The 72089-nt window shown below is 35.6% G+C and overlaps 3 protein-coding genes across 4 annotated transcripts in view; 2 read left to right on the forward strand and 1 right to left on the reverse strand.

The window, feature by feature from the left end:
- LOC136854375 (probable methyltransferase-like protein 24) overlaps positions 1–4879 on the forward strand; it is a 7495-nt gene extending 2616 nt beyond the window's left edge. Inside the window, exons 3-7 of the mRNA XM_067130675.1 lie at positions 1–5; positions 747–872; positions 2382–2456; positions 3790–3888; positions 4180–4879. The exon at positions 1–5 is cut by the window's left edge and continues 196 nt beyond it. Coding sequence (XP_066986776.1) covers positions 1–5; positions 747–872; positions 2382–2456; positions 3790–3888; positions 4180–4353 — 479 coding nt within the window. The 3' untranslated portion in view covers positions 4354–4879. The remainder of the gene's footprint in view (positions 6–746; positions 873–2381; positions 2457–3789; positions 3889–4179) is intronic.
- Positions 4880–7199: 2320 nt separating this feature from the next.
- LOC136854524 (phospholipase DDHD1-like) lies at positions 7200–50948 on the forward strand. 2 transcript variants are annotated; one of them, XR_010857722.1, is made up of 13 exons: positions 7200–8925; positions 11761–11916; positions 14222–14350; positions 16354–16492; positions 22769–22991; positions 24129–24317; positions 25538–25660; positions 26599–26750; positions 27513–27715; positions 27952–28056; positions 28479–28699; positions 30911–31023; positions 50837–50948. XR_010857722.1 is itself a non-coding variant. In XM_067130862.1 (12 exons), the coding sequence occupies exons 1-11, from the start codon at positions 7425–7427 to the stop codon at positions 28655–28657; spliced, it is 3099 nt and encodes a 1032-aa protein (XP_066986963.1). In that variant the 5' UTR covers positions 7200–7424; the 3' UTR covers positions 28658–28699; positions 30911–31276. The 2 variants fall into 2 exon arrangements, 1 of the variants encoding a protein (XP_066986963.1); XM_067130862.1 differs by lacking the exon at positions 50837–50948 and having other exon boundaries at positions 30911–31276.
- Positions 50949–52823: 1875 nt separating this feature from the next.
- On the reverse strand, positions 52824–71841 carry LOC136854525 (complex I assembly factor ACAD9, mitochondrial-like). The gene is made up of 12 exons (XM_067130863.1): positions 71367–71841; positions 67641–67723; positions 66733–66836; positions 65970–66178; positions 65241–65477; positions 63619–63744; positions 63132–63252; positions 62432–62643; positions 60559–60727; positions 58792–59031; positions 57788–57927; positions 52824–53878 (listed from the first exon to the last, which is right to left on the reverse strand). Exons 1-12 carry the CDS (start codon positions 71508–71510, stop codon positions 53702–53704), a joined length of 1962 nt encoding a protein of 653 aa, XP_066986964.1. The 5' UTR covers positions 71511–71841; the 3' UTR covers positions 52824–53701.
- Positions 71842–72089: the final 248 nt, after the last annotated feature.

The raw sequence follows: 72089 nt of genomic DNA on the forward strand, positions 1-72089 counted from the left end.
ACAAGGTAGGGCAATTCTGATGTCTAGTTCTTATAAAGCGTATGGCTTACTCTTTTAAAGCTTGTGACTCATTCATTAGAGCTTACGGTAAGTCCACATTGCAATAGAACATGTTTTAAACAAATGTTGGTACATCGTCACAAACGGGTTCATACAGGTCAATAATAACCTATAACTTGTTGATATTTCTAACTACTGCTTCATACGATTATCCAACATTTGCTAAAGGTTCGTACGTCACTTATGGTCACTGATTTGTTATCAACTTGCTTGTGATATGTATGCGATAAGTTGCCAATGCTTCATACGACTATCCGGCATTTGCCAATGGTTCGTTCCAACCACTAATGGTCGTTGAATCATCAGCTTGTTTATGATTTGTGTGCAATAAGTTGCCAGTGCTTCACTTGATTATTCAGCATTTGTCGAGGGTTCATACTGTACTCCACTTATGGTCACTGACTTGTTGTCAGCTTGTTTGAGAGACGTATGCGACAAGTTGACAACATGTGTTTATAACATGTTTCAATGTCGTGTGGACGCAACCTTAGTCTACAAGGCTTTTCAGATGGGTTAGTTAACTGTCTCCGAATTTGAACAGTTAAATTCATCAAAGTGACTGCCCCATTTACCTAATAAGAAAGATATCAGCATCTGATGAAGACCTTTGAGTCACAGCCGCATCCAGTTTAACACAGCAACAAAAAATAGTTAATTTTTATACTTTTATACTTCCGATGCCACAGGTAGGACTAGCCGAAACGCCGCGCTCCAATTTCTACACTGACATCAACCAGTCTCTCCCAGTGAACTCCCTGGACGGACTCTTGGTCGACTACAATTTGATGTTTAGGCCTATACACGTACTAAAGGTGAGTGGGATGATTCGACACGATGACTTGAGCCTACAGAAATTTATTTATTAGGCCTACTACTTGTTCATTTGCTTTAGCCACTTAAATGTTTGTTCATGTACCTTTCGCTAACCTTATGTCTTCATTATGTCAGTCATTTGTCAGGTTTTGTTCACATTTTGTTAGTTTTCGCAAAATCACAAATATTTAGGCTGTTCTTCTTCTTCTGATTTTGTTCAGCAAAGAGGCTTAGGCATCTTAAAATACAGTATTTGCATCTTATTAAGTTTCTCCAGTCTTTGGTACATTCGGATGGACCAAATTATAATTGTGGTTACTTAAAAAAATCTCATCTATCGGGCACAATATTTACGAAGTCCCTGAATTTCCTGGTGAGAGGTTTTCCATAATAAAACTCATTTCTTGATAAAAAAAAAAAAATAATAAATCTTATACAGGCATAAGTTCTAGACGCACGTCTTGCAGAAATAATTTATATACGAACTTGAATACAGTTAATTCTTACACCAGAATTATTGTGGAAATAATTTCATGACGAAATTCATCTCGGATATTGGTCTTAGATGTGACGTCACAGAAATAGTTGTTTAAATAAATCATTACGCGATAAACTCTGACGTGAAGATTAGTAGCAGCCGACTATAGATCAATCCCTAATTTCTGAGAAATTATCGCAGAAATAATTCGTTGACAAACCCAATTTCCGGAATCCTTAATTAAATCTCCTTCCCCAGAATCTGGCATTTTCTATCATTCTTTTCTAAGTCAGTCTTTGCATGATGGCAATTTATTTATCAAGATCGCCAGATATTAAAACTTAGAAACAAAGGTTACTTCAGAATCCTTCAGTGATCTTTTTGGACTTCAGAACATTACTACGAACGTCACCTCTGATTTTGACTTGACCCAGTCAACACTTGAGCTAAACCAAATTCTAATTCCATTCATGAATAAGATATAAAGTTATTATAATAGGAAGTTTCGAGAACACACCAGAGAAAGCTGCTGTTTCCAGCACGCTTCCCGGCCATGATGTTTGGTGCTTTTTAAGGAAAAGACCACAGTTAATGATGTTTAATCTTACCATTTTTATCCCATAGAGTGGTAGTTCCGTCACTGCATCTCACACGATGCACTGTAGGCACTACTGAGGGTTCTTTGCAGCATCCCTTCGGCCCTTAACTACAACCCATTTCATTCCTTTTACAGTACCTCCTTTCATATTATCTTTCTCCCATCTTTCTTTCCACCCTCTTCAAAAACTTTCATATTGCAGCTGCGAGGTTTTCCTCCTGTTGCACCTGTCAGACCTCCCATGCTTCCAGTTTCCCTCTCTGCGCTGAATGACCCCCGTTGGTCCAAGCGCTTGGCCTAAATTTTATATTCCAGTTCCTTACCATTTTTAAAGTAATTTAAAGGGCACTTTTAAGTACTACACACAGCCGTTCAATCTACCTGTGCTGAGTCAAATAAAACTTCATAAAGGTATCCATATCTTTTTTTTAGCTAGATATCGAGGACGACGAGTGGCCTGTATTCGAGCACTTGGTGAAGCAGCCCATTTTCGATGCAATAGGACAGGTGAGTATCGGATCAGCTTAAGTATACGTTCGAGAGAGAGAGAGAGAGAGAGATTTTGTTCTGCTCGGTTTTAGAATGTTCCTTTAACCAGTAAGACACTGAAGTGGCGGTTAAAAATGTCAAAGGAAAGACGAGGTAAAATTTGACATTCCGATAAAGCGATAAGTGGAGAATCGCAACAACAGGAGAATGAAGAAGTAGCGAGACAGGTAGATTGTGAGAAGATCAAGAATAGGTCAAGAATTTGTAGCAGAGTTGAGGAAGAGTGGATGGTTCTCAGATAATAACGGTAACTCTACCGGAAAGAGAAGAAGAAAAAAAAAAATGGAATGAGAAAAGTGAAGTAAAAAGATGGGAGGGTAATTGCCGTAGAGATATTATAATGAGTTTATGAGCGCCCTATTGAGGGAGAGGAGGTAATGAAGTAAGTGGGAAAGCTGGACCATAGGAGCGATGTCTTATGTTCTTACGTCAAACGAGGTGAACTACGAAGAATGATCTATTATTATTATTATTATTAAAAATTATAAATTATTAATCATTATGGATAAAACCTACAGGGGCGATTGACTTGAATACTCGAGCTTCCAAAGATTATCTGACGTCCATTTGAAAGAAGTTACAGAAGATAATAGGAAATACAGAAAGAAGAGATCAGTTAGTAGAACAGAGAAAAAGATAAATAGATAAGTAGACGAAAATATAAATAAAGTAGTAAAATACAAGATCTTGTAGACTGATCCAGTTACCCAAGTGATTAGACCCAATTCGATGACCTGATAAACCAGTTACCCAATTTACATGAACCTGAAAACTGGGCCATGGCCTTCCGTGACTGATGATATTGATGATAATACTCGTAAAGCTGTGATGATTGACGTTAATGCAGTTAGTATATATTTATGTGTGTATTTATATGAAAACTTTTTATGTTGTCCTTATGTAAGTTCTTTTCTCTCTGATAACTTTTAGGTTTATATTCATGAGTAAATAATAATAATAATAATAATAATAATAATAATAATAATAATAATAATAACGGGAGAGGCATAAATGTATTTCATGAAATTTTCAAAACATATTAAAATGAAACAAGCGTCAAACAAGATTTTTTTTTAATTTACATCAACTTTTTATTATAACAGTAACGACTAATAGCAGTAGTGATAATGACAGAAAGAATGCAGATGAACTTGATAGTAATAAAAAAAAATAATTATAAGAGGTTGAAAGGTCCACCCTGCCATTTTGGCCTTCCCAGGACGAGACACTACCAAATTCCAGCAATGTCTTCGGACTAAACCTCACGATTGCCTCTTTTTTCCTCTCTCAGATCGCCATGGAGGTGCATGCCGAAGCACTGGGGAAACTACCATCCAAAAAGCAACTGCCATACATCCAGAAAAGATACAGGATACTTAGAGCTATAGAGGTCAGTTTAGTAAGGCAGTGAGTTAAGGAGAGGTTGCTGCAAGTTTTTGCGCTTGTGCATGTTATTGTGCGCATGCGTGCACGCATACATAACTGTTTATATACCAAAGAAAAAATGAGTAAACTCAATGCACACTTATACAAAATTTGCTTGAAGGCCTGGCCGAACTTCCAAAGCCTAGATGACACCCGATTATCAAAAACATTCCACACTAACATGAATAAATGAGTTGTTGCTTGGTGCGTAGTTGGAAGCAAATGACTGATTTCTTCTTCTTTCCTTCTAATGCAGGAAAGAGGTTTTCGTCTGGTGGCCTACTGGCCCAACCGCCAGCCCCGTGGCTACAAAGATGCAGATACCGGTCGACATTACGATCTGTGTGGGGAACTTCTCTATGTCAACTCAAATTGGTACAATGTCACCTTCAAGAATACCCTGAAGAATTTTGGATTTCGGTTCCAATAATCTTTTACATGGAACAGTTTTAAATGCTTGTAATGGTAACCATCTGCGAAATAAATATGGGCAATAACAATTACATTAGGAATGAAGACATAGGATATAGAGGTAATATAACAGTTAATTCGTTACAGAAAAACTTAAAATGAGAAACAATTTATAATAAACATTCCAACAATGCTACCATACATTTTCAACGCTGAATAGGGTCTACACTCTATAGAATATGGTGATGTTTCTTTGTTTTATCCGCATAAATTGCATATTACTGTAAATATGAAAAACTACCACAATCAATGCAAGGGTACTTGAACAAAATATGGTTTTATTTTAAGGTACACACATCCTACAAACTTTCGAATCTCTGAGACAGTAGAAAATAGTCCATAGTGATATTGAAAATTTTTAAAAATCTTACCAGGAAGCAAAGTGACGTATGAAGAAGGAAGAAAAAACATACTGACCGTAAGAGCGTTCGGAGACCCCTAATCTCCGCCGAGGTTGAATAGTCCACACCCGACCAACCACCCAAGAAGAAAAATATTTTGTTCCTTTTTGATGGGTTCGCTCACAGAATTTTCAGTTAAGCCCCATTAGCTTTTTTATTTTACTGTTGAATCATTTTTAATTATGATTTTAGGAAGACGACGGGTCTTGCAAAACCGACTTCACGAAATCGCCAGTAGATTTATGGTCACGCAATAGAAATAACATTTTTCTTAAGTTTACCCTTAGACATAAGCCACCGATTCCCGTTTTTTCTATAGTAACGCCTAAACTACATTTTCTTTACCTGCTTTTAAAAGGTAGCTTAAGAAAGTATTCGCAGTTCACGGTAGTTTCCGTCAGTAACGAAATACTCTTGAACTAAAGGAACGTAAAAATAAAATTACGTCAGTGGTTCCTTGTTGGGATAATTTATGAGTAAAACTGAAGTCTACTACCGCCAGTCGCCGACCAGAAAATTTACCACCTTTTGTTTATGATTTTGTTTATCTTTATTGTATTTGCCGTCTTTTGATCATGTTTTTACTCTCATCCCCTTTATTGTATTTGCCGTCTTTTGATTATGTTTTTACTTTCATCCCCAAGGGAATGGTACTAAACACGGCGCTATTTGCGCGTTAACTAGTAGTTACTGAACCGGATGGCTGCGGTGGTAGTCTTCAATTTTACCAATCTATGTTATGGCAATAGTTACGATCGACCCTGCTGAAAGAGTTTGCCAACCAACAGATGGTCTGTGTGATGTGTTAAGTGTAAATAGCCTAATATTGATTATGGATTACATGATGGCTGTGAATATAAAGTTATTCTTGCAAAACCATGACGATCACACACACATGGACTCATTAATGAATGAATGAATGATATATACATTATATATATATATATATATATATATATATATATATATATATATATATATATATATATATATATATATATATATATATATATATATATATATATCATTCATTACCACCGATAAAAATAAAAGACTGAGCATAGGCTAGGTCCTAACTAGTTTTAGCTTCATTTTGAAGCCATTAATGAAGGATTTTGTTAGTGGCCTTAGAAATAAAGCCGAAACCAGCCAGGACCTATCCCCAGTCTTACTTTTCCCTGTGACAATGATTAAATGTTCATATATATATATATATATATATATATATATATATATATATATATATATATATATATATATATATATATATATATATATATATATATATATATATATATACACACACACACGTGTGTGTGTGTTAAATTCATTGGCATGACTGTCATGTACATTCTGGATTAGTGTAAACTGTAAACAGCTGTCTGATATGAGGAAAATCTATGTAAACTAAGATGCAAATTATACGACATTTTACTTTTTTACGTACATGGCAATTGGAAAACAAAAAAAAAACAAAACAAAAATTTTCAGTAAAATGAAAGGGTCAGAACATTGAATTCTAATTTGTAAAATGAAATGGCCAGAAGACAGCATATCTAATTTGTGTATTATGGTGTGTCAAGAAAATAGCCGATTCAATATAATGATTGATCTATATGTCTAGGCTAGTGTTGTGTCTGCAAGGCCGTCGTGTATCAGTTTTATTTGATAACAGCCAAGGTCAAGTTAGGTAACCTTGGTAAAACCTCTCAACGAGGCAATCATCCCTTGTACTCAATAAATTATCGATTTGAATACAGTTCTTTGTGAAACTGCTAGTGATATATAGAGTTCAAAGACGAATTGATATAAACATTGATCTGTGCAATTTTCTTTAGTTATATTGATTTATTGTCTTCTTCGAAATGTGAATTGATATAAAATACAATTACTAAACTGGGTCGTTTAATTTCTGCTTGGTGTAAGTTGGACAGAACCTGAAAACAGGTTCACGGTAACCGTTTACCCATCTGATCTGAAAACATATGCATACGATGGTCGTGGACATAACTATCTGCGTGTAATTATATAAGATAATCATGCCTAAGTATGATCCAAAATATGGTACATAAAAATCAAGATGACAAACTCATTCAAAAATCAAATTACAGAAGAGGAATTTGAAGGATGCTGAATATAATTGTTTTGATCTCTGACGTTAGGGATCGTAAGTATAAAGTAATCGATACATTAAATACTTTTGAAAACAAATCTCAAATAAATGTTTTTAGCGAAAACTCCTGTTCATACAAATAAAATTAGCCAATTTATTATATTAACCAAAGGCAAAATGCATCAGCTATCCTCAGGACAGATTCGTACAGCTAACGTCAAAAATGCCCCAACGGTACGAATATCAAACATTCGCGACCTGAAAGCTCATATTATTTCCACCCTAAAGAATAAATGCCAAGTTGCCAACCTGTTACTCCTGACGTAACAAAAAGAGTTTAAAAGGCAAAGTTATACAAATTAACAAAATGAGCAACAACATGACTGCGGCATTTGACACATCAGTAGTCAGCTGACGACGGCATTGATCACTCGCGAGGACGAGGCGAGAGTGCGTCAACGGGGCCAGAGTGTGTGGGTGCGATTCAGTTGCGGTTGTGAGTGATGGTACAGCACTATGGATTACTCCAGCGGGGCACAACGCCACCCACAGTACCCGAACACATTACACCAACAGCTGTCACAATTGAGCCTGAACCAGTCGGCGCTTCCTCGTCAGCAGTTATCCGCTAATGATGGTAGTTTGCCCCATGCTGTGTATGGTCAGGGCCAGGCTGCTTTGGACTCCTCGTATGGCAAATCGTTTTACAATGCTTCTTCTCCAGGCTTATATTCCTCGTCCCCTCAGGTGCAAGACCCTTCTTCTGCCCCCTTGCATCAGATGCTGCAACAGACACCGCAAGATCAGCTGAATTCGCAGTTCATGAATGCCAAGAACCAATCACTGCTCGGCAGTACCCAGTTATCCTGCTCAGTCCAGCGTCAACTTTCCCCGGGCAATTTGGGCACTGCCACTCTCCAAACACCACATATCACCCCCGTGCCCTCGCAGTCGTCCTCTCCCATACGATCAGCATTAGGGGGAGCTCAGCTAGGGTCATCGTTTGGGGGATCCCAGTTGAGTGCGTCCTCATTAACGGGGGCCCAGTTGAATTCGTCAGGGCCCCCCAGAATGAGTGAGGGGCTTTTTAGTGGAATTACAGAAAATCAAAATAGTTTAGGGTCAAGATCATCCCTGTTGAGCCAGCTAGACGGGGCACAGTTGATGTCATCCGTCTCGGGGTCATCGTTGCAGTTGCAGGACAGAGGAGTTTCTCCTCTGTTGTCACAGCAGTCTCCTATTCAGTCCAGGCTCAGTGGGGCACAGTTGGGTTCAAGTTGGAATTCGACAGAAGGTCAAAGTATGGGGTACCAGACAATGCTTAAAGCTGACCAGCAGACACAGCAAGTGGGAAGTATAGGCTATGGAAGCTCCTCCAGTCAGTATGGATCATCGCTCATGAATGGTCAGTTATTGCCGGAACCACAAATGCAGAACAGTGTGCAGTACCATGATCAAATGCAGTACAATATGGGGTATTCATCTATGCAGCATCAACAGTTTGGAAATACGGGCTACAATCAACTCCAGCCTTTTCCACAAGATCAAAATTTTCACTTTAACGTTGATTATATCGATAGTACTGATCCCAATGCTTACCAGGATTACTACTATGGTGATTATCAATATAATGGCAGTTACAGTAATTCGCTTGACAGTTTAGACCCAAATTACCAAGGAACTCCACTAGGACGGGCACCAACCCCCTATGGCGACGTAACTGTTGAGGATCTGGGCCCTGAAATGGTTCGTTGGTTCTATAAGGTAGAAGCAGATAAGAAGTGGACTCCGTTCATCGGCTACGACTCTCTACGCATAGAATGGAAGTATCGCGACCTCCTTCAGGACACGGGTACATCACCAGAGGGGTCAAAAAAAGAATCGTTTATCAGTGGGAGTGAACATTCCTCACCAAAGGAGCCAGAGAAGTCAGGAGTTGTGGAGAGGATTGTTGTCCGTGGTGGCCTTTACGAAGTAGATGTGAAGCATCGGAAATGTGAAAGCATTTATTGGCAAGGTATGTTCATGCCTTATGATGGTTGCATAACATTTTGGTGTTTGCTCAACCAAATCATATGATTCATTTTATACTTTATCCACTAGATGGTGTTACTGTTGGGAAACTTTTTGGCTCTGTGAATTTGTTAAATCCCTTTCTTTGTCTTCAGTCTGTTGAGTCCTGGAAGAGTTAGGTATTTGTCCAGTTAGGACTAGATGCAGTAGGTTAGGTTAGGCAAGGTAGGATCTGTTCATGCATTTTCAGTCACTGGTCATGTAGTTCACAGATCTTTTCTTTCTGTTCACTCTGCTTAAGAAAAACAAAGTTTTTCTGGTGTGTTTTCATGTTTTAAGTAGTTTTGATCTTGATTTTTATTTTTTCTTACTAACGGCTTGTTAAATTCATGATTGGAGGGTTTACCCCCCAAATTTAATTATCAATAGAGAATTTTTTCCCAGTCAGAACCTATACAGTAGATCAATAAAAATCAATATCAAGTCTCTCTAAAACTCAGGAAAATATGTGAGAAAAGCCATGATCCAGCAAAGGTAGCATTGCAGTGCTGTAGTAAAGATTTAACAAGAAGGCAAGCTAGGCTGTGGTTGGGTATTTGTATGATGCATCTTAATTTTGATGTGATAGAGGAATGAGTGTTGGTGGCTGGTCGAAGAATAAGCTACAGGGCTCATAAACATAAGCAGTCCATGGGGGCAGTACATTTTTACTGTATTTGCCTTGTTGGTGGCAGACAGTTACAAGACAAACAACTTTCTGTATGTTATGTTGCTACCACCAATATCTTCATGGATGCATTCATTTTTACCTGAACCTGTCATTTGTATGAAACCATAAGATCTTGCCAGTTACTGAGTTTAGTTTCTCATGTCCCCGTCTAGTTTCTGTCATAACACCAATTTTTCCAATGTCCCTTTTATACTTTATCCATATTTGTACAGGAATTATAGTTTGGCATTGCATTTTCTTGGCTGTGGGTGCAAAACTGAACTACAATTTTACCTTTTCTGATCTTAAAAGTTATGCGATAAACAGTGTTCTCCCCATATTCACAGTTCCAAGATTTGTGGATTCATCATTTTTAAGCATAGATATTTGAAATGTGATCCTACAGTTACTTGATCCTTGCTTCCCCATTGTTATCTCCTGTATTAAAAATTACTTTAGAATGTGCGGTCACACACTGTATGGGTACTACTTTGGCTTGTTATCTACGCTTCACCTACTCCAAGGTACTAGTACTAAACATGGCTGAAGCCCCTCGGGGATCAAAGTATTGTACACACCCTTTTTTCTGTATTAATAAACGATATCTTCATGCGGCTGTCTGCTTAACATTTACCATGCAGTGTTTAGTACTAGCACCTCGGAGTGGGTGATGCATAGATAATAAGCCAAAGTAGCATCCACTGTATGTTCCCATTGTTTCCTGGTACAGTATTTTCTATGTAGTATTCCACTTCATAACTTATCCACAAAGAGTTAGTTAACACTAGGATCATGGAACACACAAAAAACTCATTGAAGATGAACTAGAAGAAATAAAAGAAAACACAGGGATACTAACAAAGTTGAAAAAGCAAAAATGGAGACTCAGGAAATCAGCAGTATGTGTTCCGAAGGATGAAGATGACATTGTCGATAACATTGTAAAGAAAAATCCATGGATAGGTAACCTCATTTCTGAAAATGACGATTTAAAATTGTAAAGGAAATGATAGCCAAAATGACAAATATAAACACTATATCATCAAATTCACACCACAAATATGAACGGCTAGCTATGATAGAGGTGACAAATTGTGTACACTGTATAGCCGTTGAAAAGTATACGATTGTTACATGCCGTATCAATGCTATAAATGTCAAGAATTTGGTCATAGCACAACAAATTGTAGGAATGACTAAGCTTACCTTAGATGTGATGAAAATCACAAATCAAATGCAAGTGCTAGCAGCATCCTGAAGTGTGAAAATTTTGACTATACAACAAAATGCCTTCTGAAGTGAAGAACATACGAGAAAAAGCAAATTTAAAAAAGAACTAAAGACTCTCCTGTTCTGCAGGAGTTGTGATACTTACGAGAAACACTGAAAGACAATTATAAAATATAAGAATCACCTTATTTTGAAAACGTACATAAAACAAAAGTGTAGTAGTGATTTAATTAGTAGTACCTAATATAAATTTATCCTCTTGTTTGCATACGAGTTATCAAAGTGGTCCTCATCATGATTTATCGACTTATTCTCACAGGTTTTATGATGCAGTATGATAAATGGGGTATATTTATTGTTTATGACTGGCAGTTTATCTGTATGGTAATGATGATTATTGTTAGGAGGACTACTTTGTTGCTTTGTTTTAATCTTCCAGTCTGTCACAGTAAAGTACTACCACTTTACAAATGGATACTTCTTCCCTTCCCTTCCAAGTAACTACAGAAAACATTGAGTAATTCCAGTAACTATCTAATAAAGGCTGATGAAAAATGTTGTATGTAAAGACACAAAGGCACAAAAATTAGAAAGAAAAATTTCGGCTTCAAAATTTTGTAAAACTTAAGTCAGTTTAGGATGAAATTAATATTTCCCTGTATACATTGCCATGTTGAACGTCTGCTTCCAGTGATAGTTGTCATGTACAGTATGTGCATTATATACCTCAATGAAATCACTAAAGGTGGCTTCAGGAGACAAGGATGAAAGTTGTATAAAGGAAGAACAGGGGAGATTAGGAATAATGTTCTTTATGTTAAGATATACATACATTATTGAATAACTCACTCTAGTTGATCTGCAGCCTAAGGAATACACTAATTAATTTTTTTTTTTCAGGTGAAGTTTTTGTTATATCCAGGGGAACGTGGTTTTATGAAGGTGCCTGGGGCCCAGTTGAAGAAACACTGGCAGACAGAATCGAATACGAGCATTTGCTCAATTTTCGTGGCCAACATCTTACGAATCAACGAATTGATGATGCTACTAAAGAAGGTTTGTTGATGAGATAAATGTTGTATGTTTCATCACAAACTCATTACTTTTACATATCCTATTTGTGCATTCATGCAAATTTCAGACACGTACTTTTAAAGAAGAAGAGTAGTACTATCAAAATTTCAAAAATGGCATAGGAACCAGAAGGGTTACCCATTTACAGGATTTAATGGAAATTAGTTTTTATGTTGCTTCAGATTTTGTCACAGAGATCAGAACATTATTTAGAACCACTGAATCATTCTTTGCTATTCAATCTCTTGACCTGTATGTGTAAGACTTAGAACAACATTCTGTTGTAACTGATCAGGTCTATTGGAGAATATGTGCAAAGAGACAAGAACAACAGAGGTGGTGTATCATCATGTTTCCTGCCAACAGGTAGGACAAAGAAACCAGTTCCTCAGCATACTATTGAATTTTGGTGAGAACAGGTTATCTTAAGAGCTTATGAGGACATTTCTGAACAAAACCTCCCAGCTGAGTTGCAATTCAGATTACATAGAAAACATGGGCTTATTGTGAAACAAATGAAAATTATTTTTTAAAAATCGGTTATTTTACTCTTACAAAGAGTACCAACCTCTTAGCTACTCGGCAAATTCAGAATTCAAAATTCTCAAGACTTTCAGCTGTACAGAATTATTGTTCTTTTTCCTTGAAAGGATCTGTTTGGAATATGCACGAACATCTGGATAGTCCATGTAAAAGTAATGGATTTGTACTGAAAAAATTTCATTTTGAAATTATTTTATTTAACAGTGCTTTAGCTGAAAGATTTGTAGTGCATTTTTGTTTTTTTTTTCTTGATATGACTTTTGTATTTCTTTCTGAATGTTGTGGCATTGCATACAGAAATGCATTTAAAATTTGCTAATCCAACAAATTTAAAGGGTCCTAAAAAATAACTTATCATTTCCAGAAAATCATGATTGATAATTTTTTTATGGAACATTTTCTCATTACAAGAAACATCAATGATATTGTTGTACAGGTATCTGCTGTTTTTGGAGAAAATTTATAATTAGATACAGTATCCCTGAAGTTAGGTTTCTTAAAAAATATGCAACATAATGGAAAGTTGAATCTGTGTCTCTTCAAATCTCTTATGGCCTTTCTGTGTAATTTTACTACAAGAATTTCCTCAGAAAGCATCTGTTACCCAAGGATATTACAGGGGTGTAGAAAGAACTAGGTACTGATAGCCAGGGAACTGTGTTATGAAAAGCAGTAAGTTAACTAAGGTAACAGATAGTAGAATTTAATGGCAGTGAAGTTTATATGGTAGAACTTTGGAGATTTCTGGTAGGATAGCTGATATGACATGTTGGGTCATAGCACCTTAACTGGAACAACCTGATTGGCAGAGAGGGGTTTAAAGTATTACCCTAATGTAAAGTGGTATGTGAAAAATATCTGCTATCCTCACAGGAACATACTTTGTTGGTTATTTTTGCTCAGGCATCAACCCCTAAAGTTATGAAGTTATGAAATGCTAGGACAGTTTTACTTTGTGATTCTCTGAGTAGTCCCCTTTTTTGTTGCCAAGTTATTTGGAGAAATCTCGAAGATCACCCAGCGAGAGCTTTGCGAGGACCCAAGAAATTCACAAAAGTCTTCATGTTGGAAAATAGCCAGGTGACTGTGGGCTAGTAATTACATCAGATTAACTCCTATAAGGGAATTCCCTTCAAAGAGTTGTTTGTCATATGTTCATCTTTTACAGCTTCATAATTGTAGACTATGTTAGTGAAGATATTAGTCCTTCTTAGCTGCCTGTGCCTGAACATGTACTAGTTCAAAATATGGTTCATCCTTACGTATTGGAATCAATAAAAAGTCAGTCTGCCTCTTTCAACTGGATTGTCTAGTTTTGAAGAATCCCCCACTTATTAAAAGGCTTTCAAAAGATTATTAGCTCTCAACACCTTGGAAATCAGTTTTACACAAACAGGTTTCCAATTCTAAAGTGAAGATTTCAAGAAGACCAGTGGCTTCTTTTGTTGCTGAAAGCCATTGTGACTGCAAATCAGAATTTTCCCTTCAACCAATTATCATTGTACGCTATGTAGTACAGTATTATGGTTATAATTAGATTTTTAGTCAATAATATTGTTGCCCACAATATCTAATGATCTCAGTGACAACATACAGTACTGCTGTATTTGTTATAGTGTGCAAATGCCAAACGACAATGAGAAATGATAAGATGGAAGTATTAGGAAAATGTAGATAAAGAAGAATTTGATTAATTTTTTAAAAGTACTTTTGTTAATAATTATTTTCACATATTCTTTTCCAGTTGTTCATTCAATAACAATTGCTGAAGGGCAAGTTGACTGGTTTAGTGCCTCAGAGGTGTACATGTCGTCTGATGGGACCTCATCGCGATTGATGCGTTCAGTTGGAAAGAAACTGGGTTTCCAGAAGAGTATGTATGATGTCGTATAAATGTTTTGCTGTGGTATTAATTGTGCTGGTATTACTGTACAGTGTATTAATATAAAGCGATAATAGAGTTGGAGAGTCCTTCAAAATCAGACCATCATACACAAATTTTTTACTCAACTTTTCAGATTGCTGTCAATTATCAAATGATTGTTTCTTTGTCATGAGCATGTAAAGTCACAGAGTACTGCTTGGGATGTGGGTGGTCCCACTTGACTCATGACTGAGGACAGATGCCACTAGTTCCTTGCTTATACAATTTTATTGATTTTACCGGATTCCAGCTGGCACTAGAATTTTAAGACCGAAGGTTTATTAGTTATGAAAAATACAAATTAATTTAACAAATGTATGATTTTAGTGGTGCTTTCTAAAGCAAATACAAAACCTTGTTTTATATAGCCCTTTGCTGTTATGAACTGGATGATTGCTGGTGATTCCTTACCTGTCACTAACTGTCAGAGCATGTGTACAGTACTTTGCTAAACAGATGTCAAAGATGATCACTCCATGCAATCTAGAGCAGATCATTTTTTACAGTTCCTCTCCTGCCATATGATGTTTTTGCTGTTCCATGTCATCTGCTCTTTCTCTTACATCAACTTCTTCAGGGATTATAACATCTTTTAACAATTTATGTAGTGCCTCCACTGCTTCTACAATGCAACCCCTGCTTCCAGCTGCTGTTCTGATTCCCTTGACAGCTCTCATTTCTGCTGTTTGTTTCCTTAACATCTCTAACTTCTGCTGCTCCAGATTTGCCAATATCTTCACCAGCAGAGCTTGCTTCTCCTGATGCTCTGATCTTTTTGCTGGTGGCCTGCTAGCAGTATTTCTACTTCCAATTACAATGCCAGAAAGCTTGCTGGCTTGTTTCCCAAGAATGGAAGATGTTCTGAGTTCTTCTGCTCTGAGACTTATCACCAGGCACCCCACCTGCTGTTGTTGTGCTTGAGGTATGCTCTGTCTATGGACCATGTGTGTTACAGGGATTCCTGCTCATCCCACTGCTCCTCTCTTACTGGAAGCTAACGTCCTCTCTGACTTTGCGTATGATAAACTTTAGGATGCTTAGTGAACCTGGAGAAGTTCACAGCTATAGATACTTAGGTGCGGTCAGTGATCAGGCAAGCAAGCGAATGTGGATTATTGGGCTTCTGGAATACTGTAATGTAATTTTTTTTTTTTTTTTTTTCCTGAAGGCAGCTGGTGGTTGGCACCAGATCACCGATCTCGGCATGCTGAATAAATTCCTGCAGAAGACACCTCAAGCTGGGGAATAATGTCTTTCTTGCATCTTCGGATCTTTACGATGACACTACAATGGAAAAGTTTTGCAGTAAAACCACTTATTCATTAAGTGCCTTCCTTCCGTCCTCTCTCACTTTTCAATGAGGTTGGCATGGAGGAATGAGCAGGACGCCTTATAGGACAGGGGGAGCATGGTCTGGGTATGTGCAGAGGGGTTTTTCATCTTTCAAGATCCATGAAGTTGATGAGGTTGAAAATGCTTGTATGGAATAAAGGTATTTATAATTATATAGTGTTTGTAGAACAAGGTGTTTATTGTCCGACTGTCAGTACACGGTTCTCCTTTCCTAAATTGTTTTTCGAAATTGCTTCCTTTATCAACAGTTTAACTTGTTTTAGACTTTCTAGTTGGTTTACAGCTGAAAAGCATTATAGTTTTTGATAGATAGGTAAATAATGGCTAAGCCAAATTGAGGAAGTTCGTGGGAGTAACTCAGAGTTAGTTACTAGTTTGAGGATTGAAATAGGCAGAAATTTTGGCATCCTTGGCTACCCCCACCCATTTTTAGAGAGAAACCAGCAGGGCTGGTATAAAATTTATAATTTTAAATTTGTTCCATTCTTGTTACAAAAACCTACTGTATTGCTTGACAATGCTTTATTATTATTTGTAATACTAACTGTTTCCATAATTTATTTGTGTTTGTGTTGCTTAAGCACATGCTTGATTTTCAGCTGGATATAAACTACACAGGGGATATAGCATAGATGCCACTGCAAGTGATAAGCCACCAGATATCAATCACATTGTATTTGTTATTCATGGCATTGGTCAGAAGATGGAGAGGGGTCGCATTATCAAAAACTGCACTGTGTAAGTTGAGACGATGACTTTTTAAATGTTCTACTTTTACATAAATGAAACACTGTACATGTATACCTTAGTATTCATATACCTTCAGTGTAGTTCCAACACAATTTTTTTTGCAGTTATTATTGTTACTTAGCACAAATTTCTTAGTTCTTACTTTTGCATGCAAGAAAAAAGTAGTGAGAGAATTTTGCATGGAGGTCATTAAAAATGGGTGATCTTGATGTATTTCGTATTGAAACTCTACCACCAAGTAAGAGACAGTATTCAGTCTTAGATATGTATATGAGAGGGACTTCCTCCATAGAACAGCATTATTTAAGAACCTGTTATGCAAGTACTTTTCCACAAATGTAGACAACCTTGTTTTTTATGCCACTTTAATCTTGTTTGTCAGCAGAGAAATGTACTGGTCTAGAATTGCAGTAATAGTTATTCAGGTACCAGCAGTGGTTATTGGATTACAGTGAGATAGCTCAGTTTCAGGGAATTACCAGCTCATTTGTGGCTAGTGAGTTTTTGAAAGTGAAGTACTTACTTGCTATGTGAATCATTTACTATTCCATTGGTTGAGAAGTATATCAGATGATCTGATGAACACAATAAGAGAATCCTTTTCAGTCCAAGAGTTAGTATTTGATGAAGAACAATTTATGATTGATTGCAAACAAAGAGGACACCTTGAAACAAAAGATAAATAAAAGATAGATTGAAAAAAAAAAAATTGGTCGTAGAGTAAATCTTAGAGCTTTACTCCTTTGGTAAAGGTGCTAGGTTACATTATGGGCCAAATATGTTTTTGGTCTTTAAGGTTGCAGTAATCCTGTAGATCTTTGTAGCAGAGCATACAGGATGAAGCCTTAAGATGGAGGAGGCAGGGAATAGTAAGCTCTAGAGCATTTGCATTGCTGATAAAAAATTGTCTGTGAAATGAAAACTGAAGTGTGTAGCTTCACTAAAAGAGCAAAATGTAAAGCCATGCATGTGAAGCAGATAAGGAAACAGGATTTTCAGAAGTTAAGCATTCTGTTGATGAAGAACCAAATTTTTATTCTTTTAGTAGATGACCTTTTAGTTTAGTTTGGTATAGAGAAGTGCATTGGCTCCAAATGACTAATGACCAGCAACACAGAGAGGCTACCAATTAATAATGCACTAATTCCCTTGACATGTTGAAGAAAGGAGTGGGCTTAAAATCCAACCACAGAAGCCAACCTTGGAAAGAGTTTTCTTAGTGACTAATGTTGCCCAAGGAAACTAGCTTTTACACAAATCTGAAACATTTCATTTTTTATTACCGATTCATTTTTGACCATTGAGTTAAAATTCCCAGAGTATAGGTTTAGAGGGAGGTTTTTTTCATAATTTTCAAGAACGAAGACTAACTATTTTACGGTAATATTCCTACAGTATTAGGAGTCATCAGTAATAATGAAAAGAAAATAATGCTTATGAGAAGAATTACCTAACAAAGGTGAAACTCCAAAGAAAGATAGGACATTTTCAAGGGAAAACATTATTACACTACAGTATGTTCCTATCTTCTAACTCTTCATGCACTGAAGAAGACCAGATATGAGACACAAGTAATTAATTGCAAATATACAATTCTAGTTACTACTTGCCAATTTGGGTGATGATAACAGAGAGGAACAAATGCAGAGGTAAATTTTTGTGTAAAATATATATAGTTTACTCTTATGGTCATTTATAATTACTCCAAAATTTTCTCCTGATTCCAGTTTGGTAGGTAACCATTTGATATGTGGATTTTATTTATTGAACAGTATTATATTATTTTACTCTTAATTTTTTTATAGTTATTAGCTGATTTTTTAAAGCATGCATGTTTTGTTTACCAAATGCTATTCAGACCATGGTTCTTCATTATTCCCTTTTACACTGAGTAAATTTCTTTTCAAACCCTAACTACTTGTAATTTAGGAAGTTTGATTGCTTGCTAGGTATGAGTACTGTATAGTATACAGTATTTTACTAGTTGTTTTGAGTTTTCTCAAGTTATTCTATGGTCATTTTATTCAGAGCTCCCATTTTGCTTTTCCCTTAATTTTACACACTTTTCACTTTTCTTTATTCTTCATTTGCATATATTCTGCCGTAGTATTTTATTTACAATAGTCACTTATTTTTATGATTCTGCTTACTTTTCTTACGCACTGCAATTTGTGAAATTTATTTAAATTATAATACTCATATTGCAGCTGACTCTTTCTTATGCCAGTTTTATTTTTTCATTGGGTTGTTGTATTCTTGTATTTCTTATGTCTGCTAGTAACGTATATTGTATACCGTCAGCGTTATGACAGACTTAATTTTTCTTTCAGCAATCTTGTCAGCCAAATGGGTTTTGTGCTCTGGTACACATCTGGTTTCATCCAAGTTAGTCTCTGTGACAACAGAGTACGAGTTTTGTCTGTCTGCCGCCACCAGCCAATGTGTGAGGTTTCCTGTTGCCTTTATCTTGGATTCTTACTTTCGCTCCTGGCATGTGCCATCATCCTGGCAGACAGCTGGCTTGAGGGACCTTTGTCATGGAATAAATCTGGCATGTGCTGGTTTTACTGACCATTTTACTGGTTGTCCATATTTGAGGTGACTTTTTAACAGTGGAGTCTATCTCGTTTCTATCTGTTTTCAATCTTCTTGCCTGTGTGATGTGCACTGAATGCTGTTTGATTGGCTGTTCAGATTGCTTAAATAATTATGCAACTATGATTCCTATCTTATAGTGGTTCTCTTGTCTTGCAGGCTTCGGGGGAATTGTCATTTGAATTTTTATTCCGCAGTTACTTCCATTATATAATATGTGACCTTGCAACTTTCTGGCCATCTGCTAGTTTGTGGACTTTTACATTAGTAATGCTATGCCAGGTATAATTCCTCACAAATTACAAAACATGTAGTAGTTTCTGTTAATGCCTTAATTCCAGGTTAAAGTTGGCAAATGGCATCCCAAGTTACTGATTAGAAATGAGTGAAGTGCTAGTTATCTAGTGTGAAATTTCTCATCAGGAGTCGCCCACTTTTCAATGCTGATTTCTTCTTGATTGTCGTGTATGTTTCATGCAAGTATGTATCAATTTCATTCCGCTAACATATGTTCATGTTCTCTTTCATACATTTCAGTTCAGGTCATATGTTTTTTGGGTGTTCTGTAGCTATAACATTCGTCTTCAGAATGAATTTTTCTTGGGATTGTCATGATGGTGGTTGGTATGTGTAAGGGTCTGTGTGTTTCTGAATAGGGTTCATTCTGCCATCAAATTAGTGAATGCTATTCCTCATCAGTGGAAGTAACCTTTATTGCAAATGAGTTAGTAAAATGGTATAGTGGAAATATTGTTTGGAAATATTGTATGTCTTCTGTTGTAATATTTTCCAAATGTTTGAGGCCTTGTTACTGTTTTCTCTGGTAGTGTATGCCAGAGCCTCTTATAGCAAAGATTTTTAGTAGTACTGTAACAATTTCAATTTTCTGTTCATCAGTATAATTTTTAACTTGTACCCACATATGATTATTGCATTATATTGGCAATGATTAGATTGGGTCCTTTAAGACATGATGACCTTTTTCTAATACTATCCTGTCAATTTAGCAGTTCACTCTTTATAAGGTGCTTGGAAGGATTTGCACCTTTGCTTCTTACTAGTTCTCTGATGAGTCCCTCTCTCCTTACCATGATTAATTTCCCATTTTGAATAATACACTTTTCCTAAGATAATCTGGAGGATTTGCATCTTATTTCCTAACCATTCTTAAACAGATCTGTTTTTGCTTACCAGTGTAGAAGGTCTGTCCATTTGCACTAAAAGGAAAGATGCATTATGCATAATAGCATCAGTCTTGGGTGGTACGTTGGGAATAAGATAAGTTGCTCTTGAAACTTCTTTATATATATAAAAAGCCATTTCCTGTAACTGTTTTTTCATTGCACATAGAAAAGGTTCTTTACAGCCACCAAATCGAGTATGTTCCTTCACTTCAAGTGAAATATTTTACAAAGTTGGAGCCTACCTTCTGATGCAGTTTAGCACTGTCCATTGTAAACCACACTGAACAAATCCATCCTTTGACATTATTGTTGATGAGGATATTGTTTCCAAGTACTCCAGAAATACTGCACAAGATCCTACTGAGCAAATGTCAACTCAACACAGTGCATAGTACCATGTAGTCCATATGTTGCATTCTCTTTTTCCTTCTAAAATACAGTGCAGTATGCTCAGTAAGTAAGACTGGCAGTTCAAAGAGCTGACTCAAACACTTATATGTTATTTCTGGAATTGTAAGTGCTCTGTAGTACATGTTATCTCTGGTATTGTAAGTGCTCTGTAATAGTAGAGTAATACTGTATTAGATTTTTACTGCCAATAAATTTGAAACTCAGTGACAAGGTATTTAAACTAAGTATTTTGAACGTAAAACAACTGATAAACAAGAATCTTGTTCTTCATCATTTTCATGAATTTTATTTCATCTGTTAGTCATTTAATTTATAATTGTTTTGCATACTAACATTACCCCCATGCTTGCATTTTGATTCCTCTCATAATTTCATTAATGCTCATTTATGCACTTTTATTTGAAAGTACTTGTAATGAAATGTAATTAACACAAAACATTAGCAAAGTGAATTAATAATGCTAGGTGCTTGAAGTCCTGCCTGAATATTTGTCCAGAGTGCTGTTGCCAAGTGCTTCAATAAATTAACTGATAATTCAGACCAGACTTCAATAACTTAAACAATTTATGACAAATAGCTGGAGTGGCTGCTGTTCTGGGTGGATCAGTCCTTTTTCTATTCCTTATAATCATTTCATTAAATGGTGGTTTTAGTGTTCTGTAAAAGAAAACTATTGAGATGGCTTTGTCTGTCCATCTGCACTTTTTTCTGTCCACACTTTTCTGTCTGCCCTCAGATCTTAAAAACTACAGAGGCTAGAGGGCTGCAAATTGGTATGTTTATCATCCACCATCCAATCAGTAAACATACTAAATTGCAGCCCTCTAGCCTCAGTAGTTTTTGTTTTACTTAAGGTTAAAGTTAGTCATGATTGTGCTTCTGGCAATGTGACAACACAGGCTACCACTGCCAGCTGAGAGTTTCATGGGCCATGGCTCATACAGCATTAAACTGAGACCACCGAAAGATAGATCTAGTTTCGTTGGCCTGGATTATACGCTGTTCAGAAAAATCAATTGCGCCAAAGAAGCTTTGGCTCATTTTTTCACTTTTTTTTTCAACCACAAGGAGCTATTGCTGCTATAGTTTAATTCCCATCAGTGTAGAACAGCACTCTTACTACCAGTGTTAAATTATGTCACATCAGTGATGGAATAACACTTTTACTACCAGTGTTCACTCTGTCACCTCAGACTGAATACCTGCAAGTCCACAAAGGGTGATCATCCAGTGGCCACTTTGGTATTTTTATTGGAACCAGCCAAGGGTTAACAAGTATGAAAGATGACAGGCACCAGAGCCATCAGGTGGTGTAAAGCGAATTATACTCTTTCTGGCTCTCCAATACTTTAGAGTGGAACTTCACATATAAAATGCATTCTTGATAAACTTGTTCATCAAACCAAGATACAGTAGTGCTACAAATTTAAATGTGGTTGGTGGGTGTGGTTTTTATACTGACAATTATTGAGACCAAAGGCAATAAGTGTTTTTGAAACAAGAACTTTTGAATGCTTGTCTTTACAGTATAAAAAACACCATCTGTTAAAACATTTTAAGATCTATTTGATGATCAAGAAAAGAGGCTGTGGGTCTTGTTTTGTTAAATATTTTTTCTTTTTAGAATATTATACAGTATACAGTATTAGGTTTTGTTGCTGTACAAGTATGATTTAAATTTGTTTTAGATTATATGTAGATGCATGTTTTTTTGTAAATTTCAAATGATCTTTTTAATTGTGAAGCACAGGCAGCCCCCGACTTATGGCGGGGGGCGGGGTTCCATTCCAGCAGCATGCCATAAGTTGGTGCTTATTAATTAACAGGTGCTGTAAGCGTCATTAACAGCGCTTTAACAGCCCTTATGGCACTGTAACTAGATACCTGTTCTTGTTGTAAGCCCCATTAATGGTGCTTTAATGGCGCTTACGTCGCTGTAACAAGATACCTCTTCTTGATAAATGTATTTGAAAAGGCGCCATAAGTCAGTGCTCCGTAACTCGGGGATGCCCTGCACTGTACTGTGTTGTACACCGATATAGATCACACTTTTTATAATCTATTTTTTTTACAGGTTGAGAGAAAACATTGGATTTTTGAAGCAGAAGTATTACCCCTCTATTGCAAAGAGTGGTCAGACGATTGAATTCTTTCCTGTGGAATGGCGGTCATCTTTAGTGTTGGACGCTGGAGTCATCGAATCTATTACCCCTCATAAGATTCTCAACATTAGGCAGATGCTTAATGCTTCTTTTATGGACATCATGTATTATAATAGTCCACTGTACAGAGAAGAAGTAAGTAACTGAAACTTGTTCTTATTTTAGTTAGTTCTCAGTATATTTTATTTCAGTGCTGCATATGAAATACGCATAAAGTGATGATCTGTTTTGAACAATGTAACAAAATCTCTTAATTCTTTAGGTTGAATAAATGCTGTTTAGATGAAACTGTTTATTACACCTTGGCTTATTTGCAAGTAGTGACTTATACAAGCTGACAATTTTTACCTCCCATAAGCATTATTACAAAAAATAAAAATTAATTGCAATTGCCTTTTTATCAAGTAATGATGAAAATGGTGAATTTTTACTTCTAATCAATAATATATTTTAATAAAGAATACCAGTGCATGGTTACTTGTTTGGATAATGAACCCCAGTGTACAGTAGTGAATATGTGAAATGATTTGTAAAGACATTATCTTTTGATGTACCAGAAAAATAAAGATCCATAAAGTCTTATACATGAACTGTAAAGATTTCAAACCTTAACTTAACAAATATTATTTCAGATTGTCAGCATTTTAGAACAATGCAGATCATGTGGCCTTTAACAAGGTTGTAGCGGCAGTGGATTGAAGGTGTTTTTATGCAAATACTGTACACTTGTGTTTGGCTAAATCTAAACTAGAAGCTCTCCGATTTTTACTTTCCAATTGTTCCATTTGGTCTGTGTTTACTTAGCTGCCCAACTACTTTCTGAAGTAGATACCCAACTGCATGATTAACCTAATAATCTGTGATTGAAAAGAGTGGTTGATTACTGCTAAAGATTCTCTTCTATCCATATGGCATATTGTTAGGCAGTAGATCCTAATGAACAACCAAATGCAGTAAGTTGGTGTTTTGCCGTTATTAGCACTTACGGTGCACTGTAAAACACTGTTAATGGTGCTGAAGAAGCGCCGTAAGATCAAATTTGCCATAAGTCTGTGTCACTATAAGTTGGTGACTCACTAATTTATTCAACCTTTTGACCTCTTGATGCAATATGTTAAACTTTTGTAAAATTATGTGTATGCTGTTTTGAAATTTTCATTTACAAAATTAAGAAAATGTTGTGTTGCATGAATTTTTTTGTATAAAATACTGTAGTGTCATTTATTTCTGTCTATTGAAGAAAAATGATCATTTCAATTTTCTTGATTTTAGGTGATCAAAGGTCTGACAGGGGAAATGAATAGACTTTATACAATGTTTACACAACGAAATCCATATTTTGAAGCTAATGGAGGCAAGGTCTCCATTGTGGCTCATTCTCTTGGCTGTGTTATCACATATGATATTGTCATTGGATGGAATCCAGCTCAGCAGTTTGACCAGCAGATGGTGCAGGCATTGGTAAGTAATTCATTTAACATAATTTGACGAAAGGAAAGGAGTACTATGTAGCTCAGAGTTCTTGTGTTTTCTCTCTTGTTCTTTTCCTCCACTTTATCAGTCTTTTGTTAGTCTTCATTTAATCTAATTCGTGCTTTTCTCCATGAATCTTCATCCTTTCTCCCTTTTAGCACTCCTGTAGTGTTTACACAATCTAGAATTACTCTTTGGATAAGCGATTCCTCACAAATAATTATCTTTACCCTTATCTCCTGTCTCTCAGCTTTCCTCTTCTTCATTTATCTCTCTTCATCCTCTTCTCTGCCTATCATCTACCAGAGTTTGTCTTCCCTTGAATTGTCCCTTGAACATCTTTCTCCAGTCCCTTTCTAGGTTTCACACCTCACTCTACTACTTGTTTCCTTTTATATGCCTTTCCATATTCTACTGTGATTCTGCAGTCAGTGATATTTTCTTGATATACACCTTTTTTCATTTCTGTTTAAATTTTTTCATTCTTTTGAGAGCCTCTCTCTTTTGTACAGCGCGTTCTTAGTGAATGTTATATGTTGTGTTATGCTTGTCTTGCATGGTAAACATTGCAGTCTTTCATGTACACTTCATAATACAATTATAAAATCAGTGTGTTTCAGCTTCTCCGCTCTTATATGCTATTGATTTCTCTTTGGTCTATGCAGACTTTACATTAAGCATCTTCAATCCCTGGCTTTGGTTGAATTCCACTTTTACTTCTCATTCATAGTTACTCTCTTCAAAAGTTAATGCTGTACTTCCATCTAGTTAGGCTGAGACTCGGGAACTGGATAGAAATCATGAAGAGGCTGGTTATCAGCTGATGCCTTTATTCCTTAAAAAAAAAAAAAATCTCAGACCTCATAAATAACTGAAATAAACACAAGCACTTTTCAAAGCATTGGTCTTGATAATATTGTGTAGGAGCTTCAGTGCAACAAATCCTAAGTATTGCATCAGTGTTTTGGTACAAAAATAGTTACTGAAAAAAGTAAATACCTGCATTACAGACTCCATTTAGTTTATATGAAAATGTTTTACAAACTTGTTTTGATTTGGGACCATTGTTCATTGTTCATTTATTCCAGTTTGCCCTATAACTCAACAGATTTAATGAAGATGAGGCATTTGGGGGTGAAGTTGTTGTTCTTCTTCTTCTTCCGTATCAATATTTTGATGGTTATTTCTGTTATTTCCACTCTAAACAGGTTGAATGCATTGATAAGAAAGAAGACACCACATCTAGATCAAAAGAATGTCTGAAAGAAGAATTAAGAAAGTTGATCAAATCTTATGAAAGTAATCATTCTCAACCCTCTCTCAATTTCAAGGTGAGAACATTGTTCATATCAAGATATTTGCATGGAAATATTAGTACTATTATAGGTATTACAAGTTCGTTTCCTATGTAAATGAAGTTGCTCAAATAATAGAAATAGGTGCCTATACTTTAATGAATAAGGATATTTCTTGTGCCACAGTATGTTGATGAAATTTCAAGAAAGTGATTTCATTTCATACCTTCTGTATCTGGAAATTAAACCGAGAATAGGAGGTAATTTTACTGTAGGTCTAAAAAAATTGTGCAATTATTAACTGCATAAGCTGTAATGACTAATTACTCACAAAAACAAGCCCCAGTGATGAGACCATGTTTGATGTTAAATACCATTGTTTTTAATAAAGGCCAGTGTGATCAGCTCCTAACTATATCTGTCTCAGTTGAAGGAGGGGAGAAATATGCCAGGACTCAGGTACCAGACTTTGTAAGAATACTGTAGGGAGGAAAATACGTTCCTGAAGTTGGAAATCTCTTAGGATCTGGGGCAGAAATAGGTGCCTCCAAAGATAGATCAATGATAGAAGTGGAGTGAGGATGTCTAAACTCTTGTGCTTGAGCCTTTCCAGCTAGAAGCTTAGTGAAGTATAGAGACTTGAAAGTCCTTGTCCTGGTTTTATATATCAAAAGAATTGGCAGGGAAGCCCTCATCAGAACTCCTTGCTTTGAAGGCTCTCAAGAGTTACAAACAACAGAGGCAGCCATTTTAGTCATTGCTGAGAATACTTTTGTGACAAACAGTGAATGCTTTTGGTATAATTTTGAATAAAAATATTGATTTATCATTAAAGCATATCAAAGTATGTTTGGAGACTATCCTTGTTATTAATTTGGTATTACAAAGTACTCCAGTAGACGCATCTTTTAATGTTTAGTCCGCTCGCTGATTGAACTTCAAACTTTAATCACAGTTTACTTGGCCGGTTTCAGATTGAAAACTTCTTTTGCCTTGGATCCCCACTCGCTGTCTTTCTAGCCTTACGCACCAAAAATGCAGATGGCGAATTTCCAGACCTTATTCCCCCGAGGCTCTGCAAACGTTTGCTCAATATCTATCATCCTGCAGATCCTGTGGCTTATAGGTAATGAGTGTACTTGTCTCTCCTTTCTTTACATTGATGAGCATCTAATAGAGCACAGAGGTAAGTGCTTCAAACTTCCATTAGATCAGTTGTACTTAAAAGTGTGCTGAAATGAACCAGAAATAACTGCATAATCATGGGTGTGAAAAGTAAGTAGCTAGTATAGTGATTAGCTTTAACCTGTAAAAGGTTATCATGCTAATGTTAACTTCTCCTGGGGATATGTATTAAAATTTTTCTTTATCTTCTGGTTACAAAAAAAAATTAGGCTCTTGCAGTACAAAATTGTTTTGAAAAATTAACAGGCCAGTGCTGAAAGGGTTTGGTTAAACTGCTTAATAACTGAAAAATTATAATTACAGAAATGTTTACATTTTTCATAGGTGGACTAATTGTAGAATGCAGGAAGTTATAAGTTATGAATGCAGAACTTTTTTTTTATTTATTCCAGCAATTTTTTGTTTCCTGTGAACTTGAAATGTGAAGTGTGCTGTGCTGTATATTATTTATATAATGTATTATTTAAATTAAACTTTAATAATTTTGGCTACCACATTGGCATGTTTTTAAGCTCACTGGTTTTGTTAAGCTGTGAATTATCAGCCTGTCCTCTGTTTTGAGCATAATGGTAATGTATATTCTTTACTGATATTGATTGGCCAATGATATTGATTGGCAAGATTTTAAACAGTCTCCTAATTATGAATATCATTGTAAACAAAGCTGTGGATTAAAAATGCTCTGTCCTTTTTTTTTTTCTAGGATTGAGCCTCTTCTTTGTCCACAATACTTCAATATTGCACCACTTCTTGTCCACTCTTACAATGCAGCTGAAAAAGTTCCCTATCATGAAATGCCTCTTGAGCCCCTAATTGTTCCAAGAGAAAAGGATGGGGAGAAGGGCAAGCCAGATTCAGAAAGTAATACTCCCGTCTCATCTGTTCCCAGTACACCTGTAAAAGGTGGTGAGTAGCTTACATGGTTGTAGCTGTAGGTTTGAATTATATACTAAAATATTCCTGTTGAAACTTCTGTGTTTTAAGATTGCGTTGAAGGTTTCTTTTAATATTAAAAGGTCTTTAACACTGTACTCAGTCCAGCCTTATGAGAGCTAAATATTTTAACTTGGTCAGGTCAAATTGCTTAACAGTTTCACCTGGAACTGTATTTCAAGATTTTAAAAATTTATCTTCTTCTTTAGGGGCTTCAAGTACTTGGAGTTGGTGGGGCTTGATGAAAGGGAGCAAAAGACCAGATGCGGGTTTTGCTACTCAGGATCCCAGTTCAGCATTGCAAGATAAGAGAGGTAAAATTCTTGTACTGCTTCAGATCATTAGCTAATGATTAGATTTCATAGTTTGTGTTAAGTCATTATTTCAGGATTAATGAACTCAAAGTCGTTGTAATTGACCTTTTAGCCTAATTTATGATCATTATTATAATCATCAACATGTGTTATTGAAGGCAGTGAAACTGGGACTAGTACAATATATGAAAGATCATCATCATCGTCAGTTAATGAAGGCATTCAGACTTAAATTAATAAGTACAGTACATGTATATGAATGACCTTGATAAAGTATAATTCATTTTCCATGGGCATGGAATCTGATGTTTCTTATCCAGTACAATTATGATTACAAAAACTTTATACTGGTGCTTGGTATTAGATTTTATTGTTGCTCTCGAACTTTATTTTTAGTTTACTACACTGATAGTATTTTTCAGGTTTGGCGGAACGAACTGACTTTGTTTTGCGGGAAGGCAGCATGGAAAGTAGCTATATCTCGGCTGTTACCTCACACACCGCATACTGGACAAATTATGATGTCTCGCATTTCATACTTAGCATTTTGTACCCAGATGTACAGCCTACATCGGGCAAACCAGATATTTTAAAACCATAAGCTGACTAGGCTGTGAAGAACTTTGAATGGTTGTGAGTTAATGTAAGTATTTTTATCTGTGCAGTACTGTAGTAGTAATGGCAGCTTAGAAAACAACCGAATTTTGTTGTTGTTCTGACAGATTGGTATGGTAGGGTTATATTTAAGGCAAGTTGCAAAGAATTTTCTGCATTTTAAAGAACCTAAAATGTAGAAATTTTTTTCACTTTTTTCTTTAAGAATCATGGAGCAAAAAAAGAAAAGTTTACTCTCAGAATATTTTTCTTTTTCACCTTAACTGCATTAAAATTGAAGTCTTGCAAAAGAGGAAGTACAGACACTACCCTACTTACGACCATTCAAGTTACAAACATTCAGAGATACGAACAAACATGGTCGTAAATAAAAATTTTGTCCGGAGCACTCCCCGTTGCCACCCGTAAGTTCAAATTTTGTACTGTGCACATATTCTGCATAATTACAGTTTTTGCCGCTACCCACACTATACAGCACCATATCCCATGCCAACCCAACTCCCCAGAATCTTGAACCTACGCTAGTGGTAAAATGTTGTTTGTTGTGATCCAAGCTAATTGTGCGATTTTATTGTGAAATATCAAGCCCATCCTTTTTTTATCATGGCTAATGGCAAGTGTAAGGCCAGTAAAGATAGTGGCAGTGGTAAAAAGCAGCAAGCTATCTCATTAGAAACTAAGATGATGATTATAAATAAAGTAGGGGTAAAAAGATGGTGGAGGTAGCATGCCTGTGTAATATGAATCATTCAACTGTTGGCACAATCTTTAAGAACAAAGGGCGAATTATGGTACATTTAAAAAATGCTGTGCCTGTGCAGTCAACAATTATAAGCAAGAGAAGGGGGGGCTGGTAGAAGAAATGGAAAGACTTATGGGAATCTGGATGGAACACCAGAGACAAAGGTCTGTACTGCTTAGCCTCATGCTGATTCAGGAAAAGGCTAAAAGCCTTTTTGATGACTTGAAGGCTAAGGCTGGTGAAATCTCCATTGAAGGAAGTGAATGACCCTGGTGTGACCTTATGTGACTTTTGGAAGGGATACAACATTTATAATTGCACCAAGAACATTGATGCTGCATGGCATAAAGTGAGACCAACATGAATGGAGCATGGAAGGCTTTATACCCACAGTTTGTCAATGACTTCAGAGGATTTAATCAGGAAGAGGAGGCAAGGGAATCATTAAAAATCTCATTGACATGAGTGAAAACCTAAAGCTTGACTTGGGGGAAGAGTACTTTAAAAGACTGTTTGAGAGTCATTCAAAGGTTTTAACGAATATGTGGAACTGGAAGAAATACAAAGAACAGGAGAACATGAGGAAGAAGAAGAAACTCTTCCTCTAAAGAAGTTTAAAACAAAATTGATGGCTGAGGGATTTTCCCTTTAACTACTTTTGTAGGAACCAGGACCCAAATGCTGAGAGATTCTCAAAAGTAGCAACAAACATCAACGATGGTATCCAGTGTTATCGTCTCATATACGATGAAAAGAAAAGAAAACAATTCAAATTTCCTTAGACCAATTCTTCAAACCAGTACCTTCAACCTCAATAGCCTCTCCACCTCCATTGACTGCCTCCTCCTCAGATGAAGAAAGTGATGCTGAAGAAATCCTTGCCAAAGAAGACACTGACGTTGACAACCCACTGCCCCTGTAATTCCACACTGCCTCACCTCTCCTCTCATCCATCACCTCAAGTCTACACTACCAGTTTCAAAGGTAAGAAAAACTGTTTTATCATCACAATTTATATAGGTTTTATGTATCGTTCACATTAATAAAGAACTCTCTAAAATACAGTACTGTATGTACAGTGTATTGTGTTTTAGGATGAAAAAACATACAGTATCGTATTGACTGTATATCATATTGTGCTTAAATAGGCGTGAAGACCAACTTACGAACAATGTGTGATAAGAACAGCTGTTCAGAATGTAACTCATCCGTATGTAGGGTAATGTCTGTACCCATTTCGGATACAAATCAAGTTTAGTCATTCAAGTTGTTTTAAATTATATTCTGTTTTAGTTATTACTTTCCAGTGGAGAATAATATTTAATCCTTGGATAGCATATACCATAGTAATGTGGAACTTTCCAGTGGCTTACTGGCTTTTATGATAAAGTACTTATTGCCACTGTTGAAGTGTTCATAATTTTGTTATTAGTTGTTTCATAGCACTTTCAGATTTAAAGCAGATTTGTGTTAAGAATAATCTGTTCTTTTTTCCAGTTAAGATCATTGGTAATGAGTTTCTGGCAAACGCACCACATGCTGAAATTGCCGGACAGTCACATTCTTTTCCTGGAATCTCGTCGTAAAAATGTGATTTCACTACTGCGGGGGTAGGAAAATACGTTGGTTTGAACATTTTAAATCTTGAATAAAGTATTCATATTACAAGGCAGCATATTTTTTGAGGTCAGAGTAACATGTAAGCTAAGCAGTTTACAGTACACATTTCTGTATTTTACCTTTCCATAGGCATATGCAATGGACTTGAAAATTTTAGCACCAAATGAACATTGGAATTTAACTTCATGTATTACTAAATAAAAACTTAAGGTCATAACTTAATGCAAGATGATGATGATGATTGTTATTATTATTATTATTATTATTATTATTATTATTATTATTATTATTATTATTATTATTATTATTATTATTATTATTATTGCAATCTCATTTTTGTTTTGACACAGTGCTGTATTTCTATTCAAGTGTCATTATGAAGTAAAAGTGCAAGCTGAGTGTAATTTATTTTTGTGTTTATTAATTATAGGAAAAGTATTGCTTTAGGAAACCAACCCCTATCTTAATATAGTAAGATTTGTATTTTTCATTTTTCACAAGTAGTCACGAAAAACTAGGTAGAAAAATTGGATTGAACAGGGTAAGTACTGGAGACATCTTGTGATCTATATGAACTGGTACTACAGTACACTGAAAAATGAGGATTTGATGCTAGGATAATTTTAAGTCAAGAGAACCAGTTAGCTGATGTCTTACCAAATGGTTCTTAACACTGAACATTACCACCGATAAGTAACAGTTCTAATTTGGCAGTAGTAGGCATACGTCGATGACTTTTTGATTCTTCCTTGCATTGTTCATGTTTTCCTAGATTGGGTCATTTGCCTTGGAGGAGCTATGCAAGATGTTTTGCATATGTATAATGATACATGTGCTCTTACCTAAATATTATTGTAGGTTTTTGTTTTTGAATAGTTTTGCATTTCTTATGCACAAATGTTTCATTTGTGGAATTACTAGTCATTTATTTTGTCATGTAGTTTACATTACTTAATGTGATTCTCACACTAGTCATTAGCCTTAACTAACTTTTTATTACTGTATAAATATGCAACACAGGAAACAATTATGGGAAGAAGTTAATAACTTTGTCATGGATCAGTGTGTTGTTTCCATGATTTATGGGAAAATAATGGTGTACAGTGTTTTGCCATGGTTAAAAAGTAACCTGGAGATGAGTCGTAAAAGTGATGAGAGCATTGTTTGTTATACAACAAACCTATTATTTTTTATAAAGCATAGTTCGTGCCTCCATGTGAATCCTAGACACTTGAATTCTGCTAAAGGGCAAAAAGCAATTTTGCTCTAGTTAGGTTAACACGTGTATCCTATCCCTCTGGGGTCCAGTGGCTAGGTGTCTTATCTTTTTGTGTGTTGGCTGCTTGGTTTGCAGTTGATGAACTCTCAAGAATTTTATTTTCAGGATTGTTCTGTTGTCATTTTCCATCCAGTTATCATTTACAGGCAGTCCCCGGTTAACGGCGGGCTCGGTTAACAGCGATCCGGTTTTGTGGGGCTTGTCTAGCGATGAAAATCGGCAATTTTTTATGCCGAAAATCTCCGATTTCCGCTTATCGGCGCTGATAATTGGGTATTGGCACCGATACATACCTAACAGAGGTGCCGATAACCGAAAATCGGTGCTTTTCGGTGCCGATAACCCCCGAAAATTGCTGAAAAAGCGCCAAAAATCACTGATTTTCGGTTACCTGCGATTTTCGGTTATCATCACACCCTCAGAAACGGAACCCCGCCGATTAATGGGGACTGCCTATATGTACATTCATTAACACTTTTCTTTTTTCCACAATTTTCTTATCACTGCTTCACCGGTTTCCTTCAAGGTTTCTACTCCACTAGCCGCATAGGCACATGGTTGCAGAGTCAGGCTCTCCAGGTACTTTAATGACTTGCTTGTTGTGAATTCTTCAGCAGTGGAACTCAGACAACACCTTTAGTGTCCTGTCAGGGTTTGTCAGGATGTGCCTCATAATCAACTGGAAGAAGTTTGACCCAGAAAAGACTGTCCCATGATGCATGGTCAGCTGTAACTCAGCCAGATAATTTTCCTTTGGCCATTTCAAGAGATTGGCAGAAAGATCTCCAAGTAGGGAGCCCTGCCCGCATTATAAATTTTCGTTTATGGATGCTTCAAACCAGGAATGAGGTGTCCATCTCTTGGGTTAAAATATTTTTTTTTCATATATTTTTTTATTGTCTCCTGCATTTGTCAGACTATGTCCTTTGTATGCTATTACTCTACTGACAATGCTGATTCAGTGGCATACCTCAAGAGTTAACTCTTTCAGTCTAACTTTTACACAGCCTAATTTTTAACTACAGTACCTCTTCATATTATTGATATTATTAGACCATAAGAAAAGATGTATCTTCAACCCTCAGATATTCAGAAGTTCATCTTAGTTTGTTTAAACTGGGACACACTTGTCCCTGTAGTGATGTACTGAAACTTGAATTGGGATTATTTGGTCCCCATTAGTATTATACAATTCAACTTTTCCATAGCTGAGTTTTAAACAACCTATTCAAATTAATGGCATCATTAGACCATGGATAAGCATATTTCTTTGTTATTTTTAGCACAAGCGACTACCAAAAATAAGTTTTTCCTATGTCAAAACCAGTTTTCTTTGCTTTTTTAGCACCCACTAAAAAACAAAGGCTGGGAAAGGACTAACAAACTAAAAGAATGAAATGCACTTAATTTTGGTTTCACACATCAACTGGTATATTTAGGCAGTGTAAATTGCAAAAATAGGAGAAAATATTTTTCAGGTATTAGAGCTGGCTTCTTATGACAGTTGATAACATAAAAATGGCATCTACAAGTGTTCTTGGTGGTTAATATCATACATCTGGCATTGTAAAAATGTTTAAAGACTGAAAGATCCCACACATGTATTTTAATGCAGAGAAATCCCAGTTCAGTGCTGTGTAAGACCTTCTGGGATTAAAATCACCCTTTAGGATCGAAAGGGTTAAGGGAGGCACTGAGTTAGGGAGTCTTATCTTCTGGAAGTAGCCATCTTTACTCTGGCAGATACGAGGGAAGTTCATTTAGCTTCCAAGTTTGTACTTGGAGGGTACAACATAACATAAATGCAGCTGCTAACTTCCTTTTTCTCCTGTCAGAATTAGGTGTCTGAGATTTGCATGGACGCGTGAAATAGGCTTTTTTTAAAGTAATGGGTTTGTATCAGGAAATTAATTATGCTTTCAAAAGATCACATTCTAATATGTAAAGCCACCCCTTTAAAAATTTTTTAATAAAATTTTCTCTTGTTATCATCAGTGGCCTTTACTTCTTGTAAGGTAATTTTCTTAGAATATTATGATTACCTTAAGAAGTGATTTAATGCTTTTGTAGAGAGTGCCCACTGAATAGTGCATTTTGCATAAACTTCTTGCAGGAATTGTTTATATATGTTGTATAAATGAGATGATTGTAGAGGCATGAAAAGTAGTTTTTTGTACCATTATGCACTTCATGAACCCAGTATCTTTGGAATGTGTATACTGTACCTTCTCACAGTAATAAATTTGCAGCTGGTTCATTGTTTACAAAATTTTAGGACAGTATTGAATATCTTTTTGATGTCTTAGTGGAATGCAGTTCACAGTGTTTTAAAAGCATGAATGTCATGCTGTGCAACATTCAATCACTTCCAACTTCATAATTTTGTGGATCTTATCTCTGGCTCTCCCCAGTTTTTGTGGAAACTTGCCCAGCCATTGTACTGTATTTTGATGGCTGGTCATTGAATATGAGTTTTGCCATCTGCACAGGAAAAAATTGTATGTTTCATATGTACTACAGGTAGAAACACTAATTTATAAATGTTTCATTACTATTTTATTTTTGGAAAGAAGTCTGATAACATTGGCATTGCAGATTGATATGTAATAGCTAACAAAGTAGTTAGATGTTATTACAGATTGTACGTAGTGTTTGCATACACAGGAGGTTGAGCGAATTATAGTAAAATGTAACTTCTAACACACAGTACTAAAGTTTCTTTGAAGCTGATTTGCTTAAAATTTTATACTTTCCATTCTTCCATTTGACATCTTTCTACCCAGGCATTTAGCACCTCTTATCTTGCTCCTGTTTTTATCTCATTTAAAAACAAATCTTTTATTTCCACCCATGACAGTTTAAAATGTAACTCAATTTTAAGCTACTGTATGCTAGAACAACAATAATAATGGTCAAGAAATGGAAGCTTTCATACAGAGTGATAACGTATAGTTATATCATATTTTCATAGGGCCGTAAGGCCATCCACAGGAAAGTGAATAAATTTCGTTGGCTCTTTGGTGGTCTAAAGGTGTTCAATTTAAATATATCTACACTTTCCATTCTTTGCAACACATTTAACTTCTGATACTTTCAGGATGCTTATGTGGTTATACAGTATGTATATTTTATCTTGTGTATCACATTACAGAATAGTTCTCACATGAGTAGTGTTGGGTTGGGGTTTTGTCTGTTGGCATTTTATAGTTATGTATATAAGAATTGTTTATGATTTTGTAGACTCATTCATTTCTTTAAACTCTGTTAACTTGTCGGGTCTCAATACTAACACTGAATTCATAGGAACTAGCACCATGCTTTGATGGTACTATAGCGGTGGATCTTTGTTTGCTTCCAGTGTGACATTCATTGGTTGCCTCTCTAGTTGGTAGCCATCCTGTGGTTGTTAAGGAAGCTGTTCAGGTCCATCATTGCTTGATTTCACTGGCTGAAAAGTCAGTACAGTAGTGCCCAGGGTGTGTTTCTGCCATCAACTTCTGACCCTGTTGTGACATCATTGCCTTTTCTGCACACCAGACTCATGGGCCTCATTAAGGATTTAGAGAATTTCTTTCTTTCGCTCAGTAGAGGCATTGGTTCTGTACCTGGCCCTCTGTACCTGGCCCTCTTTTGTCCTATCCTAAGTCAGATGAAGGTGCATGGACACTCAAGACATAGTTTGTAGGAGTATATGTTAGGTTAGGTGAGTCAAAATGGATAAGAGTTACCACCTCTACTTTGTGGATAAGGAAGAACAGGCATTGCAAGGGCTTCCAGCAGTGGTGCTTTTGTTGTGCCACTGGTCTTGTGATCATTGAGGTTAGACAGTGTTGGGGTTAGTCGGTGCTTGGACAGATTGTCAGTGGAGGGTGCCTTCTGCTATTAATACATGGGTTCCTGAGACCATTGTAAAGATCTTTTGTGGAACTAGGACATCTGTGGATGGAGGAATGAGTAGTGGGGTGAGAGGTTGCCAGAAAAACATATATGCTTTGATACTATTAGGACATAATCTTCCATGGCCATGTGCTTGGGATTAGCAACCTCAACCCAAATTTCAGTGCTTCAAGTCTAGTAGGAGACCTTGGGAATCTGGTGTGAGCATCAAAGGGTCACAGTGTGGTCAGTCATTGTATATTATTTTTCTCTACACAAAGTATTTCAAGTAGGTATCAAGTAGGGGATGAAATGGGAGCAAGACTTGAGTTAAAAATGTTAGAGAGTTTGCTTGGAAGAGACCAAAGGAACATAAAAGAGGGCAAGGCACTGCCTACTGCAAGGTGCACTGGAGGTGGTTATCCCCTTCATGCAAAAGGTATAATAGTTAAAGTGAGAGGAGTGCAGCAAATTATTGACCAATTTGCTCCCTTCATATATCTTTTACTGTATGAGTTACCAAGGTTGCTGCAAAGTTGCTAGTCTTATCTTGTTTCATTCCCAACATGCATTTGCATACTGGGGATTGCATTATGCAAAGCATTGCAATGTTTAGAACAATGTCATATTCTTCAAATAGTGCATTTTCCAGAATTGTTTGGTGAAATGTACAACACAAGCAATCAAAGAATATTATTTAAGTTTGAAGGTTTAGGGAAGGTTACTGCCTTATGCCACATGCAAATTCACCAAATTTTGAGGAGACTTAACCTTATTAATGAGTCTTATGAGTCTGGAGATTAGCTTAAATAGCAGTTCAGTCTCTTCAGTAGTCTATATAAAACGTAGACTCTTCATAATGAAAAAAATAAACTTGGCTGGATATTATCATGATGTTATCATCCTTATTTTACATTGCTGAATTATACTAAGTTGAATTCTTCTGGTGTGTGTGAAGTCAAGTCAGTGCTTGGGATTTTGACATGCCAATGACTGTGCTTGTTAATTTTTTCCAATATGATTCAATGCCAGTGGACAGAACAATCTCCTGTAATGTTTCTGGTCTGTGGCACAAGTAGTAGAGTTGTTGAATTACAAAGCTTTCTTGTATTGCATATTACTCTTCAGTATGGGACACTTGTTGTTATGGTGTCCTGTTCTTCGTATCATAGTTTTCCAATTTTTATAAGTGCACATGTATGCAACTTAACAAAACTCATGCACATGCAAAAATGTTTACACGTTCCTGTATATGCATAAGATTTTCATGTTGCGAAGGCACTGATAGGGTACAGCCTGGTGCCGTGCATGCATTTAAATCTTCACTGGTGTGCAAAGCACTATACTATTAATGGTAAAAGTTAATATGAGGCAAAAACTTACTAAATATATAAGTACTGAAATACTGCAATACTTTAGCCATGCTATATGTGATTCAGAGTTTTCTCTTTCCATTCTGTTAAATCAGATCTTTTTGTATGGGTTTTTGATGTGAATCAAAGTCTGTCATTCAGTTGATACAGTATTATGTATTTCATGAAGTTATATAGGTACTTTACTGTATATTTTTCATAGGAATATACTTTGGCAGTGCACTGAGTAGTCTTTCAATATGACATATCATTCTGTAAAGCTAGTTGATCTTTAAGTTCTGATATATTTTTGTTAATGGTCAAGATGGACTGAATGGCAGTTTTACCAAAAATACCAAGTAATGACATCATTTATGATGTTTCTCATCTCTTTTCATTGATTTGTCTTTTATTGTATTGTATAATATTTATACAATGTTTACACAGAAGAAAACATGTCTTTTTTACTCTTCTGGACCCATGCAGTGTTTGTTATTCATGTGGCGTGAACATTTGAAAGTTAATTTTGATGAATCACAACATAAGTAGAAAATGAATAAGCAGTATTTCAGTTCTTAAAGGTGTCCTGCCTCCTGAGTTTTGCCATTTGTTCATGGTATATAAATTTTTTACATCATTACATTCCCAGCTTTTTATTAAAGAATTATTTAGTCTTAAGGTATTGTGAATTACGGTGTATATTTACAGAGGATAGTAACTTTTATTATGTATTTAGGACAGATTTGTTTTTATTTTTGTAGCTGCTTTATATTTCTGTTCCATTTCTTGAGCAATGCAGTTCGTGTCATTGGACACACTATAAACATTTCCTCTGTAGTATAGAGTCATGTAAATGATCTTTAGCCAAAGTGTGATATTATCATTAATATAGATTATCTTTGTCAATATCAAATACAATGATCATGTTAGACTGAAAATGGTGAGTCAGTAGAAGTTGGGATAGAGAGATCTCAGAATATTTGTATTGTCATTGTTTCATGTCTGTAGACCGTGAACTGTTGATCATATGGGAAAAGTATTTTTAATTGTACAGTACTGTGTTTACTTTGTTGCCTTGGGGAAATATAATTTGTATTTTTTTAATTAAATATTTTTATTTATTAAGCAAAATCTTTCCAGGCCTACCCTAAGTTAATCATGGGCTTAAAATTTTAGAAATTTCTTTAATAGGACACCCCTTTTAGCAGTTTCAGTATTAATTTTTTAAGCCTTTACAGTTGTGTGGAGTTTGTTCACGTATCGGACATCCCATTGGCAGGTTTACAAATAGGTACTGTAGTAAACATTATCAAAGTGGTAATCATGAGAGTTTCATATTTAACTTTGCAAATATAATAATTGTGACAATTTTAAATTAAGGTGATTGGTATGTTTGGAAAATACTTTGTTTTTAATTGAAAAAGACTTCAAACTACAAAAACTTAGTGAGTAGATAGGGAGAGACAGCTGAAATTAGTAGTGTGCCAGTGAAATCAGGAGACTTAAGTTGAAAATCCATGAGTTGCATAGGTGCCTTATTTGGCTCGTTATGGTTTGTAACTTAATTTGCAGCCCATTTGTTTTTGGGAAATAAGAAATGCAGAATTTAATTTTCCATCATAGTTAATAGAGAACTGAGTGACAGCTCTGGTATATTTGCATGCTTGTATAAAAAGGCTTTGCATTGTTACCAATTGTAAATTCCTTGGACATGAAGGAAGATTACTATTGTTAACAAAAGTAGGTAAAAGTGTGACTTGAGCAAGGACATTTCAAAAGGAATAGGAGAGGGATGTTTGGATGACAAGGCAAAAATTTATACTGTAGAAATCAGAGTCATGGGATCTTGAGGTGCATTGTTACATCTGAGCTGTGTATGTTTGACCTGTCATATTGACTTTCATTATTCACAAACGATGCACTCAGAGTGACATTCCTGTACTCTGAAAGCAACTTCTTGTAGGGTTGTATCATTTTAAATTGTGCTGATGAGTCAAAAAGTCATTATGTTCCCAAAGGCAGCAAAGTAAGCATATAAGGTTTTGAAATGAAGCATGGAACTTCAGTATACAGTAATCACTAGTAATGAAACAACTTCCAGTTAACTGTATGTACTGCTAAAGGTTATGGCATATCGCTTTAGACTAATGAGAAATGTGTTAAATTTAGTTGAGTGTTATTACATGATGCATGATTAATCTGCAGGATTGTAACCTTTAACTGTATTATGTTAGTGTGCAGTTGATACTGATTACCATTTAATAACCAGAAAACTGTATTGTGTATATGAGAACAAGGAATACTGATGTTTTAGTGCTGACAAACTTGCTGAGCTTTTGTCTGGAAACTTTAACTTGATTTGTTCATTTGACATGCAAGTTTCTGATGGATTACAAAAAGTCAGAGATTTCAAAGTAGAGGTACTCTTGTGCAGATGATTTAAGGCTTGATAGGTATTACAGTATCACGTTCTTCTTTTTTCATAATCAAAAGTATCTTTCAAAAAAATTTTAGGCTGTGAATATTTTCCATATTTTTTTGTTTATCCCCATTTGGATATTTTTGTTGTCAATATGATGTGTGCTTTTAATTGTTTAAAGTAATAATTACTTTTTTTTTTTATTATAGTGCACCTAGGAAGGTGCTTTTTGAATGGCCCTTGATTCAAGTTACGTTTTCAATGCAAAATTTTGCAAGAGTACTTAGCAATAATTTTTACTACAGATCTGTGCATAAAGGAAAGGAAAGAGTACTGCCATGGGCTTGGCATACTGTCAAGACTGAAGAGTCTGAGAATATAGATATTCTTGGAAATCAGTCGTAATAAACATAGCTAAAGAAAAACTTCTGAATATGCAGCTGTTAGAAGTTGGCTCAGGTGTATATTTTCACAACTATTTTTGAGAAGTATAAATCCCATATTTTATCTTACTTTTGGCTCAAAATATCTTTTTGCAAATTGTAAGCACATTCCTGTTAATTTCTGAACATTGAGAATGTAATGTTTATTCTCAAGCTGATATACCATTTAGTGTAAAGGATATTAAACTTGAGGGTTGGAAGAACAAGCATTGATGCATTCAAGTAAGGCTACCAGAAATTTCAGGGGAGACATGTAGTTGGTTTGTTTTAAAAATAGCCTGACTTAGAACTTGTAAACAGCAAGGACCAAAATGCATTTATTTAAAAACTCAGGGAAAATTTGTAAAATTTATCATGATAATTGTGCAAAGTAGTATGGCAGTATTAGAAAATAATGATGCCACTATTTGAGTATCATTTTGATCTTAATGTAGTATTATGTCAGAATTGGAAAGTACTTCATGTCTTAAGAAATTTCTTACATAAGGATGAATGAATTTTTGAGGATAAATAAGACACTTTAGGCAAACCACACCTATCCTTGGTTGTAACAATATAGCTTCTGCTAGTTATGAATATTAGTGGTACCAAGGAAGCAATCAGAGCATCAGTGATTCTCTTGTACCATTGCCAGTTCCCTTAATTTTCATCTCTCTCTTCCAGGAGTAGCCTTTAAAAGCTGTTGAGTGATGTAGCTTGGGGGAGTGATATAGCTTGGGGGAGTGATGTAGCTTGGGAACTTCTCTCGAAATCTGAAGCTTTCTTTTTCTTAGATGGGCTTCATGCTTTTGCAAAATATCACTGATCTTTACTTGTACAAACTCCATGTTAGTGATCACCTTCCAAAGCCCGAAGCCTTCTGTCTTGCAGATTATACTGTAACTATTAGTAAAAAGTTCAGATGTGATAATTGTAAAGGCAGCGTGGTGACTCATCTGTGCTTTGTACTCTACATGGAATGAATATAACCTCTTTCAAATAATTTTTTTTACTTGTTTCTACTCTTCATTGCCTCTTCCTCAAGATGTTCTGATGAAGCAGTGAGAAGGGAGTGAAGAAATTTATTGCATTGCCCAAAGGGTTTTAGTTTAGGATGTGTATTATGTTTTCCATATTCTTTTCATTGTAGAAAGTTCCAACAGTCAGACTTCCTGACCACATTCTGCCAGACTTCCCAGGTCTTGGGTCTTTGTCATTTTGCTTTAGGCCATAATTAAGCTCTATCTGGGTCTTTATACAAGACACAAATGGCCTCTCTCTACTCTCAGATACCACAGAGCTGTTTCACAATAAACAATTGATCCCTTACCATCCTTTTTAAGTGAAGCTTCATTTATCTTTTCATGCAATTCCTTTGTATCTATCTTGCTTCCTAAATCCAAACCGTACCATATATCTTACCAGGTATGCTAGGTGGTATGTGATGCCTCTTCTATAATTATTGTGATCCAATCTGTCGCCTTACCACTTCAAAGAAAGAGTTACTAAGGCAAACGATCTCCACTGTCCTGCATAATGTTAATTATAACCTCGTCAGATTCCTATTCCATTCCTTAATTTATTGCCTTTTGCACTAATAGTAATTGCCACAAATTTGCATTACTACTTTCCTCCCTTGCAATATCCAAATCTGCTCTCTGTATACTCTTTACCTGCGGCATTTCTTCAAAAAAGTAGAACACTGAGATAACGGACTGTGGTATATCGTACTTTTGGGTATATCGGTGCAAAATGGAAATATCAAATTGAGGGTTTTCTCCTCCAGATTGAGCGCCAAACTGTTTTTTTCAAATTATGCATGAAACGGAATGCTGGGAGTTTGAGTGAGGAAGAAAGCTCATCACTCATGCTCACCCATGCTCTCAAATTCTCAGTGGGTCACTCATTTGCCAGCATCCCTTGTTTTAATGCGTCTGACTTACACTCACTCTATCTCAACCCGTTGTGTGCAGCCATGGTGTTTGGTCGTTTTTTTGTGATTTATAGTGATTTGTGCAATGGCTCCTACCCAAGAAAAGCGTTCAAGGGAGAATTTTGCATCCAGGAAAAGCTGGATGCTTTTGCAAAAGTAGAAAGAGGTTGGCCTCAGAAAAGTGTGGCTGAACTTTATGGTATCCGTGTACAGACAATGTCTGACATTATGAAAGCTAAAGGTAAACTAGTAGCATTTAAGAATAAAGGTTATGATATCGAACATGGAAGGGACAAAGCTTGTGCTCCTCGAAAATCTATGAGGGTATCAGACAATGACAAACTTGAAGAAATGGTACTGAAAAGGTACATGCAGCAACGTACAGCAGGAGTCAGCATTAGTGCTGAACAGCTCATCGAGGCTGCCAAGAAATTGAGCGTTCATGCTGGACTAAAAGAATTCACAGCATCAATTGGTTGGGCTTTTCACTTTAAACAGAGGAATGACATAGGCCAAAAAGTAAAAGTGTCAGGAGAAACATTGTCTGCTGATGAAGATGCTGATGTGGAATTCCATCAGAAGGGCTTTGGAAGAAAGCAGATGAAGATCGACACTGTTTTTAGGCCCAAGACACCACTGCCAAGTCCTGCTGCTACCCCTTCCTCTACCCCCCCAGGCATCCACGTCCTTTGCTTTGTCATTGGTAGCTCTGAGCAAGAAGATTGATGTGAGGCCCTCCCTGAAATGCTTCAGGTACTCTGAGGGCAAGTGATTCTGAATAAATTGCTGCCCTTTGCCTGCCATTACCACATGGGAATTATTTTGTCCTTTGTCTGCTGCTACCACAGAGTGAATTAAGATCATTCCACTTTCAAAGTGAGTACAGCCATTATAAAATAGCCTAGGCCCAGGCTAATTTCATTACCGTATATACTCGCTTATCATGCGACTTTTGAAGACCTAATTTGAAACTGATTTTAAGGGAGCGCATCATACTTGAGATATAAAATTAGCGTATTTAATATTCACACATTAATATCATATAAATAAAAACATGATGAATATGCATTTTTTCCATGGCTCTTTTAAAGAGTTATGCTTTACTTCACTGTATCCAATAATATTGTATGTATCTCATATTACCCTTGTGTTTTAGAATACAAAAATAGCGATCAATGTTTTGGTTTGAAATCAGGTGAGGGTTGTTGTGTAAAAATATCAACAGATTCCGTTCACTATTTTCAGTTGATTTCTTCATAATACAAGCTTTATGTATTTATCTTTTATCAGCTTGAAAACAATAGTAAAATGTGTTCTTTCATGGCCTGTAGTTTTGATTAAAATATTTTTCTCCCATTTTATTTACGGCCAAGTTTGATGGCATATCGAAGTTTATGGATGTTCCATCCATGTTGCCGATGCACGATAATTTATAGTCATTAGCAGTCTGAAATTTATTTTCTGAGCTTCAGCTACAACTTGCAGCTTAAATTTAGTATTAAGTGTATATTTCCTTGCCGATCTTTTCTTCGTAGCAAATAAGGGTACTGTATAATGTAAAAATACAGTATATCAGCCCCATTCTATTTAATGTCATTTGTAACATAACTACGGTAATTGTTTACTATCGTATGATGGTTGAAATGCAAGCGAAACAGCTGCCGTTATCTGATTCAGTTGTTCTTAGTAAAACAGCTGTTTCTCCTTCGGTTTTTTATGGCTGTACGCGCTTACGCAACAAGTATAATGCGACTAACAATACTTTTATCATTCTCTTTTACCTTTTTAGCTTATTTAACTAGAAGATGGGATAAAGAGATGGAGGAAAAGAAGTTAGTACATGAGATACATAATAAAATCAAAATCAAGAGTATATATGGTAATTTTTATTTATTTCACTCAAATTTTTTCCATGTTTATTGTATAGCTGGGTAAAATTTTGTTTTATTACTGTTTCTTTATTAATTTACATTGCTTTCAACACTAAAAATTATGCTAAAGCTTTCACTGTCCTGCAGTTTATATTAACAATAAGACTTTTATCTTACTTTACAGGTATTGTTTGTTTATGTAAATAGTATACTCTTTACTGTACTGTACTGTACTGCAAATAAGAAAACGAAACTGTATATGAGAGAAAACGACTGCTTACGTATAAAGGGGTGTCTTAATTAGCTGGTAATATAGAATGACTTTGGGTGGTTTGGGGTGTATTTGTGTTTGAAATGATTTCAAATTTTTGAGTATGATAATTTTTGGTATATTTTTGTTTGAAGTATCAAATTAGGCAGTGAACTGTTAAAATAGGCAGTTATAAGCGTTTTACGGTAGTTTAAGGGGTACAGGGTATACATATACCTGTCCTTTATAGCAAGAACATGCATTCACGTATATATACAATGAAATATCCGAGTTTCTGTTATAGCAGGGTAGGCTCGGACACTTTAATCCGTTATCTCGGTGAGCTACTCTACTATAGGCTAACACTTCTTCAGACTGATTTCGGCATTTTCCAATTTTAATCTAGGATTCTTTGTCAATTTATCTCATCCATGTAGAATTGTGAATTTGGGAGTCATTGTAATTAATTCTTCACTCACCTACGCATGCATAGTATAGGACTACTCCTGCTTCCTCTTAATCTTACCTTACCTGTCTTGGTATCTTCGGCCGAATAAAAGAAAAATGTAGCCTCACGTTTTGCCTACTGAGTTGCCAGCCCTGTTCCCTCCATCAGATAGCTCAGAAACTTCAAAGGCACTAATCCAATGCCCCTGTAGCAGTTTTCAAACAGGAATTTCCATTTCTATGCATACCATGTTAATACATTTGTTCAAGAATTTAAATTCAAGTCAGTTTTTGTTTGATCTAAATAAACATAAAGTATTGTAGTCTATTTATATGTTTAAATGATGAAAGCTCAGCAAGTACATTGCAAGCATTATTTTTCAGGTGTTTATAGTGCAGTTTACATGTCAGCAAAAGGCATTTGTCTGTACTTTTTTTTATATTCTTAGTTGAATGAAGTTTGATAATCATAGATTGTATTATGTGTCCAATCTGAATTTTTAGGCATATGAATATTCTGATTTGTCAGATATGAGAAAATGATTTCAATTATAACTCTTCCTCTCATAAATTCCATGCAGGATAAGAAACCAGGTCTGTTATTCCAGGTGCAGTACTTTAGATGTTGAATTTGGATTTTTGATCTTATTGTTGAGCTCATTTTGGTGTTTAGTGTCATTCAGTACTCCACCTTTATTTCGTGGTGATTGTAGTCCTTTTTTTTTATCATTGTAGTGTATTGGCCCATTTCTGTCTGTGAACTTTTATAGAGTAATGTTTTTTCTCCAGGTGCAGTGATTAAAACGAGAAAAAAAGCTCATGTAGTTCGCTAGGCATTTTGTTAAAGTTACTTAGAATACTGCATTGGAGCCCGGTAACTTGATATGCTCAGTTCTGGGCAGATTCTAGTCTGTGATATGCTCGAAAGCCTCACTCGGATCCCTTCACTTACAGTCCAATCTCCTTAAATCCTGCCACCCACTCTAGAATTGTACTAATACTGAAGTGTTTGTACACTTGAATAGCCATTGGCTACTTAGGTTGTGAATTGTACTCCCACTTATTAAAGCTGCGAAGGGATGCAAAATTCAATAGGGCTGTGGCTTTTTGTTATTGTAAGGGATCGTTTTTTTATGTCATCGGAATTTAATGGGAGAAAAACAACTACGGTAGTAAACATACATATACATAATTGTCAATGAAGAGGAATTAGCAAGATTTTCTCTTGGTTCTGTTTTTATATTGAAAGTAATTTAATTTGTGATTGTGTTTGTGTAAATAATTAAAGAAGCATTCATTTTTCTTATTCACAGAAAATAATGTTCAGAAGTTATGTGATAAATCTTCTATAGGTTATCAATATTGTTAAGCAGTGAAAATTGCTACTTACAGTTTTAACCCATCTTATATGCATGACTAGATTAGTTCATGTTTCAATTGAGTCTGACCCATTTGAATGCTAAAAGTTGAAGTTCTTTCAATTTTCTCCAACATGTATACATGTATATTTATATGTATACTGTATGTATATTGGAGGTCACACAAGATTTCATCGTATTATAAAATGCTTATGTTAAATTTACAATTCCAGTGTCACAATGTGTGAATTTTTGTGAGGTGTTAAGTAATTATTTCCTCCGCCCTGCTAGTCGATTGTCTACTGTACATCATTGAGGATGGTAAGGTTCTTGTACATTCTTCATTCTAGAATTACTTCATTGCAACATGTTATTGATTAATTTTTAAGCTACTGTATGTAATAATTTAATGCATTTGTCTTTCCTAACTGTTTCTTAATCTTTAACAATTATGCAAGAGTCAGGCTCACCTTACAATATATTTTAAAACTGCATAAAACATTTTGAATGAAGGTTTGATTAGAATTAAAATTATGATTGTGAGTTATAGGACCATTGAGTGTTCAGTAATCAAAAACAGTCACTGTTTTTGCCTTAATTTGAATAAAGAGAATAGTATTTTAATATTAATGTGGTGGACTCAGATTTAACTTAAAGAAACCAGCATTACACACATGGATATAAAATAAAATAAAATGACTAAAAACAAAGTTTATCAACTTACTCTGAATGAATTTTGGAATAGAAAACTAATGTGCTGGTATGATGGGTATGGGGTGTGTTGTATATATGATTAGGACATAATTGCAAAGTGTTAGTATTGAAGAATCATATATAATTACTTTTTGAATAGAAATTTCAGAGGAACCCATTTTATTGCTGTGGAGTGTTTATAATACATTTACTGTATGTATTAAAATGAGGAGATATAAAAATTTTTGAAACTTGAATGATGATAGCTAGATCATTTTGAAGAGGGTATAATGAATCTACAGAAAAGAAATTTTTCTATCATGAGCAGTTTTATAGAAGCACAACTTAAAATTTTATTTAATATTAGCACCATGCAGAATATTCAGAGCATGATACTCATAACTGAGCAGCAGTTATAATGACAATAATAAAAACACCAGGAATAATTACGGTTATAATAGTAATTTTCCATCAAGACTAGATTTAATAATTATGACGATGAAAAATCAAAATTTTTCTAAAAATGCTTACTGATTAAAAAATTAAGTTAGTATGCTGTATTTCTGTAGTTCTTGATTTGCGCTGTAAAATATACCTGTGCAAAGGGTATAACACACACACATGCACAAACAAACACATGTATGTTTCATTTCTTGTGGATGACCTGATATGTGTTCAGGAAGTCCCCCTTCCAAAGTTAGGGGCATGGCACCCTAGGATAGGTTAGGTTATGTTAGGTTAGGATGCATCCTTGTTGAAATATAGCATGTCTTTGACCTGCTTCTAAGCAGGCCACAACCTGTGGAGGAAATGTGCACAAATCTTTTGCACTTTTACCTAGGCTTTGATCAGCCATAAATAATTTTGTGTTCGTAAATTGTTATTATGAAATTGTGCACATAACACTGGTTGCCTAAAGTCCGTATCGATATAGTGAAACATAAAGAGGAGGCATAAGGAGGTGCCGTTGTATAGACAAAAAGTTTGACCTCTAACAGTGCTGTAGTTTTGCCTTAATAAAAATTTAATTTTTGACCAATGTCTTTATAATTTATGTCTATGTTTATAAGCTTACAGAACACACATGTTATTCAGATTTACTGGAAACTTGTTGGGGTTAAAATATGTAGTATACGCTTCTCTGCCACTATGGTAAAGGTGCAGATTTTATCCCCACCATACAAGACAACCCTTAAGTTTTGAGTCTTATTTCATGTGTGAAAAGCTAACTTGTGACCCACAGTTTATGGCTATTTGGTTGAAAGACTCTGCTGTTAGTGGACTTCATATACACAAGTTTGTGACTGCATCAGAAGTAAGTCACAACTGACAGTATTTGTTATGTTATTAAACCTTTAAGACTTATTATTAATTAAACTCAAGTCAAGTAACTCAAAAGTTTTTGGTAAAATTTAAATGACAGTACTAGTTCAAGCAAAATAATGAAGGGTGCTATGATAATTTCTATTGGGGGATGAAATGGTACAAGAGCGAATACTTTGGGCAGAATTTAAAATGTGTTCTTTATGATTTGGATATCTTTAAATAATTAACAGTTTGCATAACTATGAGAACACCCCATTGGCAAAAAATTTTCTGTACAAAAATTCAGTATAATAAGAAATGACAAAGCAAATTGCACCTGACAAATTTAGTCCCTAGTTAGTTTCTGTGGCCAGACTGGAAAACAAGAAACTAGGCTAGTGACCCATCATTAACAGTGGTTTTGCACTGAAGATACTAAGTAAATCATCAATAAAAAAAAACCATACATCAAGTTTTAAGAGAATTTTCAGACTGATTTTTACTTGTAAGTTATATTATTTGCTATTTTCTGTTATAACTAGTTGTGAACTTATGGTAATACAGTAATAAAACTAAGATAACCAAGTATACATTAATTTATATGTACAGTGATAAGTTTTGAATTAATTGAGTAAAGTTAGAACTTATGGTAATAATAATATTAGATAACAAAATGCTTTAATTTATACGTACAGTGATTAGTTTTGAATTAAGTGAGTAAAATTAGAACTTACCATCTTCATTATGTGCCATACAAAATATACACTATTTCTCTGTTTTTGTCATGTAAATTCCTCCTTGGAAAATAGGGTGTGTTATTACATCCTAAATCTCATGAAATGAAATTTAATGAAAGCACCTCATTTATATAAGAATTTGACTTTCAGTATGTAAAATAAATGCAATCAGTTTTCACTGTCTTTTCTTGTCCCAAGTATGTACTGTAGTATTTCTGTATAATTTATTAAAGAGTGACTTCATTGAAAATACCTGTAGTTGCTCTTTTAATTTAATCTCAACAATGTCTGTAGCTCCTTCACCGTATTTATCTTTAAACCTATGGTAGCTTCCATTTTCTTAATTTTAAACCTTTTGTAGCCTCTATTTTTTATTTTGAAACCTCTTGTAGCTTCGTTTTTTTTATTTTGAAATCTTTTGTATCTTCCATTTTTTTATTTTGAAACCTTTTGTAGCTTTCATTTTTTTTGGGGGGGGGAATCTTTTGTAGCTTCCATTTTTTATTCTGCAATCTTTTGTAGCTTCCATTTTTCATTGTGAAATCTGCTGTAGCTTCAATTTTTTTATTTTTAAACCTTTTGTAACTAACATTTTAAAAATGTAAACCTTTTGTAGCTTCAGTTTTTTTTTTAAACCTTTTGTAGCTTCGATTTTTTTTTTTTTTGGAATCTTATGTAGCTTCCATTTTTTATTTTGAAATATTTTGTAGCTTCCATTTTCTATTTTGAAATCTTTTGTAGCTTAAATTTTTTTTATTTATTATGTTTTTGTACCTAACATATTTTATTTTTTATTTTTAAACCTTTTGCAGCTTAATTTTTTTATTTGTAAACCTTTTGAAGCTTAAATTTTTACTTTTAAACCTTTTGTAGCTTCCAATTTTTTCATTTTTAAATCTTTTGTAGCTTCCTTTTTTTTATTTTTAAACCTTTTGTAGCTTCCATTTTTTTTATTTTGAAATCTTTTGTAGCTTCCATTTTTCAATTTTTAAACCTTTTGTAGCTTCCATTTTTTTATTTTGAAATCTTTTGTAGCTTGCATTTTTTAAATAAGCATTTTTTAGCTTCAGTTTTTGTTTTTAAAACTTGTAGCTTCAGTTATTGTTAAATCTATTGTAGCTTCCATTTTTTATTTTTAAATCTTTATACTTCAATTTTTTATTTTTTTTAAATCTTTTATAGCCTAATTTTTTTATTTTTAAACCTTTTGTAGCTTCATTTTTTCTATTTCTAAACCTTTTGTAGCCCCCTTTTTTATTACTGTATTAACACTTTTGTAGTGTTCATTTTTAGTTTTCTATGAAAGAAAACTATTGAGATGGCGTTGTCTGTCCATCCGCACTTTACCTGTCCGCCCTCAGATCTTGAAAACTACCGAGGCTAGAGGACTGCAAATTGGTATGTTGATCATCCACCCTCCAATCATGAAACTTACCAAATTGTAGCCCTCTAGCCTAGTAGTTTTTATTTTATTTAAAGTTAAAGTTAGCCATGATCGTACATCTGGCAATGCTATAGGACAGGCCACCACCGGGCTGTGGCTGAAAGTTTCTTGGGCCGCAGCACATACAGCATTAAACGCTGTAAAGAAAACTCGATTATGCCGAAAAAACTTCAGCAAAATTTTTAATTGTTTACTTTTGTAGCTTTAATTTTATACTTTTACACTTTTTAAGCGTCCATTTTTTTATTTTTAAACCTTTTGTAGCTTCAATTTTTCATTTTTAAACCTTTTGTAGGTTTCATTTTTTTTTATTTCTAAACCAATTGTAACTTAATTTTTTTATTTTTAAACATTTTAAACATTTTGTAATACATGTGTTAGAAAAAGAACTAAATTCTTATTACACTAGTATTCTAGGTTGTGTGGAGCAATCCATTAAGCAGAACTCGGAAATGATGTAACTCCCTTCAGAGCAGTTATTATGTGTATTTTGGTGTGGGAAGTATCAAGACAGATGAACTTGACTCTGGTAAGTGCACTGCAGTTGAAGTTATTAAGGATGTTGGAACTTAAGATATATACCATTTGCTAGCAAAAGTGCCCCAGTGCTTGGCTTAATGCAAAATTGTCATAAATCAGTCGGGTCATTTGTCCCAAGCCACTGCACTCTTCTCTATCAGACAGAAGATCAGTAGTAGCTTGGTGCTTGTGCCTCCTGGAGGGTTAGGTACCTGTTAATATCTCACTTTTCATGTGTCTGCAAAGCTGAGGACTGCTGAATTTAATAACCTAGACTGTTTCCTACACTGTGGGATTGCCAGTATTTGTCATTCCCAACTCATTCATTTTATCTATATATTTTTTTTCTTTCCAGCCTTTTCATTTCTTTTTGACCTTTCAAGTGATCAAATGGATTATCCATAGCCAGCCTCTTTGTTGTGGATCATTGATTTTGTAACTACTGCCTTCCTGTGGTTCCCTTGTTGTTGGCGAGAGGCAGAGGATTAATAATATGATTCTGAGCAAGATGGCCTGCAATTTGTGGGGCAGTCTCACTTGGCCTTGGGTCTTTGTTTTTTTGCTCAACTAAGCGCCGGTAATTTTTCTTACCCTCTTTCTCATTAATATTTTTATTTTTTTAATTGTTCAACAGCCCTCTTCCACCTTGGTATCCAACCCCTAACTACTGCATCTTAGTACAATTGTTGGTAATTCCACAGTTGTGTATTTTAAACTATCAATTGTACTGCTTTCAATTTTTTGTTATCCTGCTGTTCAGCCTTTTCAATTTCCCTTGATTATTGACAAGGGATGTTATTGTTGGGACTGGGGTTAATTTTTAAGCCACTGGTAGCGTTAAACCCATCTGATAATGTCCCTGGGACCTAAGCCATATCCCAGGGTTGGGCTGATATTTGGGGTAGAATTCCTGAAATTATGTCCAGATTGTTTGCCTACATGATTTGAGTGGGATGATGGTATTCTTATAATTCTATCTCCCAACAAACAGGTTAAGCTTAACCTGTGGTTGTTATATTATGACCTAATACTGTAATATGCCTTCACTCCTGAACACCTTAAACAACACTATAGAACATATGAGACAAAGGTTCACAATTTGAAATTTATACAGGAGTAGGAGATGCTGCCATTTCACCTAACAAACAAACAAATTCTCATTTTCAAAGAAAGCATCTATTTTCGCACCCAAAGTGCAATAAATTCTGCACTCAAGATTATTTAAAACATGCCACCTATTGAAGCCTTTTATTATTATTGCCCAAAAAAGTAAAATTTACATTCCACAAGTCATATGAAGTTGGTGTTCATGTAGAATTCTGTTGGATCCCTACCCACTTAAAGCACAAATGGGAAACTGAATTGGATTGAGTTGAATATTGAGTTTAGGCCAAAGGCCAAGCACTGGGACTTATGAGGTTGCCAATAAAAACAGCCAAAGCTGCAATTACTATGATCAGATCAAACATAACCATCCCAGTCAGTGATTATTTAATGCTTCTAAAACCTATTATGTTTAATAAATGGATAAGTTATGGAATAATGAACTTGATAATAAAGCAAATGAAACCAACAGCAAGTGAAAAGTTTTGGAAATAAATCAGTAAGGGAAATTTCTTTTAGTCACAATCTTTCCCTTTTTAAATTTATCCAATTATAACATTTCTAAAGACCTGCAAGTTATAAGAAAAAATAAAATTTTCTATCATTCAAGTCAAGCCCTTTAGGCCAGTCGTGTGAGAGTTGAAGTATTTTGACTCAATGGTCTGGTTAACCTACTTAATATGTACATTAGAAATATAGAGATTTGTATCTTAAGAAATACACTTTAATTATCCTCATGTGATTCTTACATTATGAATGTTTGCCGATAAAGAAACAATGATTAATTTTACTTTTATTTAAAACTTACATTATCTATAACTCAACTCATTTTTTACACTTCCTTATCTTTATATAACTTGAAAAGTATAGTGAAATCTATGACACTGCTATTTCAAAAGTTAATGATTCAGTGATTGTTACTTAAACCTGTAACAAACTGAATATAATACAAGAAAGAATACTGATAAATCTTCTATTAAAATATTAAAACATCGAGATACACACACAATGCCAAATTTTCCAGAATAAACAATACTGAATATTAAACACCTGCATATGTATACACAAAGTAATTTATACATTCTTCTCCATAGTCTGAAATCAATCAAAGCCCAAGATCTTTGCAAGTCTGATGCCAATTTGGATATAAAGCTACAATCTCAAGAGAACTTCAAAAGTGATATTCTGGCTATCAATAAATGCTACGTTTACTCTAGACAAATATAGTGGCTAATGCAGTTTGTGCAGTGATTTAACCAACAATATTGCCAGGTAAGACATAAAAAAATATATTTGGATTTGAAATATGTAATATAAATATGTACATTATGAACATTACATTAAGTGGGCTTGAGGTAAAATTTGCATCTTGTACAAGTATTTGAAGGTGAAAATGTCTTTTGTATATGATAATAGGTCCAAATAATTAAATAATTAGTTGCAAAAGCAAGACAAGATCTAGAAGAAAGAGCTTACTGAGCAAGAGAAGACTATTTTGGTATATTCTTTTCACAGGACAGTTATGTACAGGATGTTAATGCTTTGTTCCAAAGATTGCAAACATTTAAGCACCTTAAAATACTACAACTAGATAACATCCTTAATTTAATTGCATTGAATAGCATTCCTTTACATATGTGCCACAGTGTACCAAACGTTTCACCAAAATACACGAGTTAGTGGATGTTCCGCTGCATAGCCTTTATTTTCAATAACCGCTTCAGCAATTTTCATGTAAACGTTGTCGTTGTTGAAGTTAGGGCCGTCTTCTATTTCTTTCACACGAACCTTGATTCTGTTTGCTGCTTCGTGGCAGAAGGTCTGAGCCAAAGCCAGCTGCAAAGTAAATATTGCTGTAAATTAAATAGTTTCAGGATACATAAATTTTACAAACCCAACATTCTTTAGCGGTGTGGGGAAGCTCAACACAGAATTAACATGTAGGTTAAATACATCCACTGTTTCACTACAAACAAATGACTGCTTAATAAAAATCTTCAACTTTTAGCAAGAAATAATCGCAGTCCTCACAGTAGGAGTTAGCAATATTTGTCAAGTTCTCCAATAAGCCGCTATAAGGGATATCTCTTGCAGTGTCCAATGTACGAGAGGCCCTTTGCAACATCCCTTGTCCCAACTGAATCACTTTCTACCTTTCACTTGTCCTCAAATCCCTTGGATGTATTACCACCTGGCTGTCTAACTTCTTTAATTTTCCTTGCTCCAAATTTCATCCTATCCAAGAACATAATCCTTCATACCTGCAGGTATCCAGAAATTTGACTTACTACTTTTATCTTCATAATAATAAAATCAACAGTAAAGCAACCCTAATTAAGTTTGTCAAAATGTTGTATGTTAACATTTGTTACCCCAACCAAAGGTCCTCTGCAGAGTCCTATATCCTCCGCAATACTGCATGTCTTAGTTTCTCACTGTCTTGCATATTTTCAGACCCTTAACCATATTCCATATAATTTAACACAATTTCTATTTTTCATAGGTATACAAACTGATGACTTTGAAGCTGCAAATACCATGCAAAGGTGGATGGCTGATGGAACATAGTTACAGGTTAGCCATAGGGTGATGCTAGTGAGAAAGCAGGGGTTCTAGCCTAGCTACCAGCATATACAGCATCACTTAAATCTTTCGAAAGCATTGTGTGAGGTGCTACAGCTTACCCCGTCCTTGGATGAACATAGCTGAGTTTATGTTCCTTTGTTTATTTTTTCTGCTTGATTTTTTGTTTGCATTTTGGATTATACAGTATTTTGTATTGCTGCCACTCTTGCCATGTTTATCTCATGAGAAGAAATAAGAGCAATGTAGATGTTGGGGTCTGGGATGACCTTGTGGCCACCTCATGTCTCCAACATCTGTAAAGCCACATAAGCTTTAATCTAATTATCAAGACAAGGACTGTGTCTGTTCTTCCCATGTGTTACATGTAAACTGAGCTCCTCAATGGGATACTGTAAGAAGAGGAAGGATAAGAGGCATTCACCTTCTTAGCTGGGGAGATTTGTTCCACAAATGTATTTGGCAGAATCTATGAGATCTTTCTTATATCATCTTCTGTATCCTTACCTCTGCCCGAGAGTGCTTCTTGGGCAGAAATTATGCCATTCTCTGTCTTGACATCATAGCCTTCTTTAGGGTTCATGTTCTCTTTGTCAAGTCTTCCCCCTCTGATAATTGTGACCTTCTTTAGGGTTCATGTTCTCTTTGTCAAGTCTTCCCTCTCTGATAATTGTGACAAGTTGACAACTTTACCCCTCTGATAATAGTGACGAGTTGACGAGTTACCTTTTTCCATTATCCTACGAAAACTTGCTCTGAACTGAATGTACCAGGTAGCTAATCATTCTGTACTTTTCTTGACAGATTGGTGGAGAACAACAACAATGAACTTTCGTCCTCAGAATCGTCTGTGGTGGTAGTTCCAGTTAATAACACTTCAGCAGAACCCTCAACTAGAGTGATGCCTACTGTTACTAGACAGTGTGAACAATTACTTGAATTTAACCTTCCTGCTGACCATCCTCCAAATGAACCTACTTTCCTGGACAGCAATCGTACTTTGTGATAAACAAAGGAAAAGGAGACCGTCTCTTTTCTTCTTTGTCATCTTCATCTTCCTCTTCACAACACTCTAGTTCCTCACACAGATGGAAGGAGGAGGAAGCTAAGAGTTCTTGTAGGAAGCCTAATGGTCATCATGATACAAGGCCTTCCAGATATTGCTTTCATATAAGCTCCAGAGGACACAAGAGGAAACCTGATAATACCTTACCTCATGAAATCTCCCCTCACCCCTCATGCTAAGTCTTGTGATGATACCGGGAGAGGCTTACCACCTCTCTTCACCACACTCATCATCCTCAAGTTGACTTTGAGTAATCAATGATTGGTCTCCTTCAGCTCTGGTCTCTTCAAATGACAGTTTTAATAATCATAATAGCTTGAGGAATATCTCATTCTCCCCCTGCAGGAAATTTGCCTTGCTCTACCAAGGAAGAACATCATGTCAGGAATTCAGTTCCTTGAGAAAATGTTTCTCTGGCTGAGGATGGGACTTTTATTCTCTAAAGGTGTAGGTTTTAAAGAATGCAATCTTATCTATAAAGGTAATGACACTAGAGTATGATTAAGCTATTTTACAGGAATAGCTCTTTTAAGGTTTTATGTCAACTTTTCTCTTAAAACCGTTAGTCAAGAAAGGAGTTCTCACCACTCGCCTCGTCATATGCACTTTCCGTTTAAACTCCCAGAGTCTAAGACTTCAGCTAATCCCTTTTCCCATGATTTATTTGTCCTTCCTAAAATTTTTCATCCAGTTACTTGCATTTAGCAGTTTTCTGAATGACTATTTCCCATCCCTTCTTGCCAAATGTCTGAACCATTTCAGTCTTTGTGAGTTCAATCTATTTTCCATCTGCTGAACACCACATCTCTATCATTGCTTGATTCATGAAAGCAGGGATTGGAAGGGCAGCAAGAACAAGAGAATGAAAATGCTTGCTTTGAACAGTCAAGACCTTTACCTTTACTACTCTTTGCAGCAAAACTTGGGCACTGACAGTTTTTGTTGCAAATAGTAAAGGTAAAGGCCTTGACTACCCAAGGTAAGCATTTTCTTTCTCTACTATTGGGATGTTTTTCTACCTGTGGTTTAGCTTAACATTTCATGCAAGCTGCAGCTACTCTTGTTCTTACTGCCCTTTCAATCCCTGCTTTTGTAAATCAGGCAGTGATAGAGATGTGGTGTTCAGCGGATGGAAAATAGACTCAACTCTCAAAGACTGAAATGGTTTAGACATGTGACAAGAAGAGATGAGAAATAGTCAAAGCAAAGACTGAAATGGTTTAGACAAGTGGCAAGAAAGGATGAGAAATAGTCAGAGAAATAGTCATTCAGAAAACTGCTAGATACAAGTAAGTGGATGAAAAACAAATAAATCATGGGGAAAAGGATTGGGAGTTTAAACAGAAAATGACTTAAAAAATGCATATGACAAGGAGTTTAAAATTGTACATGACAAGTGGAGAGTAGTGAGAGTTTAAACAGAAAATGACAAGTGGAGAGTGGTAACAAAATGCATATGACAAGTTGAGTGTTAACCAATTGTACATGACAAGTGGAGGGTAGTGAGAACTCCTTTCTTGTCTAACCCTGCTTCACAACCTAGTGTATCTCCCAAGGTTAACAAATGTGCTACCTCCTCTTAGACATGCTCATCTACCACAACACAGCTCTCCACTTCCCCCTCTTCCTCAGTTGTTGTTATAATACATTTTGGGTATCAAAAATCTCCTACTTCATGCTGCTTGGTAATCCTTAACATCATCTTCAACAACATCTATTACATTCAATACACATTACCGAGTTCACCCACACATCATTTTCACAGCGTCCACAGGACCACTTTCCTGACTGTTGCCTTTGCTTTCCTTCCTGTCACCACAAGCTTTGTTTTGCTTACATTTATTCCCAATCCTCTCCTCCCCATTTGCAAGCACTTAGATATATAACAGAGTACCATGACATAATTCATCCTCTCTACTTATTTTATAGAAAAGTACATGGCTAGCCTGAAACTTTTACTCCACTTTCTTTACCACCAATGCAATGCTACTAAACAGTGCTTTGTAAAATGATAAATGTCACTGCTGTCAACTAAGTAAATAAGTATTAAAATACAAAATAAACATCCATAAATTTCAAACTGGAATTTATCTCACCTCATGCTCTGCATTCTTTACTCCAATACAATACGACCGAGATGAACGTCCTAGAACTGCCGTCATTCCGTATATATCGATGGCACAATCAGCAAGGCGAGCCAACTCCACTTGGTTTCCTGGATTTACTACTTTTTTCCCTGTGAAGCACAGCACAAAAGATTATTTTTGTATGGTATCTCAAATATTTTAAAACAGTCAAATGACTAGTGTTCATGTAAATATGGATTAGGGTATCAGAAAAAATAATCTGCCAGTTCAGTGGAAAGGCCATCTCTATACAAATTAGGTTTACGAATATGAATTGGCAACAGAGGTTTACCCTTAGTGATTATGATCGATAAAGGATACACTATTATTTCATAATGCCTGTTAAGCCACTTACAAGAAGTCAAAAAATAAAGCCACAGCTTTACGTTCTAGAGTGTGCACTCCATATAAAATAACTTGAAACTTTTTTTTTATAAACGACATTATAAAAGATTATAATGCAATAGATATGTATGCTATTAGGGTAAAGAGTATTATAAAGATTATAATACCATAGATATGTATGCTATTAGGGTGGTATGGCAGCTTATCCCTATGGGCCAATAGCAGAAGAAATGTTTTTCCGAGTCTAATTATCTCGCGCAAAAATTTCTTGAAACAATGTTAAAGTCTTAATTAGCTGTAGTAAGGAATCATTCAGCAAAATATAATAAACTATTGTAAGGAATCATTCTGAGAAATAAGCTAAAGATTATCCTAAATTTAATTATACTGTACATCCTACTTTTATAAATCTGTTCATCTTACAACTCCCTTCTCGCCACTCATTAGTGAACATCAATGATACTATGTAAATGAAAAACTTGTCAGTTATCTCGCCATCTGTTCATACAACTCTTACTTCAATTAGTGAAAAATCATCAACTCATTAGTGAACATCAACTGTGATACTATGTAAATGAAAAACTTGTCATAAAAAAAATCTGTACTATCTCAAAATACAGAAGACCTACCATGCCTTGAAAGAACATTTTCAACAGCATACTGGAACCTCTTGACACTATATTCTAAGAGATCTGCTCCATGCTTAAGAGTAGGATGTAAGTGGCCTTGTAAGTTCAGATCTAACTTGGGGTTTCCTTGGCTGTTTCTCATTCTTTCTATACCTTTGCCGATAGCAAATCCTGGATTCAACAAAGGATTGCGTAGTTTCTTTACCACTTCACGTAACTCCGCTCCCGCATGCTGAAGACCTTCAAGAAAAATTTGCCATGAAGCTTTAACAATTCAGCAGCTCTCATATTAGAAGACATTGTTTAGGTGTTTACTGATTAAACAAGTAATTATTGGTTATATGGCTCTATCATTAATTCCTGTTGGAGACAGGATCACAAACAAAAATGTAAGTAATCTGAGATCATCATTCTAGTCTGTGTCAACAAGATAAGTTATAATGGACTGAACCAATTCTTGACACTGAATCACAAATATTCAAGACCATACAAAAATTAAGTGACTTGAAGTGTCTACCTTGCATAAACATCATATCTGTGATAATCACAGAGTAGGTGCTAAGTAACTACATGCCTAGCTAAGGTATCTAACTGAATTAGATTAATACCAAAAACTTTAGGAAATCTTAAAAAATATAATTTTAATCCAGACCTCTTGACATACAATGTGGTACCTTTAACTTCAGTGCAGTACACTGTCCACTACAATACCCAAGTCTTGTTACCTTACAATTAAACAATTTCTCTCACATTTCTTTCCTTTCACCTCCTTTACCATTTCTGTGAATATTCTGATTAAACTTAATTACAGGTATTGTCTTACATCATTTTTGCTGCTACCTGGAGACATAGCACTAACATAAATGTTGTAGTGTCACCACCAAAACTGATGTTAATCACATGTGTGCACTACATAAAAATGTGTAATAAGTGATGTGATGCTATATACATACTTTAATTTTTTTATTGCAAATCAACAGCAAATTACTGCTGCGGGAAATTACCCATCAGCCTGGTTTCTTATAGCCAATATGCAGGTGTTTTTGTTTTTGGTTTGTGGTGACTGGTTGTTCTGCAAAAATATTCCATTTAGGTCTTGATTTGAAAGTTATTTTCTTAAACCTCAAAACAAATTAACTAGGTACTTATGAACAGCATTATGATTTGTACAGTTACAGGCTACACATAGTCAAGCTAGTTTTGATTAAAATCAATGTGGAATATATTTCAGAAATTTCCTGATTATCAAGAATTTACAATTTTCGAAAGTCAAGTTTATTGTTACTCTGTAACAGTATCAAAAGAGCAAATCAAAGTTACCACCAATAAGTTGACATTGTCTGCAAATAGTGAATGATGATAACCAAAGCCAGATCAGCAAAATAACTTGAGTTTAACTGTTGAAGATGAACAGTTGATTGTGTAACTATGATTATCAGCATGGTACATATTCAGTATACACTTTGGACAGTTGTTTCACTGTTGTAGCAGTACTTTAAGGATTACGGAAAACGAAATAGTTATCAATAATGCAAAACATTTCTGTGATAATTTATATCAACCATTAGAAAGTACTAAGTCTATGGAATATACAATATAACAAACATCAAAGGAATACTATCCTTTTATCAGTTCATATGTTGTTTGGTATTAAACATAAAATGATCCATTTATTATTATATCTGATACAAAACTACTTAATTCACACAAATTTTAAAGAATCATCAAGCAACTGTAAGCAACAACTCACCAAAAACCAAAACTTACCATTTAATGCAATGAACATACGAAGAATCTCATTGGTGCCTTCAAAGATGAGTAGGATGCGAGCATCCCTAAGGTATCTTTCGAATGGAAATGCTTTCATGTAACCGAGACCCCCCATTATCTGCAAACACTCTGATCCCCACTTCCATGCTCCCTCTGAACTAAATACCTAGAAAACATAAATATTATTATTATGTAACCAGATGACTATGTCAATATTCTTGACACTTTTAAGACTGATCTGGAAAGTCTTTTAATCTACACAAATTGATCCAATACTTAAACACATATCTACAGACTACAAGCAAACATACATCCATTTAAGAAGTTACAGCTTCTTATAACTTGATAACTAAGTTGAATATAAGAGGTTCTGACATTTATTTAAAATGGTTATTTGCAGGGTTCGTCATTTGAAGTTGGCTGAAACAAACCAAGTTTCTTATATGGCCAAATAAATTTTTTAAAAAACAATTTTTTTCAATAAAATTCGCAAATTTTACATAGCCTATCTTGTAAAGAAGTCCCACTACTCTCAGTACAGTGTGACAAGGATATTCCATCATATCCCCAGTGGCCAACACACACGTTACTGCTGACCCTCAAGATCTGGCAGTTAACGGTTCACGAGTTCGAGCACAAATATATTCATCAGTCTGGCCCCAAAACGGCAGAATAATCATAATTTGAAGGTTTTTTTTGATGTAAAACAGATCTGCAGGTTTTCAATGCACCCAGAGCTTAAAAGTACATGATTTTTGAATTTTCAACGATTTTCCGCAATGGGGCTACAATAACGGAACCCCGCAAAAAGCAAATGTTATTCTGTTAAGAATGTAATGCATTCTCCCCATGAGCAGCCTCGGTTAATGTATGTGGGGCATTAGTCAAATACCCATTAGTGAGCCACATGAATGATTCAAGGATAAGATAAAATTACTGCAGAGTGGAATCTTTTCAAACAGAAGGACGAAAACCTCTTCAGTACCATCTATCGTAACTTCTTGTGATGTTATTTCTTTTCACTTCTTATGATGTTATTTGTCTTTCCACACACTGTCACTTGAAACTCACAAGTTTTGGTAATACTATGAGACCATCTTTAGCTGCTCTCTTAGCAACTTCGTCATCTTCAAGTTGGAACTGGAATATAGAATTTAGGCCAAAACCCAAGCGCTGGGGCCTTCGAGGTCATTCAGCACTGAAAGGGAAACTGACAGTAAGAGGGTTGGAAAGGTGTAACAGGAGGAAAACCTCCCAGCTTCATGAAGAAACAATTGTTAGGGAGGGTGGAAAGTTAGGTACAAGAAATAGAATATGAAAGGACGTGCAGTAAAAGGAATGAGAGGTTGCAGCTAGGGGCCAAAGGGTTGCTGCAAAGAACCTTAAGTAATGCCTACAGTGTACCACATGAGGTGCACTGGTGGCACTACCCCACCCCGCCATGGGGTTCAAGCAGCAATCATGCATAATTCAGCAATTATACCCATCTTGTGTAATTTATGAAATGAATATTTATTAATGATATCGGCTTCATGAAGATCCAAACTTTTTTCTTATCTTATTTAAAACCCTACAATGAGAGACATTTCAGGTATCAGGGCTCAACAAAAGTAAAAACAGTTGGGTAAAGTAATTCCTTTTTAAAGAATTATTTTAAATCATAATGCTGTTTCTTTTCTTGATAAACCACCATCACCTGGGATAGCACAATAACAATAACGAGCAAAAATTTTTATCCTAGCTACATACTGCAAAATGAACAGGCCCCTCTCAGGATTGGTAAGTCAAGTAACCTATCACTCTCAAAATGCACAATTTCCTGAAGTGACTTGTAAACTTCTCTTTCAACCAGTACAAATTACATAGTTACCTTTACAACAGCAGCCTCAACTGAACAGTCTGGGTTTTCATAGCCATCCAGTGTTCCAGCAGTCAAATAAGCCATGGATTCCATGGCATAAATGCAAACTGCCAGACGTCCGATCTTTTCCTTGATAAGGCCAAATTCAGTTAAGCTCAGTCCAAACTGTTTTCGAGCTGCAGCATGCTCTAAAGCCCAACTCAACACTTTCCTCAAGATACCTGTAAAACAAAGAAAAATAATTAAGTAAACCATATTAATACAACTTGAGACATCCTTATAATTTCCAAAAAGGATAAGAGTAACTTTTCACTAAAGAAATAAATTTATGCTACAACCCCACAAAACCAACATGAAAAGCTGCATTTCCAAAATATCTTTCGTAATGAATATTCTTTGTTACAGCAATTCAGTGGCCAATAACAATCATCCCTTCTTGCTAATGTAGCAGAATTTTTTGTCACTTCACTTGATGTTTTTAAGGCATTCACAATGGCCTGGTACAAGGCTTTGTTGGCTCAACTCCCTGAATGATTCATCTCCTGCTTTCCAAGATGTGGGTCTCACCACTCAAGGGGTGAAGCCCATCGATAAACATTTCTTGTAGGACCAGGCTTCTTTTGGTCAGTCTCTACACAATTTAAACTGTCACATTTAGTATTAAAAAGGCAATAAAATACACAGAACAAAACAAGAAATTAGAACTTACCAGCACCAGAACTACCCATGGAAAAACGTCCCGAGTTCAGGATATTCATGGCAACCTTAAAACCTCCACCAACTTCACCAATGACATTCTCTATAGGAACTGGAGTATTATCAAAATAAACCTGGAAATGGGCGACTCCTTTAGGTTCAAATATGGCTTTCATTCGCACAACATACAATATACTAATGGAAGGCTGTCTTTTTCTTACAGTCTTTTAAAGATTATCTAGCATTAACTCAAAATCTTGGCCAAATAACTGAGAGCAAAAGATAAGACAAAACTGTCCTGTACTTCAATACTGCAAAATAAGAAGCCAAAATACAAAAACACAACATTTTTAACTAAAAAAAGGCATTTTTATAGTGAAACCACAATTTAAAATCCCATACATGGGAACAATTTTGTTACATTAAACTAAAGATTAATTATCAACCAAACATTAATCAATACTAACATCCTGAATCTTTCTGTAAAACAGATTACATACCTCACATGTGTTAGAACCCCTTATGCCCATTTTATCCTCTGGTGGTCCATTTGTAACTCCGCCAAACTCCCTTTCCACAATGAAAGCAGTGATCCTGTCTTTAACTTTACCATCATAATCCTTCACCTGTAACAGAATATCAACAAACTTGTAACGTGGTCAAATTCTGACTATTATCATTACATCTACTATTATGATTATTCAGTACATGAAACCTATTCAATGGAAGAAGCCCACAGGGGCCACTGACTTGAAATTCAAGCTTCTAAAGAATATGGTGTCCATTAGGAAGAAGTAAGAGAAAGTAAAGGGAAAAACAAAAGAAGAGATCCCACTTATTATATCCAGAATTTTCTTAACATCCCTAAAGCAAAAGCAAATTTTGTAAGAATAGGTTCAGGATGAAAAGGACTGTGTCAGGGAGAGGGACATCCTCAGCTGATTGCTTAGCTTCAAAAGCTCGATGAAGCAGTTCAGTCTTTTCCCTAGAGCCAGTAACCAATCTACCATCATCTGTTCATAGTAGTGGAATGGAAGATGAGCCTGACCCAAAGATAGATGATGCCAATTTAGTCCACCACAGATGAGGCTGAGTAATTCCTTCAAGTTTCCTCTTCAAGGAATTATTGTAATTTCTCTCGGCTGTATGGTAAGTTCTTTTCGCAGCACAGCGAGACTCAACAAAAATGGTGTAATTTTCAATTGAACGATTTTGTCTCCATGCATTGAATTTGGTTTGTTCGTCATGGTAGGCTCGTCTACATGCATCATCAAACCATGGCTGGTCATTTGTCCTAAATTTGATGACCTTTCTGGGGACACATTAAAATAGCCATTAGCATTTCCTTTAACTTCTTGGGATCAGGATCTAATATAGCAACTGAAATAACAGAAATATTAGGTGCCTGACAAGTCTCAATAATGCAACCCAATTGGCTCTGGATTTCACCCAGACTGTTGTACCCTCAGGCACAGAAACTCAAATCCAAGACCATGGAAGGCCACGGTGCAATGGCTATGGCACAGTCCAAGGTTGGAGAACAAGGTTTGTATTCAGAGTAGCCTTCTCTTAAAAGGGTTGCCTACCACGGCTAAAGAGTCCCCTCTACCCACTGGTTTGATTTCTGAGTGTCCTCCTAAAAGAGTTGCCTGCCAAGGCTAAAGAGTCTCTTCTACCCTATCATGTATGCAAGGACATCACACCCTGAAGTGAATGTTAAGAAAAGCCACATTAACCCAATGACTTGCATTTTCTGCAATCTAAATGAAATGGGGAAGAGACCAAATCGAGGAGTTGAAAAGTCAAACAAACAAATGCAGCTAGGGCCAAAGGGCAGCTGGCAAGACCCTTCAGTACTACCTACAATGGGCCAGGCAAGCCACATTGTGTGAGTACCCACTCACATGGTTACAACTGCCAAAATATTTTAAATTTCAAAAGAAAATTTCATATTCTGGCAACTATACTGACTTACTATTTCATAAACAAAATACCCTGCATACTGATCACTAAATATTCAGCATTAAAACCTAGATTTCCAGGTGTTTCCAGTCATAAAATATCATTTGCAAATGAATGTAGATCCGTCAAATCTTGCTCAGCAGGCCAGTCTTTACCATACCTCAGTTCTAGCAAAGACAGTCATCAGTTGCGCAGTGCCACCATTAGAGATCCATATTTTTCCTCCATTCAAGTAGAAAGTTTTCCCATCTTCTGACAATGTTGCCCGAGTCTGGATAGAGCCTGCGTCAGAGCCACTTGAAGGCTCAGTGAGACAGAAGGCAGCTGTCCATTCACCGCTCGCCAATCTTGGTAAATATTTTTCTTTTTGTTCATCTGTGCCATACAAGAGGATGCCCTGAAAGCAAAAGATTAGTCATCTTATCTTTTCTGGGTTATCGTAATATAAAAAAAAATTCTCAGAGTAAATTTATACAATTTTCATTTGAAAAATAGAAGCTATTAAGAAATATGACACTATTGAACTGTATACAAATAAACAAAATAGAATCCCTGCTTTGATTGTAAGTTTATCAGTTTAAAACCTCTGTTTGGTAAACTTCACTGAAACCACTAAAAATATGATTAAAGCATTAATTTCTTTTCAAATTAAATAATTTTCCCCAAAAGAAATCTCAATTTGTATAAGTGCTGATCTGTCATTAAAACAAATATCCACAACTAACAGCACATGACAGACGTTCAAGTTCTGAATAATCACTCTAACTAACTGGCACTAACTTATGCAAGTGAAAAATAGAGCAAAGAGCTTGCTTTCATATTTGAAATCTTTACATAAACTAAAATTTACCTTTTATTAATTAGCAAACGGGTATAATAATCAACACACCTTTAATCCAATGGCTTGATGAGCTGCCAATGTCACTCCTATACTTCCGTCCAAGGCAATGATTTCATTCAGTCTTGCATACTCAGTGGCACCTAACCCCAAACCACCATATTCTTCTGGTATCTGCATTCCATAGAGTCCTAACTCTTTTAAGCCATCTAGTGTCTCTTGTGGAATCTTGGCTTCTCGGTCAATTTTTGTTCCATCAACTGTTAGAAAACAAAATGGAAATTACGAAACGGCAAAGTACATAAATACAAAAGGCAATTAACAAAAACTTATTACATGTAATGTATGGTCATCAGATTAGACCATCAAGTTAAGAATCTTAAAACTAACAAGTGGCCTAGTTTCAAAAAGAACCAATAATGTCTTAACAAATAAAATTTTTATTGTTGAACTGATACTTCTGTTGGATTTCCCCATTATAAAAGCTGATAGGAATTTTACTTTATTTGTGCACTAGAAACCACTGATCTAAAATTTCCTTATATACTTATGATACAAATTCAGATATTCAAAGAGGAGCACTTGAAGTTACTACAATACTTCAAATGTTTAAAAGTCTAATGAAAAACCAAAAACATTCATGTATTGTTGCAATTACATTTTTAAATAAATTGTGGATCAAAACTTACCTCCTGGGGTCTCTATTTCATTTTCAAATAATACAATTATCATGTAATGCCTCAGTTACTTTGAAAGCATGTTCATTGCCTAAAGTAATTTTAAGAATCATAAAACTGAAAAAAATAGAACCTACCCTGTTCGGCGAAAAATCGATCGATGGGAGCGACCATTTCGTGCAGCAATTCGTAACGTTCCTTGTCAAGAACTTCTGGAAACACGAGCATCTCCTTGTCGAATCTGCAATAGGAATATGCACTGTTAAGAATAATACATACATCAAACTTTTTGTTATTAGAATAAAAATTACAATTAATAAACACCACAGATGAGAGAGCCTATCTTATAAATATGTGAAATCAACACAAGAATCAGTACATTATTAATCAAAATAACATATTGCAAACAAGGTGAACAAAATGCACGTGACTCACATTAAGGAATGGCCACACAAACTTGAAATGTTAACTAATACATTTAAGGATCCTATGCAACTGTTTGCTTTACTTTAAAAGAAAAACATCCCTTAACGAAAGCTTGTGGGGAAAAACCCATAAACCAGACATATATGGTAAGCTAAGAGATATCATAATCTACAACCTTTCAGTAACCAGAAGTCATTATTTTGGAAAAAAAAAAATTACTACAGGCTAGATTACCGATATTAAATATATGGATAATATAATCCAAACTACATTAATTACTTCATAAATAATATACTGTACTCTTGAGAAAAGAAAATCTCGAGTATCTTTGGCCATGTGGTCTTCAGAACATGGGTATTGCCAATGCTATGATTACCAATGATAACTATCTTTCAGAGATCATCTATAATAGTACTACAGTATACTAGCACCTAAGGAATACCACTGGATGGAGACAACTGCTTTTCCTAGAAGTAAGATTACCTGTTCCAAACAAAAAAACAAGTCATGTATATTTTAAGGATTACTGTTTGCTCTAGACCCCAAAATTTCATTAAACTGCTTCACCAGTGGTAGCAGTTGTCAATATGGTTACTGGACAAGCTCAAGGGGCACTTACTTTCCGAGGAAGACATTCTTAAGGAAAGGTGGTCGAGTAGGCTTCTTGGAAACAGTATGTGTTGTACTGTCTACTTCTTGTACCTAGAAAAAATTTGAAAGTGTATCAAAAAGGAGCCTCCAACCCACATTTATAGGTTAAAAGAATAATTCCTCCCCAACTTATGAAACACTTCACAACTGGGATACGTACATGTTCTCAAAACAAAAACAAAAAAAAAAGCAGCAAGCACTTTTACTTAATAGTGAACGTAAATACATCTTTGGTATAGAGATGGTTACATCATAACTGCAGTTTCAAGTCACAGTTATATAACTGTGTGCTACTGTACACAGTACAATGGTCAAAGTGACACAAGTAATGATGATGCTTTTACTTAGGCTGAAAAGTTTTTACATAATGTATTTACATTTTTAGTGTGCTGGGCAAACATTAAAACCATGTAATGTATAGCATTTCAGAACTTTCTTTACTTTTTTAATATATAATTTCCAACCTTGTTTTCATATTTGCATAAATCTTACTTATGCAACTTTTGTCATTTTCTCCTTCCTAATAAATTTCAGTATACTGTATACACTTCTTAATACAGGATAGTTAAAAAATAAGAGTACTTGTGGCACAACGATCAAGACAAAAAAGTTTGGAGATCACCAACATATGCAGAACTTTACCAACCTTCCCACTGAGCTTATAATGGCCTTGATCCAGATCTGGATTTATTGTGACAAGTTATGATGCCCACCTTTGGTTAAGCTTTTGCTAAAAACAATACGTAACTTTCTGCTCAGGCAAGCATACCAACAGAAGCAAAAACATTTCCTTGATAAAGGTGAAATTGAATAAGGTACATAATTATAAAGTCATAATATAATAATATTCCCTTTTGTCTACAGTGGTGTCATTCGTGCAAGAATTAAATATACTGTCTACTTAAACCTGTATTTGGTTTGCCAACTTGCTCTGTGAAACTTGCTAGGTCCTATTCACAAGCTCACAAGCCGTTACAATTTGTTCAGTACAAAAAACTAAAATCTGATGAATTTGTAATGGAAACCAATCAGTATTATGCTAAACCTTTACTGCAGTTCACATGACTATTATTTTAATGAGACTTTCTTTTCTATAAAGATAAGGATATCTGCTGCGGGTAAAATTTAAGACCACCAGTTAATTTTGTGGTTTAAGTGCATCCCATTGACTGTTCAAGTGATACATCCACATCCATTACACTTTTTCCTTCTTATCCATCTATGCAAAACAGTAAACACCAAAGTCAGAGAACTCTATACCACTGATAAGAAAAACCAAAGTTCGAGGACACTGCCTCACTGACAGCAAATATCAGCAGATAAGATCAATTAAGATTAGATACCTTATCCCTGGGTTCTGCAAAACAAATGTCTTGGTTTAATACCTCAACACAATTGATGTTAAAAGTGCCAATGGAATTTTTACCAGTATCTCTCAACTTCCAATTTCTCTGAAGCCTTCATTGGTGATAAAGAAAAAAGGACTGATACAGACATACCATGAATAACTCACAGCAACATATGGGGGATAAAGGAGACATTTTGAGCTGAAGCTCCTAGATAGTAGTACTCTCTTACATAACTTGCCTGCACCCAACCTCGTTCCTGCTCATGCTCGACTCAACAGCTGACTCATGAAGAGAGAAGGAACATGGGAGAGAAGAGCTGGTCAATTGTCCTTTCACCCCAGCACTGACCCATGTGCCGTAGGCAAGATGCTTTTTGTTCACGTGGAGCTTGGTTAGCTAAACAACACAACCTTTCACACATCAACAGCCGGTCCTAAGTAGAGATCCAAGGGCTTATTATGGTGTCCCTTTGACAGAATGGGGTGAAGATGGCCAGCAACATGAACCCCCCTTATTACCTGCAGAACTTTAACCCAAGAGATGTTAGGGGGATGCCACCTAAGGACAACAGGCAATATTATGCATTTGCAACTTCAGTAATAGAACCAATATTTTCTTGCTCATTTTCTAAATTATCACCTAACGTTATAAATGGATGTAATCACCTTGTGTCGCAGATTAACAATCAAAAATAAACTATAAGATACTTTTAAAAACTGATATTTAAAAAGAATATTTTTCTTGAAAGAAAACATTTTTTCGAAAACCAATATTCAGTTTTGGAATGCTTCATGCGGTATTTTCTGAGATGAAAATGAATAAGCATCATCATCAAAGGCCATTATCTTCAAAATTTACAAAATAAACAGATTTATAAAAATCTTCGACCACTGCTCAACTTCAGGATACAAAAGCCTTCCTGGTCCTGTCCCCCCCCCCCCCAAGACTGTTGGAAGGTTTGCAATTTTGCTATTTTTATACCTATGATTTAAGAGAAATCTGGCATCTTCTATGTTCAATAGTGAACTGAATGGCTGGTGAGACTGCTGATGTCACTCAAACAGAGATAAGGGGAGGGACTAAATTTACCACGACATTTGAAAATAAAGCATCGATGATACTGTTGTTGTTCTAGCGCAACATACAAAGTGTCGATTATAGCGACGCGCATCACCTTGTGAGTTAAAGTTCCTCCTGAATGTCATGGACAGAGCAATGCCACTGACTTCAAGAGCTCTCACCCAGATTGAACACGTGGTTTTGGACACCTTAACTTGTGCTTGCCAGAACTAACAAACAGGTCATTGAGCAAATTACGAAGATGTATCCTAACCTAACCTAACTTAGGGTCCTAGGTTTACGTGGCTTCGGCCCCCAAGACCCATTCAACCTAATCTGATTTACAGCACCATTAAAATAACAAAATTCTATGATAATTTGCAATCTTGTGATTTTGAACGTTGCAAATGTAATCTGATAGTTGGGGGACAAAGTCTAATCAACACAGAATGAGGAAAAAATTTAAAAGCAAAAATTATGCAAAACCTATAAAAAACTATCATAGCCTAAAACCCACATTTCAAAGCTGACTTAAATTATCAGCAACTTGCGAATATGTAAATGACAAAATTACAGGCCAAACAGAAAAAAATGGAATTTCCTACTATAAATAAATAACCCTGGTAATGATATTTTTGGAGATTTTAAGAAACTCAACTTTTATCCTAAACAGTTAGAAGACTGAAGGACTGCATCAACAGATATGCCCTAAGTTACCAACTAGCGTAAGTATCACATACCTTAATCAATAGAGGCTGGGGCTATCAGAAATGGTAAAAATGAAGACTAATACTATGGCCGTATTCTCACCAGTCACCAACAGTAATATTTACCACCTTTTACGTTTATGTTTCAAGTTTCTGCATGGTATTTCCCATCTTTTGTTAAGTTTTTACGTTCGTCCTCAAGGGTCTGTTACTAAACAAGGTGCCCGTTTAACCCATAACCTGATAGTTATTTAACTGCGGGGGGGGGAATAATCTTCCCTTTACCTCACAAATGATTGAAACCTAGGTGCTGCTAATAATTTCAGCTCAAAACAGCGGCCGAAGACTGTTTAACCTACCAAGGCCTACTTACCAAACTGAAATACCCACAGCAGAAGCCCATTCTGAGATCTTAGGCGTGGGTGCCCTACCTTACCTAACCTCGCCTTACCCAGGGCGGGTCTCCGGTTCGCGATATACAAACTTCCCCTTTTACAACTGTATCCTGCAGCCTGTAAACCTACAGACCACAAAATCCGCCCGAAAGCAAACATACAGGGCCAAATGGGCGAAACATACCTGTGCCTGGGCGCCGCTGTCCTTCGGAGAAGTATTAAGGGCCCTGGAACAGACGGAGATGGGTGTCAGCCACTTCCCACTTTCGGGAACCAAATTCCCTATTCTCAGGCACCTAGTCGCGTTTAATTTCAGGAGAGTGGCCATTTTAGACACCGTCGGCCTCTGCAGAGTCAGTTTCGTAACCTGGACGGCGCCCAAATAAGCGGGGGTACGTAGAAAACAGGTGATATATGCGGGGCACCGGTCAAGTACCTAGGTCGGATGACGAAAGTGGTCACCGAAGTCGCATTACGTAGCAAAACAATCGCTTTTCTTACGGGTGTTCGGATACAGTCTGCTTATATAATATTTAATTCGTTATATCTGTATTATTATGGTTATTTCTGGGATAGAGGTAATTTATTTATACTTATTTTCATATTTTGGTTCTCGATGGCAAATGGTAATGTTTCATGAATTCGAACAGTTAGAAAGTGTGGGAAGAATTATTGGTAGAGCTAATACTATAAGATTATCAACTTCCTTTCGTGAAACTTCTGAGAGAAAGTGAGTCCTTCATTTTTTTACGTAAGTGCCTGATTAGTTAAATACTTAAATTGGCGTTACAAAGCCTATGGTCTTCAATGCTACCTATAAAGTAATAAAAAGACACGAGAAGAATAAACTAAAGGTATTATATACAATGAGTCAAAACTTTGAGCTTTACAAAATGTATGTTAAGTA

The sequence above is a fragment of the Macrobrachium rosenbergii genome, chromosome 29 (assembly GCF_040412425.1).
Source record: "Macrobrachium rosenbergii isolate ZJJX-2024 chromosome 29, ASM4041242v1, whole genome shotgun sequence".
Classification (NCBI taxonomy): domain Eukaryota; kingdom Metazoa; phylum Arthropoda; class Malacostraca; order Decapoda; family Palaemonidae; genus Macrobrachium; species Macrobrachium rosenbergii.

What these genes read in the sequence shown, in the direction of transcription:
- LOC136854524 (XM_067130862.1), top strand. Translation starts at nt 7,425, where the DNA reads ATGGATTACTCCAGCGGGGCACAACGCCACCCACAGTACCCGAACACA. An exon ending in TGAAAGCATTTATTGGCAAG is followed by an intron (nt 8,926 to 11,760) that starts GTATGTTCATGC and finishes TTTTTTTTTCAG; the next exon opens with GTGAAGTTTTTGTTATATCC. An exon ending in AACCCTCTCTCAATTTCAAG is followed by an intron (nt 25,661 to 26,598) that starts GTGAGAACATTG and finishes GGCCGGTTTCAG; the next exon opens with ATTGAAAACTTCTTTTGCCT.
- LOC136854525 (XM_067130863.1), bottom strand. Translation starts at nt 71,510, where the DNA reads ATGGCCACTCTCCTGAAATTAAACGCGACTAGGTGCCTGAGAATAGGG. An exon ending in GGGGTTCTAACACATGTGAG is followed by an intron (nt 63,253 to 63,618) that starts GTATGTAATCTG and finishes GCCCATTTCCAG; the next exon opens with GTTTATTTTGATAATACTCC. An exon ending in AAATGTTCTTTCAAGGCATG is followed by an intron (nt 57,928 to 58,791) that starts GTAGGTCTTCTG and finishes TGTGCTTCACAG; the next exon opens with GGAAAAAAGTAGTAAATCCA.